At 43.3% G+C, this 71,274-nt stretch overlaps 5 protein-coding genes across 7 annotated transcripts in view; all 5 read right to left on the bottom strand.

Moving 5' to 3' along the window:
* LOC115170129 (rhodopsin kinase 1-like) overlaps positions 1-3,276 on the bottom strand; it is a 6,834-nt gene extending 3,558 nt beyond the window's left edge. Inside the window, exons 1-2 of the mRNA XM_029726447.1 lie at positions 2,570-3,276; positions 1,589-2,032 (exon numbers count right to left, since the gene is read on the bottom strand). Of these exons, the coding sequence (XP_029582307.1) occupies positions 1,589-2,032; positions 2,570-3,166 (1,041 nt within the window). The 5' untranslated portion in view covers positions 3,167-3,276. The remainder of the gene's footprint in view (positions 1-1,588; positions 2,033-2,569) is intronic.
* Positions 3,277-32,071: 28,795 nt separating this feature from the next.
* LOC115169214 (olfactory receptor 1A1) lies at positions 32,072-33,275 on the bottom strand. Its single transcript, XM_029724689.1, has 2 exons — positions 33,230-33,275; positions 32,072-33,021 (listed from the first exon to the last, which is right to left on the bottom strand). Exons 1-2 carry the CDS (start codon positions 33,273-33,275, stop codon positions 32,072-32,074), a joined length of 996 nt encoding a protein of 331 aa, XP_029580549.1.
* A 667-nt stretch (positions 33,276-33,942) lies between these two features.
* Positions 33,943-38,169, bottom strand: LOC115169266 (F-box only protein 36-like). 2 transcript variants are annotated; one of them, XM_029724727.1, is made up of 4 exons: positions 38,026-38,169; positions 37,546-37,654; positions 35,981-36,210; positions 33,943-34,733 (listed from the first exon to the last, which is right to left on the bottom strand). In XM_029724727.1, exons 1-4 carry the CDS (start codon positions 38,119-38,121, stop codon positions 34,347-34,349), a joined length of 822 nt encoding a protein of 273 aa, XP_029580587.1. In that variant the 5' UTR covers positions 38,122-38,169; the 3' UTR covers positions 33,943-34,346. The 2 variants fall into 2 exon arrangements, with proteins under 2 accessions (XP_029580587.1, XP_029580588.1); XM_029724728.1 differs by having other exon boundaries at positions 35,981-36,153.
* A 1,357-nt stretch (positions 38,170-39,526) lies between these two features.
* Positions 39,527-46,980, bottom strand: agfg1b (ArfGAP with FG repeats 1b). 2 transcript variants are annotated; one of them, XM_029726444.1, is made up of 11 exons: positions 46,655-46,980; positions 45,816-45,909; positions 45,361-45,476; positions 44,966-45,107; positions 43,985-44,141; positions 42,534-42,678; positions 42,312-42,400; positions 42,137-42,223; positions 41,779-41,940; positions 41,457-41,554; positions 39,527-41,178 (listed from the first exon to the last, which is right to left on the bottom strand). In XM_029726444.1, the coding sequence occupies exons 1-11, from the start codon at positions 46,819-46,821 to the stop codon at positions 41,119-41,121; spliced, it is 1,317 nt and encodes a 438-aa protein (XP_029582304.1). In that variant the 5' UTR covers positions 46,822-46,980; the 3' UTR covers positions 39,527-41,118. The 2 variants fall into 2 exon arrangements, with proteins under 2 accessions (XP_029582304.1, XP_029582305.1); XM_029726445.1 differs by having other exon boundaries at positions 41,089-41,178; positions 41,439-41,554.
* A 6,665-nt stretch (positions 46,981-53,645) lies between these two features.
* On the bottom strand, positions 53,646-68,028 carry LOC115170128 (mitochondrial fission factor homolog A). Its single transcript, XM_029726446.1, has 8 exons — positions 67,610-68,028; positions 66,214-66,295; positions 64,039-64,248; positions 58,158-58,336; positions 57,368-57,453; positions 56,267-56,440; positions 55,349-55,427; positions 53,646-54,861 (listed from the first exon to the last, which is right to left on the bottom strand). The coding sequence occupies exons 3-8, from the start codon at positions 64,241-64,243 to the stop codon at positions 54,730-54,732; spliced, it is 855 nt and encodes a 284-aa protein (XP_029582306.1). The 5' UTR covers positions 64,244-64,248; positions 66,214-66,295; positions 67,610-68,028; the 3' UTR covers positions 53,646-54,729.
* Positions 68,029-71,274: the final 3,246 nt, after the last annotated feature.

Raw genomic sequence — 71,274 nt, 5'->3', positions numbered from 1 at the left:
ATAGACACCCCACATAGAGACCTTATAATAGACCATTCTATAGTCTCAAGAGGCTCCATAAATATTGCCTATCTTTATATTGCACAAAGGTGCTGTACCCATGAGTTTATGCAGTATCCAAGGAGTTTAGGGGCTGGACATAATAATCCCCTTTTGACTGTAGAGATCAGGAGGACACCCCTGACACACCAAACCCAACACCCAACTCTACTTACAATGCCCCCAAAATGGTCCTCCTATAGTTGTCTGGGATATAATAACTACCCACTAAGGATAAAATCAGTTATATCAAGGATGGGCAACTGACAATTTCCAAAGAAATATTTTTTTTTAAATTTGGGGGAGATTCAGTCAGTAGTTAGAATAGTAGAATACACTCAATTAAATTTTGACGTGGTTTGTGCATCAGCAGGTTTTCTATTGTTATGTCAGTCACTGATAGTCACTCAATTAGCGTGGGTCAGCAAAACATTTTTAGATTGGTAAATTAGTCTAACCAGCTATCTTGCAGTAATCATGGTCGAATTACCATCTGGGGGGCACCCATTGATTTTGTTTGTCAATCTCTCTCAGAGTTATTAGTAGAATTGCAGGAAATTAGCTGTAAAACTGCAAATGTTTCTCTCTGGCCCATGGCAAAATGAGTAGAATTGCATGAAATGTGTTATAAAATTGGTAAAACTTCTCTATGCCCCATGGCAAAATGTGTAGAATTACAGGATTTGTTTTATTCTCTCCTCTGTCAAGAGGGGGGGGCTAAAATGTTTTGCTCGCAAGGTGAGGAGGGCACCCAACAAAATGTAACTTAAGGCCCCCAAAAGGCTAGGGCCGGCTCTGACTGCATGTGAAGGTACTGATGTGGGTACGCAAGCCCCTCATGATGAGTTCAGATTTTTCGTGGTCCCCACACCAATCAAAGTTGCCCATCCCTGGTGTAGATCAAAGATGTATATATACACTAGATGACTGGAGGGGCACTGTTTTGAAGCCACCGTGCCTCCATCTTGCGCATCCCTGGGTTATATAATGGAGGCAGAGACTCCTCTTGGACAGATCCTGAACGATCCAGTAATCCCTCCATATTTACAGCAAAAGCTTCAGAGACAGAGGGTCCAGAGAATATATGTATGAGACTCTGAGGTCAAATGTCATCAACCCTAACCCTAGCCCCATCATCTAATAGGCAGGGATAGGACAATACCATGTCATAAACTCACCCACTCCCTCCCATATTAAGTTACTCCTCATTTTTTTTGTGTGACATAGCACATCGCTTCTGATCCCATATAAAACCCTTCAGCCTGGCTTTTGACCTAATGCTGTTGCTGACACATCATTGCCAATTCACCAGAAAATGCATTAGAAGCCACAGGCACTTTTAACCATCCAAATTGTCACACTATGATGAAAAGGTCAATTCTGGAAGCTTGCTATACGATCACAACCATAAAGGAACCTTATTGTCTTCATTGTCATGACATCATAATTATCTCTTTATACTCATTCTCCACCATCCCTACTGCTCCCGACTTTCGATAGTTTCCCAAAGCCACAGTCAACTACAAGTTTTTGAAAATCCAAGGCTTACCTTCTGGGAGATGGTCTTTCCAGCAGGTAGCTCCACGGCCAGACCCAGATCAGAGAGTCGGCACTGGCCAAAGCTGTCCAGCAGCACGTTCTCAGGCTTCATGTCACGATATATGATATCCATTTCATGCAGATGAAGAATGCCTGTGCAGATCTGCGCTGTGTAGTAGATGATGCGTGCCATCTCAATACCCTTGGTCTTCTCACTGACGTAATAAATGTGATACCTGAGATCACCGCCGTTCATCAGGGTCATGACAAGGCACAGGTGGGTCTTGGTGTCATAGGCGTAGGCCAGGTTGACAAGAAACAGGCTGTTGACCTTTTCCAGGATCTGCTTCTCCAGCAGGGCCATCTTCTCACCATGTTTCTTCTTCAGGCGCTTCTTGCACAGCTTCTTGCAGGCGTACATCTGGCCTGTGTTCTTCACCTGTACGGCACATACCTGAACAGAGGGAGACCGTGGGTTAGAAGGACTCTTGAATACCTCAGCAGAGTTCCCTAAGGCTTGGATAAATGGCACCATGTGACACTCAGATTTGATACTGACACATGACGCTTGAACAGGGAGACATTTGGGGTTTCCATTGAGAATTCTCTCATCTTGTAGAACAACTTGATAATGATACAAGCTTGAAAGTATGCATAGAGTAGTAACGTGTGATGAAACAGATTCTGTACTTTAGGAATTAAGAACCGTGGGTCATCTCTTGTGGGGGATTATCGAGAGATTAGCTCTTTGCAAGTTAATTGAGGTGTACTTTGTACTGATAGACGCTGCATCAGTGAAACTATGGGAACGACTACATGGGATTAATCATTGATTCTGTGCATAATTCTTTATTTTGTGAATTGTCCTGTTGCCACACATTTGTTTTACATTCATTAAAGAGATAATATCGCAGATACATATTACTGACATGTTTCATTTTGCCAGTGTTGCAAAGACATGATGGTGCTGTATTGGTTTCTACATGCTTACCTCTCCAAAACCTCCCTTACCCAGAGTTCTGAACTCGTAAAAGGTTTTATCACTGATGGGCTGCTTCTCGTACTCCTTCCACTGCAGGAATTTGTCAAAGAAGGGGCTAGTTTGGTAGTCCGTGAAGGGCTTGTCTTTCAGAAACTCCCGTGTGGCTTCCTTCACCTTGACATTCATCACTTCGTCAAAGTCATTGTCCGTCACTGCCTTACACTTGTCGGCTACCTCCCCAGTGAGATAGGTCAGAAAGTTTTTGGAGTCGGCCTTGCAAAACTTTTTCATCATGTTCGCCCTCTGCTTGTCCTTGTCAGCGCCTTCCGCCAGATCCCAGTCATTCAGCTCGTCCAGGTACTCAGCGGCATTGATGTACTCTGGGGTAGCAGTCAGGAACTGCCGGAAGAACTTCTTGCCGATTGGCTGCCTCTCACAGAGCGACTCAAAGTTCTTATCAATGGTAGTCCGGACGGTGGCACACTGCTCGGCCGGGGGCAGTGACAAACTCCGACGGCGCTTTTTCATCTCCTTGTCGTCGCCACCCTGGGCTTTCAGGTAGGCCGTGTTGGCCACCAGGTTATCCAATCCCCCCATGTCACACATCTTGGTGGCTTTGTCTGGTCTGTCCCCCCTACGTGACTGGGTTCTTCAGCAGTTCCTTAGGATCCCTTGCTCTGTGCAGTGTGTTTCTGAGTGTGAGTGTGCAACTCGCTCCAAAGACTGGACGCGAATGAGCGGCAACAACACACGTACCTGCAGACCTAAGATACACCCAGTAATTACTCCTTTAGAATTAAATACCTGGGAGGGATTTTGGCTTAAGGATCTTTGTGTTGTCTATTCGCAGATGCTGTTCACGGAAAGGGAACTGTAAGAAGGTTCTCTCCTAAGAGGCTTTATGGCTCACTATATTTGGCCCGGTGTCGACCTGTGACTATTGGAGGCGCATTGGGTTCTGTTGACTAAACACTTAGGTTGAGATGATGAGAAGAGAGAAGAGGATCTGTCTGCACATACTCATACAACACATATACTCATACAACACATATACTCACTCAAACATACCCTCATACCTTTTGTTTTCATTATTACAAACCCCAAATTATTGAAAACAATTACATCTAGATTTCCCATCTACTATGAAGTCCTAGAGATCTCTGAAGCACTCAGATTAGCCAGTATAGATTTTATTGGATTATGCGGCAGAGCCGTAAATTGGCAGATAACTTGTTGATATATATCAAATCAAATGTATTTATAAAGCCCTTCTTACATCAACTGATATCTCAAAGTGCTGTACAGAAACCCAGCCTAAAACCCCAAACAGCAAGCAATGCAGGTGTAGAAGCACGGTGGCTAGGAAAAACTCCCTAGGAAGGCCAAAACCTAGGAAGAAACCTAGAGAGGAACCAGGCTATGAGGGGTGGCCAGTCCTCTTCTGGCTGTGCCAGGTCAAGCTTTATCCCATGTCTGAATGGTTTCTGAATATTTGATGAACAAGTTTTTTTGTTGTTGCATAATTCAGATATAACTGATTCATGCATTATGCTGCATGCGCCTGAATGTTTGTAAACATAAGACAGCGCTTAGAGGTTGGAGGTTATTGGAGCAAAGGCTAGACAAGTGGTAAATTTGCCTTACATTGGCTCCTGAGTGGCGCAGCGGTGTAAGGCACTGCATCTCAGTGCAAGTGGTGTCACTGCAGTCCCTGGTTTCAATTCAGGCTGCATCACACTATGGCACTTATATACCAAGTCCTAGACTGTTTTCTAATGATAATCATGAACGTTGAGTTGATGAACGAGATCCTTCCCAGTGGTTTCCCATAGAGCGGCGCAAAATTGGCCCAGCGTTGTCCGGGTTTGGCCGGGGTAGACTGTCATTGTAAATAAGAATTTGTTGTTAACTGACTTGCCTAGTTTAAATAAAAGTTAAATTAAAAAATGAAAGAGTTGTAAGCAGTCGAGTAGAGCAAACAATGATCTTACAGTGAGCCAGGGCCCAGTTTCCCAAAAGCCTATTAAGGCTAAGTTCATCGTTAGAACCATAAGAATTCTCTCTCCCTCTCTCAATTCAATTTCAATTTAATGGGGGGCTTTATTGGCGTGGGAATCATATGTTTACATTGCCAAAGGAAGTTAAATAGATTTTAAAAAGTTTTTTTTATAAATAACAATTAACATTACACTTACAAATGTTCAGGAAGAATAAAGACATTTCAAATGTCATATTATGTCTATATACAGTGTTATAATTATGTGCCAATAGTTAAAGTACAAAAGGGAAAATAGATAAACATAAATATAGGTCGTATTTACAATGGTGTTTGTTCTTCACTGGTTGCCCTTTTCTTGTGGCAACAGGTCACAAATCTTGCTGCTGTGATGGCACACTGTGGTATTTCACCCAATAGGTATGGGAGTTAATTTGGATTTGTTTTCAAATTCTTTGTGGTTCTGTGTAATCTGAGGGAAATATGTCTCTCTAATATGGTCATACATTTGGCAGGAGGTTATGAAGTGCAACTCAGTTTCCACCTCATTTTGTGGGCAGTGTGCACATAGCCTGTCTTCTCTTGATAGCCAGGTCTGCCTTAGGCGGCCTTTCTCAATAGCAAGGCTAAACTCACTGCGTCTGTACATAGTCAAAGATGTCCTTAATTTTGGGTCAGTCACAGTGGTCAGGTATTCTGCCACTCTCTGTTTAGGGCCAAATAGCATTCTAGTTTGCTATGTTTTTTTGTAAATTATTTCCAATGTGTCAAGTAATTATCTTTTTGTTTTCTCATGATTTGGTTGGGTCTAATTGTGTTTCTGTCCTGGGGCACTGTGGGGTCTGTTTGTGTTTGTGAACAGAGACCCAGGAACAGCTTGCTTAGGGGACTCTTCTCCAGCTTCATCTCTCTGTAGGTGATGGCTTTGTTATGGAAGGTTTGGGAATCACTTCCTTTAAGGTGGTTGTAGAATTTAACGTCTCTTATCTGGATTTTGATAATTAGCGGGTATCTGCCTAATTCTGCTCTGCATGCATTATTTGGTGTTTTACATTGTACACGGAGGATATTTTTGCAGAATTCTGCATGCAGTCTCAATAACTTAATTTTGGCCAAAATTACCGGGAGGGATTACTGCTACAAAAGGATATATTTTTCCAAGCTATACGGAGGGTGCTCTAGCAAACAAACAGCAGAGACCTGAGGACACCATCCAACCTGGAACTGAGTGAGTAGTGTTTGGTCTGATGCTATTTTGAAAGCCAAGAAGAAAAAGAAAAATGAAAAAAATATATTTTACTTTATGGGGACTGAATGCTGAGTTAAGGCTGCCAGGCTTGATAGGACAGACCAGATACAACACACCTACTCCTGTTGCATGCTGCTGGGATTCTACTTGGTGATCTGTTCACTGTCTGCCCTATCTGGTACAGGTACCCCCACCTCTCCCAAGCTTTCACTTGCCTCCAGCACACACACACACACAGTTTTTTATTTGACCTTTATTTAACTTGGAAAGTCAGTTAAGAACAAATTCTTATTTACAATGACAGCCTAGGAACAGTGGGTTTAACTGCCTTGTTCAGGGGCAGAATGACAGATTTTTACCTTGTCAGTTCAGGGATTCGATCTAGCAATCTTTCGGTTACTGGCCCAACGCTCTAACCACTAGTCTACCTGCCGCCCCCCACTAGGCTACCTGCCGCCCCAGTTGGGGCGAGTGACTCTGAACTTACAATGGCTAGCCCCAAGTAGTTATATATTAAAAAACATTCTTGTGCATTTTGCTATTTGCCTCATGACTCCTGCTTGCTTTGTTGACTATGAACTTTCTTGTTTACCCAACCGTGGGACAGACTATGTTTGTTCCCAGACTCGGGACACTGACTCTCTATTGGTTACAGACTTTTGGCCTCCCATCCTATTCTTACTACCTCACGCCGGCTTTGTAGGTCATGTGGTTTGGTAAGAAGAATGCCCCTCTCCCCACAGGTGGGATTACTACCTCTGAGGTAGTCTGAGGTAGTCACCTCATACAAGTGCTTGGGAGTATGGCTAGACGGCACACTGTCCTTCTCTCAGCACATATCAAAGCTGCAGGCTAAAGTTAAATCTAGACTTCTTCTATCGTAATCGCTCCTCTTTCACCCCAGCTGCCAAACTAACCCTGATTCAGCTGACCATCCGACCCATGCTAAATTACGGAGACATAATTTATAGATCGGAAAGGTAAGGGTGCTCTCGAGTAACTAGATGTTCTTTACCATTCGGCCATCAGATTTGTCAACAATGCTCCTTATAGGACACATCACTTCACCCTATACTCCTCTGTAAATTGGTCAACTCTGTACACCCCGTCGCAAGACCCACTGGTTGATGCTTATTTATAAAACCCTCTTAGGCCTCACTCCCCCCTATCTGAGATATCTACTGCAGCCCAAATCCTCCACATTAAACACCCGTTCTACCAGTCACATTCTGTTAAAGGTCCCCAAAGTACACACATCCCTGGGTCGCTCGTCTTTTCAGTTTGCTGCAGCTAGCGACTAGAACGAGCTGCAACAAACACTCAAACTGGACAGTTTTATCTCAATCTCTTCATTCAAAGACTCAATCATGGACACTCTTACCGACAGTTGTGGCTGCTTTGTGTGATGTATTGTTGTCTCTACCTTCTTGCCCTTTGTGCTGTTGTCTGTGCCCAATAGTGTTTGTAACACGTTTTGTGCTACTACCATGTTGTGTTGCTAATATGTTGTTGTTATGTTGTCTTGCTACCATGCTGTGTTGTCATGTTTTGCTGCCATGCTATGTTGTTGTCTTAGGTCTCTCTTTATGTAGTGTTGTGTTGTCTCTCTTGTCGTAATGTGTGTTTTGTCCTATATTTATATTATTATATTTATTTATTATCCCAGGCCCCTGTCCCCCCAGGAGGCCTTTTGCCTTTTGGTAGGCCGTCATTGTAAATAAGAATTTGTTCTTAACTGACTTGCCTAGTTAAATAAAGGTTAATTGAAAATAAAATAAATAAAAAGTTGGTGTTTGTCCCATTTTGTGAATTATTGGTTGGTGAGCGGACCCCAGACCTCACAACCATGAAAGGCAATGGGTTCTATAACTGATTCAAATATTTTTTGCCAGATCCTAATTGGTATGTGAAATTTTATGTTATTTTTGATGGCATGGAAGGCACTTCTTTCCTTGTCTCTCAGATCGTTCACAGCTTTGTGGAAGTTACCTGTGGTGCTGATACATACCTATTTTTTTTGTGTGCTCTAGGGCAACACTGTCTAGATGGAATTTGTATTTGTGGTCCTGGCAACTGGACCTTTTTTGGAACACCATTATTTTTGTCTTACTGAGATTTACTGTCAGGGCCCAGGTCTGACAGAATCTGTGCAGAAGATCTAGGTGCTGCTGTAGGCCCTCCATGTTTGGGGACAGAAGCACCAGATCATCAGCAAACAGTAGACATTAAAGTTCAGATTCTAGTAGGGTGAAGCAGACTGTTCTAGTTCCCTCGCTATTTCGTTGATATATATATGTTGAAGAGGGTGGGGCTTAAGCTGTTTTTTGCCAATTTTAACCGCACTTGTTGTTTGTGTACATGGATTTTATAATGTCGGATGTTTTTCCGCCAACAACACTTTCCATCAATTTGTACAGCAGACCCTCATGCCAAATGGAGTCAAGCTTTTTTGAAATCAACAAAGCATGAGAAGACTTTGCCTTTGTTTTGGTTTGTTTGTGTGTCAATTTGGGTGTGCAGGGTGAGTACGTGGTCTGTCGTACGGTAATTTGGTAAAAAGCCAATTTGACATTTGCTCAGTACATTGTTTTCGCTGAGGAAATGTACGAGTTTGCTGTTAATGATAATGCAGAGGATTTTCCCAAGGTTGCTGTTGACGCATATCCCCTGGTAGTTATTGGTGTCAAATTTGTCTCCACTTTTGCGGATTGGGGTGATCAGTTCTTGGTTCCAAAAATTGGGGAATATGCAAAATCAAATTTTATTGGTCACATACACATGGTTAGCAGATGTTAATGCGAGTGTAGCGAAATGCTTGTGCTTCTAGTTCTGACCATGCAGTAATATCTAACAAGTAATCTAACAATTTCACAACAACTACCTTATACACACAAGTGTAAAGGAATGAATAAGAATATGCACATATAAATATATGGGTGAGCAATGGCCGAACGGCATAGGCAAGATGCAGTAGATGGTATAGAGTACAGTATATACATATGAGATGAGTAATGTAGGGTATGTTAACATTATATAAAGTGGCATTGTTTAACCTCTTGACGGTCGCCTAGGATAGGGGGCGCTACAGCGATTTTTGAAAAAGATTCGTGCCCATTTTAAACGGCCTCCTACTCAAACTCAGAAGCTAGAATATGCATATAATTAATACTTGTGGATAGAAAACACCCTAAAGTTTCTAAAACTGTTTGAATGGTGTCTGTGAGTATAACAGAACTCATATGGCAGTCAAAACCCCGAGACCGATCGTAACAGGATGTGGAATTCTGAATTGCGGACTCAACTTAATCACTTTGCCTATAAATCACACCGTGAGCAATGGTTCATTGAGCACTTCCTATTGCTTCCACTAGATGTCCCCAGTCTTTACAAAGTGGTTTGAGTCTCCTACTGTGAAAACTGACAGAATGAGAGGCTGTGGAAAGTGGTCACATGAGGAGGGCCATCACCATTATGACTCCGGCGCCCCTGGCTACCCTCCCCTTTCGAAACGTTTAGAAAGACAATGCAATCGTCCCCCTTGAATCTTATTGGAGCTCTGGTTGATTTATGTTATACAACGTTTGACATGTTTGAACGAACCTAAAAAAAAAAAAAATGCATTTTATTGAAAGAGGAGTCCCACGGCCGACGGAGCTTTTGGAGCAGCCTTCAGAACACGCTAACAAGAACAAGCTATTGGGACGTAAAGGATTAACTTTTTCGAACGAAAATACATTTGTTGTGGACCTGGGATTCCTGGAAGTGCTTTCTGATGAAGATAATCAAAGGTAAGGGATTATTGACAATAGTATACAAGAGTAGATTTGATATGCGATTGTTCCAAGATGGCGCTGACCTGTAACGGTAGCCTATTTTTCTGAGTATCGTATCCCCTTTTATCGCAAAGTGTGATTACCCAGTAAAGTTATTTTTAAATCTGGCATTGCAGGTGCTTTCAAGAGATGCTAATCTATAAATCTTAGAATGACAATATTACATTTAAAAATGTTTTCGAATAGTAATTTAGTAAATTGTAGCGCTGTTTCACCGGACGCATTTGAGGGAAAATAGTTAGTCAAAGTTACGCGCCGATGTAAAATGCTGTTTTTATATATAAATATGAACTTTATCAAATAAAAGAATGCATGTATTGTGTAACATGATGTCTTAGGAGTGTCATCTGATGAAGATTGTCAAAGGTTAGTGCTGCATTTAGCTGTTTTTTGGTTATTTGTGATGCATGTGGTTGGTCGGAAAATGGCTATGTGGCTACTTTTATGATATACTCCTCTAACATAATCTAATGTTTTGCTTTTGCTGTAAAGCCTTTTTGAAATCGGACAACGTGGTTCGATTCAGGAGAGGTGTATCTATAAAACGATATAACATAGTCCTATATTTGAAAAAAATTAAATATTACATTTTGTTATGCTAATGGCGATAGGATTTTTCGCTGGATGTCGAACCCGACCAGGGGTTAAAGTGACTAGTGATACATTTATTACATCCAATTTTTTATTGTTAAAGTGGCTAGAGATTTGAGTCAGTATGTTGGCAGCAGCCACTCAATGTTAGTGATGGCTGTTTAACAGTCTGATGGCCTTGAGATAGAAGCTGTTTTTCAGTCTCACGGTCCCAGCTTTGATGCACCTGAACTGACCTCGCCTTCTGGATGATAGCGGCGTGAACAGGCAGTGGCTCGGGTGGTTGTTGTCCTTGATGATCTTTTAGACCTCCCTGTGACATCGGGTGGTGTAGGTGTCCTGGAGGGCAGGTAGTTTGCCCCCGGTGAGGCGTTGTGCAGACCTCACTACCCTCTAGAGAGCCTTACGGTTGTGGGGGGAGCAGTTGCCGTACCAGGCGGTGATATAGCCCGACAGGATGCTCTCGATTGTGCATCTGTAAAAGTTTGTGAGTGTTTTCGGTGACAAGCCAAATTTCTTCAGCCTCCTGAGGTTGAAGAGGCGCTGTTGCGCCTTCTTCACAATGCTGTTTGTGTGGGTGGACCATTTCAGTTTGTCTGTGATGTGTACGCCGAGGAACTTTAAACATTCCACCTTCTCCACTACTGTCCCGTCAATGTGGATGGGGGGGTGCTCCCTTTGCTGTTTCCTGAAGTCCTTTGTTTTGTTGATGTTGAGTGTGAGGTAATTTTCCTGACACCACACTCCAAGGGCCTTCACCTCCTCCCTGTAGGCCGTCTCGTTGTTGTTGGTAATCAAGCCTACCATTGTAGTGTCGTCTGCTAACTTGATGATTGAGTTGGAGGCGTGCATGGCCACGCAGTCATGGGTGAACAGGGAGTACAGGAGAGGGCTGAGAACGCACCCTTGTGGGGCCCCAGTGTTGAGGATCAGCGGCGTGGAGATGTTGTTTCCTACCCTCACCACCTGGGGGCGGCCCGTCAAAAAGTCCAGGACCCAGTTGCACAGGGCAGGGTCGAGACCCAGGGTCTCGAGCTTAATGACGAGTTTGGAGGGTACTATGGTATTAAATGCTGAGCTATAGTCGATGAACAGCATTCTTACATAGGTATTCCTCTTGTCCAGATGGGTTAGGGCAGTGTGCAGTGTGATTGCATCGTCTGTGGACCTATTGGGGCGGTAAGCAAATTGGAGTGGGTCTAGGGTGGCAGGTAGGGTGGAGGTGATATGATCCTTGACTAGTCTCTCAAAGCACTTCATGATGATGGAAGTGAGTGCTACGGGGTGATAGTCATTTACCTCAGTTACCTTAGCTTTGTTGGGAACAGGAACAATGGTAGCCCTCTTGAAGCATGTGGGAACAGCAGACTGGGATAGGGATTGATTGAATATGTCCGTAAACACACCAACCAGCTGGTCTGCGCATGCTCTGAGGACACGGCTAGGGATGCCATCTGGGCTGGCAGCCTTACGAGGGTTAACACATTTAAATGTTTTAGTCACGTTGGTTGCGGTGAAGGAGAGCCCACAGGTTTTGGTAGCGGGCCGTGTCAGTGGCACTGTATTGTCCTCAAAGCAAGCAAAGAAGTTGTTTAGTTTGTCTGGGAGCAAGACATCGGGGTCCGTGACGGGGCTGGTTTTCGTTTTGTAGTCCGTGATTGATAATAGACCCTGCCACATACCTCTCGTGTCTGAGCCTTTGAATTGCGACTCTACTTTGTCTCTATACTGACGCTTAGATTGTTTGATTGCCTTGCGGAGGGAATAGCTACACTGTTTGTATTCGGTCATGTTTCCGGTCGCCTTGCCCTGATTAAAAGTAGTGGTTCACGCTTTCAGTTTTGCGCGAATGCTGCCATCAATCCAAGGTTGTTGGAGAAGGTTTTAATAGTCGCCTTGGGTACAACATCACCGATGCACTTGCTAATAAACTTGCTCACAGAGTCAGCGTATACATGAATGTTGTTGTCCGACGCTATCCGGAACATATCCCAGTCCACGTGATCGAAGCAATCTTGAAGCGTGGAATCAGACTGGTCGGACCAGCGTTGAACAGACCTGAGCACGGGCGTTTCCTGTTTTACTTTCTATCTATAGGCTGAGAGCAACAAAATTGAGTCGTGATCAGATTTGCCAAAAGGTCGAGGGAGCGCTTTGTATGCGTTGCGGAAGTTAGAGTAACAATGATCCAGAATTTTGCCAGCCCGGTTCGCGCATTCGATATGCTGATAAAATTTAGGGAGCCTTCTTTTCAGATTAGCCTTGTTAAAATCCCCAGCTACAATAAATGCAGCCTCAGGATATGTGGTTTCCATTTTACATAGAGTCAAATGAAGTTATTTCAGCGCCGTAATCGAAGAGAATTCTCTTGGTAGATTATACGGTCGGCATTTGATTGTAAGGAATTCTAGGTCAGGTGAACAAAAGGACTTGAGTTCCTGTATGTTGTTATGATCACACCACGACTCGTTAATCATAAGGCATACACCCCCGCCCTTCTTCTTACCAGAGAGATGTTTGTTTCTCTCGGCGCGATGCATGAAGAAACCAGGTGGCTGTGATAACGTATCCCAAGTGAGCCATGTTTCTGTGAAACAGAGAATGTTACAATCTCTGATGTCTCTCTGGAAGGCAACCCTTGCTCAGATTTCGTCTACCTTGTTGTCAAGAGACTGGACATTGGCGAGTAGTATACTCGGGAGCGGTGGGCTTTTTGGTTGTCTGCTGGGATCCAATCCATTGTCCTGGGTGGTGGACCAAACAGAGGATCCGCTTCGGGAAAGTAACCATCTCTGCCTCTAACCCTATTACAGGGGCTGAGTCACTGGCTTATTGGTGTTCTTCCATGCCATCCCTAGGAGGGGTGCGTCACTTGAGAAGAACACCAACCCAGACAGGAAGACCACGTCAGTGACTCAACCCACTCAAGTGACACACCCCTCCTAGGGATGGCATGGAAGAACACCAATAAGCCAGTGACTCAGCCCCTGTAATAGGGTTAGAGGCAGAGAATCCCAGTGGAGAGAGGGGAACCGGCCAGGCAGAGACAGCAAGGGCGGTTCGTTGCTCCAGAGCCTTTCCGTTCACCTTCACACTCCTGGGCCAGACTACACTCAATCATAGGACCCACTGAAGAGATGAGTCTTCAGTAAAGACTTAAAGGTTGAGACCGAGTCTGCATCTCTCACATGGGTAGGCAGACCATTCCATAAAAATTGAGCTCTATAGGAGAAAGCCCTGCCTCCAGCTGTTTGCTTAGAAATTCTAGGGACAATTAGGAGGCCTGCGTATTATAACCGAAGCATACGTGTAGGTATGTACGGCAGGACCAAATCGGAAAGATAGGTAGGAGCAAGCCCATGTAATGCTTTGTAGGTTAGCAGTAAAACCTTGAAATCAGCCCTTGCCTTAACAGGAAGCCAGTGTAGGGAGGCTAGCACTGGAGTAATATGATCAAATTGTTTGGTTCTAGTCAGGATTCTAGCAGCCGTATTTAGCACTAACTGAAGTTTATTTAGTGCTTTATCCGGGTAGCCGGAATGTACAGCATTGCAGTAGTCCAGCCTAGAAGTAACAAAAGCATGGATTCATTTTTCTGCATCATTTTTGGACAGAAAGTTTCTGAATTTTGCAATGTTACGTAGATGGAAAAAAGCTGTCCTTGAAACAGTCTTGATATGTTCTTCAAAAGAGAGATCAGGGTCCAGAGTAACGCTGAGGTCCTTCACAGTTTTATTTGAGACGGCTGTACAACCATCAAGATTAATTGTCAGATTTAACAGAAGATCTCTTTGTTTCTTGGGACCTAGAACAAGCATCTCTGTTTTGTCCGAGTTTAAAAGTAGAAAGTTTGCAGCCATCCACTTCCTTATGTCTGAAACACAGGCTTCTAGCGAGGGCAATTTTGGGGCTTCACCATGTTTCATTGAAATGTACAGCTGTGTGTCATCCGCATAGCAGTGAAATTTAACATTATGTTTTCGAATTACATCCCCAAGAGGTAAAATATATAGTGAAAACAATAGTGGTCCTAAAACGGAACCTTGAGGAACACCGAAATTTACAGTTGATTTGTCAGAGGACAAACCATTCACAGAGACAAACTGATATCTTTACGACAGATAAGATCTAAACCAGGCCAGAACTTGTCCGTGTAGACCAATTTGGGTTTCCAATCTCTCCAAAAGAATGTGGTGATCGATGGTATCAAAAGCAGCACTAAGATCTAGGAGCACGAGGTCAGATGCAGAGCCTCGGTCTGACACCATTAAAAGGTAATTTACCACCTTCACAAGTGCAGTCTCAATGCTATGATGGGGTCTAAAACCAGACTGAAGCGTTTCGTATACATTGTTTGTCTTCAGGAAGGCAGTGAGTTGCTGCGCAACAGCTTTTTCAAAAAAATTTGAGTGGAATGGAAGGTTCGATATAGGCCGATAGTTTTTTATATTTTCTGGGTCAAGGTTTGGCTTTTTCAAGAGATGCTTTATTACTGCCACTTTTAGTGAGTTTGGTACATATCCGGTGGATAGAGAGCCATTTATTATGTTCAACATAGGAGGGCCAAGCACAGGAAGCAGCTCTTTTAGTAGTTTAGTTGGAATAGGGTCCAGTATGCAGCTTGAAGGTTTAGAGGCCATGATTATTTTCATCATTGTGTCAAGAGATATAGTACTAAAACACTTTAGTGTCTCCCTTGATCCTAGGTCCTGGCAGAGTTGTGCAGACTCAGGACAACGGAGCTTTGGAGGAATACGTAGATTTAAAGAGGAGCCCGTAATTTGCTTTCTAATGATCATGATCTTTTCCTCAAAGAAGTTCATGAATTTATTACTGCTGAAGTGAAAGCCATCCTCTATTGGGGAATGCTGCTTTTTAGTTAGCTTTGCGACAGTATCAAAAATACATTTTGGATTGTTATTATTTTCCTCAATTAAGTTGGAAAAATAGGATGATCGAGCAGCAGTGAGGGCTCTTCGATACTGCACGGTACTGTCTTTCCAAGCTAGTCGGAAGACTTCCAGTTTGGTGTGGCGCCATTTCCGTTCCAATTTTCTGGAAGCTTGCTTCAGAGCTCGTGTATTTTCTGTATACCAGGGAGCTAGTTTCTTATGACAAATGTTTTTACTTTTTAGGGGTGCAACTGCATCTAGGGTATTGCACAAAGTTAAATTGAGTTCCTTAGTTAGGTGGTTAACTGATTTTTGTCCTCTGATGTCCTTGGGTAGGCAGATGGAGTCTGGAAGGGCATCAAGGAATCTTTGGCGAGACATGTTGGACAAAACCCACTGAGTCGATGATGGCTCCGAAAGCCTTTTGGAGTGGGTCTGTGGACTTTTCCATGTGAATATTAAAGTCACCAAAAATTAGAATATTATCTGCTGTGACTATAATGTCCGATAGGAATTCAGGGAACTCAGTGAGGAACGCTGTATATGGCCCAGGAGGCCTGTAAACAGTAGCTATAAAAAGTGATTGAGTAGGCTGCATAGATTTCATGACTAGAAGCTCAAAAGACGAAAACGTCGGTTTTTTTTGTAAATTGAAATTTGCTATCGTAAATGTTAGCACGGGGGATATCCTTTGCGGGATGCACGGGGGATATGGTCACTAATGTAACCAGGAGGTGAGGCCTCATTTAACACAGTAAATTCATCAGGCTTAAGCCATGTTTCAGTCAGGCCAATCACATCAATATTATGATCAGTGATTAGTTCATTGACTATAACTGCCTTTGAAGTGAGGGATATAACATTAAGTAGCCCTATTTTGAGATGTGAGGTATCACAATCTCTTTCAATAATGGCAGGAATGGAGGAGGTCTTTATTCTAGTGAGATTGCTAAGGCGAACACCGCCATGTTTAGTTTTGCCCAATCTAGATCGAGGCACAGACACGGTCTCAATGGGGATAGCTGAGCTGACTACACTGACTGTGCTAGTGGCAGACTCCACTGAGCTGGCAGGCTGGCTAACAGCCTGCTGCCTGGCCTGCACCATATTTCATTGTGGAGCTAGGGGAGTTAGAGCCCTGTCTATGTTCGTAGATAAGATGAGAGCACCCCTCCAGCTAGGATGGAGTCCGTCACTCCTCAACAGGCCAGGCTTGGTCCTGTTTGTGGGTGAGTCCCAGAAAGAGGGCCAATTATCTACATCTTTTGGGAGGGGCAGAAAACAGTTTTCAACCAGCGATTGAGTTGTGAGACTCTGCTGTAGAGCTCATCACTCCCCCTAACTGGGAGGGGGCCAGAGACAATTACTTGATGCTGACACATCTTTCTAGCTGATTTACACGCTGAAGCTATGTTGCGCTTGGTGACCTCTGACCGTTTCATCCTAACATCGTTGGTGCCGACGTGGATAAAAATATCTCTATACTCTCTACACTCGCCAGTTTTAGCTTTAGCCAGCACCATCTTCACATTAGCCTTAACGTTGGTAGCCCTGCCCCCTGGTAAACAGTGTATGATCGCTGGATGATTCGTTTTAAGTCTAATACTGCGGGTAATGGAGTCGCCAATAACTAGGGTTTTCAGAGCTAATTTGTCAGAGCTAATGGTGGGAAGCTTCGGCATCTCAGACCCCGTAACGGGAGGAGTAGAGACCAGAGAAGGCTCGGCCTCTGACTCGCTGCTTAATGGGGAGAACCGGTTGAAAGTTTCTGTCGGCTGAATGAGCGACACCGGTTGAGCATTCCTACAGCGTTTCCCTCCAGAAGCCATGAGAAAGTTGTCTGGCTGCGGGGACCGTGCGAGGGGATTTATACTAACGTTACTATCTGTACTTACTGGTGGCACAGACGCTGTTTCATCCTTTCCTACACTGAAATTACCCTTGCCTAACGATTGCGTCTGAAGCTGGGCTTGCAGCACAGCTATCCTTGCCACAAGGTGATCGTTCTCCTGTATATTATGAGTACAACAACTGCAATTACAAGGCATCATGTTAATGTTACTACTTAGCTTCGGCTGTTGGAAGTCCTGACGAACCATGTCCAGATAAAACGTCCGGAGTGAAAAAGTTGAATGAAAAAAATTGAGTGAGGGGAAAAACGAAAAATATAAACGGTAATTAAAAAGTAAAAACCGTAAAGTTGTCAGGTAGCAAAGTAAGGGTGGCAACAAAAACGCACAGTAGCACGTAAACACGTCTGCAAGTTGTGACCGGAGGGATGTTGTTTTATTGGAATTTGCAGCTGTTGTTGGTAAGTAATGAATTAGCTCAGATGTGTGAAGACCTACACAATCAATACATCTTCATTCCAAAAATGTACAAAATCAAAAAATGTTCAGTCGTTTTTTTTTCTCGCTTTGAAAGTGTGTAGTAGGTTGTGTAGATCAGTGGGGTAAAATCCCAATTTAATCCATTGTTAGATTTTAAATAAGGGTGAAAAATGTGATAACTGTGCAAAGGAGACTTTCACTAGGCACTGTATTTTCAAACCACTGTCACAAATGCAACATTTAAACACATTTTATGGATGGTCTGCTTGGCTGCAAGGCCAGGATAAAAAATACACCCGATGACGCATTGCTGTGTAACTAGACTTAGTATAGTAAGGTAAGGTAGTTTACTGAGGGCTTGGTTTTTAATGAAGTGAAACGTAAAACAAGAAACTATTACAGTAAAATAACTTAAAGAGATTCTCCGATACTTTTGTATACTTTTTAGCTAGTAGTTTTGAAAGTAGCGCTCATGAGCCAAAAGTAAAATTACATACTACGTCACATATGTGCAGATATGTGCACCACGTCATTGCTCTCTCTTTTTGCTGTTTGTGCATCTTGCTAGCTGTCACTCAAATGGCGAGGGGCTGAAGCTCATTAGCTAGAACTCAAATTGCTAGGGGGCTGCACACAGCTCCAGTAAACAGTCGCTTTCAAACTAGGGATTTTGTGGCTAATTGTGGTAAGACAGTAATTCTGCTCATAGATTAATGCATGAATAAAGTACAAATTAACACATCCAGCCCAAAGCGGGAAGTTTAAAAAATACTTACTAGTCGCCAAAGTTCCGAAGCATGTCTTTAAATGTTTCTAAATAAGAGGGTCACTGGCATCATGGAATCATCTCATCTCTTGTTTCACGATGGGCATATAGATAAAAGTATGGATGGGGTTTTACGCACGTCCAAAATAACGGGATCTGGCTAAAAATAATGTAAAATACATAAATAAAAATGAGATGTCCGCTCATTGTTTTGCTTCTCTTTCAACTTGATCTTTTAGTAAAGCTTTTGTTATTAAGATTTATTTCAAAGCAGTCTCACAAGCCAAAGCCTCTTATTGATAGGCTTGGATACTAGTACTTGGCGAATGCATTGGGCAGGAAGAAAAAATATTCCTTCATTGAGGGGAGCCTATGCTAGGTTTTTTTAATCAAATTAAATGAAATTAAGAAAATAAAACATACATTTTTTATGTGTCTAAATACAAGGGGCACAAAAGCCCATCTCCTCTCCTGTTCCATGAGCATGAGGGCACTGTGCATCATGGCTGTGTTGTCATGTGTTGCTGCCATGCTATGTTGTTGTCTTAGGTCTCTCTTTATGTAGTGTTGTGTCTCTCTTGTCGTGATGTGTGTTTTGTCCTATATTTTTATTTTTAATCCCAGCCCCCGTCCCTGCAGGAGGCCTTTTGCCTTTTGGTAGGCAGTCATTGTAAATAAGAATTTGTTCTTAACTGACTTACCTAGTTAAATAAAGGTTCAATATTACATTTTTTTTAAATGGCTGAATATGATGCGCTTCCGCTCTCAAAATCCATACCATTAACAACTCCTTAATTTCATTGGTCTTAAATGTTATCATTAACGCTGAATGAAATTGTCACTTCTGAGCTTGTTTTTAATTAAACTAAATGAAAAATGTGGCCACCCCTCCCACGTCAGCGAGCTGATGTTAGACAGGTAAATTTGCAGAATCTGGCGCATGGGGTTGAAAAATGCCAACTAACGTGCGTTTGACACTTGCGCCGCCTTAGTGCCTGCCTAAAATAGGGTCAGATAGAAATGGCCGCCACTGGCCTTTGCTGGTCTGTTTATAAAAAGCCTTCTCTAACTCTCAGGGCATCCCTGACCTCAGACATGTGATGGGATTGAGGCTAAATGGGGACATCAGATCACCAACAGATCAGAAAGATTTACATCGTTTGGGAATGATTGGATATTTTTACTGTGGAGCCAGAATAGATTGATCTCAGAATGATCCCAATTAAAACACCAGGGCCCAGGGCCGGTTCCAGGCATAAGTGACATAAGCGTTCACTAGGGCCCCCGGCCGTCTGATGGGGGGGGGGGTGACTCAGTCTGGGTCTCAAAATTTGGTTGTGCATCGGCAGTTTCTCTCATGTTATGTCAGTCACTCAATTAGCCATGTCAGCTAACAATGTTTTGATTGGTAGTTAGTCTGGACAGCTATCTAAACTTAATCATGGCCGAATACCGACCGGGCATGCAGGGCACGTGCCCAGGGGCCCTGACCTCCAGGGGGCTCCCATTGATGATGTTAGTCATTCTCACTCAGATATCATATTAATGGGGAGTAATTCATGACAAAATGTGTAGAATTGCAGGAAATTAGCTGTAAAACTGCACATTTTTTCTCTCTGCCCAATGGCAAATTGAGTAGAAATGAATGAAATGTGTAATAACATTTTAGTTTTTATCTCCGCCCCATGACAAAATGTGTAGAATTGCAGAAAACAAACTTCAACACTCTCCACCGTGAAGTGGGTGTTTGTGTGAAAATTCACTAGCTTTCTTTGTAATTCTCAGCATCTCAGTTCTCTCACTCTATCTGTATTCTTACAGGTGCAGCTCCATCTGTAAGTGGCGACGCTAAAGCTGACATAACAGCCTCGTAGTTACCACGGGCCCATGTTGCAATGCTTGGATTCAATGCTCTGGTTCAAACTCAATCCGTTAATTAGTCATTAAGACGTCGCAGCATATTATCCACCTACAGGGGGGATATCATTTTCTTACCCCTGTGACCAGACGCAGGTGACAGGGCAAATTACATCATCCCGGGTCATTACTGGTCTCGTTGGTTGGCAGAAACCTAAAGCTATGAAGCTATATAGGCTAATTCAGTCCGATTAACCTAAGTTAATATGAGCTTATCCAAGCCTAAAGAATCCCCGGCTCCCAGAGCAATGCATAAGAGCAGGGGGGTAAACGACTTTTCCATGGCTCGTATGCTCTAGCTAAGAGCCACGGCCCCAGTTCTCTCCAGTGTCACATTGTACTCAAGCCAATCACTCGCCCACACTGCACTTAAGTTGGGGTAGTTGGGGGGGGTGTAAGGTTACACTGTTGTATCTGACATTAAAGCTACAGTGGATGCATTCAAATTTAACATTTGCGTAGACTTGAGCAGAAGTCCTTCTATGCTGATTTAGCATTCAACTTTTCATACGCGGACGCAAATCCATGCAGAAAATCGGGTATTCTCTTAGTGGTTTATCATGTAATATTCTATAAGTGGTATACTATTTATGATATTAAACTATTGCTGTCATGAATATAACTACACGTGCTAAAACAAATCAGGTAATGTATTTTCAATGCAAATTGTTATAAGAAACCAGCCTTCTTTAGGGAGGGGTGTCAGCCTTCTGTAGGGAGGGCCGTCAACCTTCTTTAGGGAGGGGTGTCAGCCTTCTGTAGGGAGGGGTGTCAGCCTTCTGTAGGGAGGGCCGTCAGCCTTCTGTAGGGAGGGGTGTCAGCCTTCTGTTGGGAGGGCCGTCAGCCTTCTGTAGGGAGGGGTGTCAGCCTTCTGTTGGGAGGGGTGTCAGCCTTCTGTAGGGAGGGGTGTCAGCCTTCTGTAGGGAGGGGTGTCAGCCTTCTGTAGGGAGGGGTGTCAGCCTTCTGTAGGGAGGGGTGTCAGCCTTCTGTAGGGAGGGCCGTCAGCCTTCTGTAGGGAGGGCCGTCAGCCTTCTGTAGGGAGGGCCGTCAGCCTTCTGTAGGGAGGGGTGTCAGCCTTCTGTTGGGAGGGGTGTCAGCCTTCTGTAGGGAGGGGTGTCAGCCTTCTGTAGGGAGGGCCGTCAGCCTTCTGTAGGGAGGGGTGTCAGCCTTCTGTAGGGAGGGGTGTCAGCCTTCTGTAGGGAGGGCCGTCAGCCTTCTGTAGGGAGGGGTGTCAGCCTTCTGTAGGGAGGGGTGTCAGCCTTCTGTAGGGAGGGGTGTCAGCCTTCTGTAGGGAGGGGTATCAGCCTTCTGTAGGGAGGGCCGTCAGCCTTCTGTAGGGAGGGCCGTCAGCCTTCTGTAGGGAGGGGTGTCAGCCTTCTGTAGGGAGGGCCGTCAGCCTTCTGTAGGGAGGGCCGTCAGCCTTCTGTAGGGAGGGGTGTCAGCCTTCTGTAGGGAGGGGTGTGGTAAGGTGGCGTTTAGGTAAGCAGCCACTGAAACTCTGCAGCAGGTCACCACACGAGAATCTCATTCAGACTCCTGTGGGGATCCTGACACCCCTCCCAACAGAAGGCTGACTGTGGCGTACCACTACACTCTCTAACATGGACACCTGGATCAACCTGTGTCCTCTGTGGCTTATTTAGTAGAGCATGGTGCTTGCAACACCGAGATCGTGAGTTTGATACTCATTTGGGCCACACGTGTGATAAATGTATGCATGTATGATTGTAAGCCTTTTAGGATAAAAGCGTCAGCTAAATTGGCATATATTATTATATACCCACAGACACCTACACAACAAACAAATTCACATACAGGGACTCCTCGACAACAGTGAAATGTACTCACAGTAACACACACGTACACAAACACACATAACTTTTCATACATTTGTGAAGTGCATGGAGACTTTTTAAATACTGTATAATAAATAAGTAATATATACTTAATAGATAACAATGTAAATATAATTTAAATCCACCATGACAAATAAACTATAAACAGCTTATATTTCAGATCTCCCGCATACCAACCACTAACACATTGTGAGGATCATGCTCAGGTAAATGCTTAGGTTGCTCTCTCTCACACTCTTCTTAGTGCTGAGCTGTCACCTTAGCTGACCTGCCATAACCTTACTTGCTGATTGGGGCGGGATTAGTTTGCGGGGGGGTTAAGAATCAGACCACCAATCCCCCATCTGCTTCATGGCCTGGAGTGACCTCCAGCAACTCCTCCCAACCGTATAGTTTTGAAGAAGCACACCACTGTTTTTTCTCTTTCACTCTGCACACATCACGGGAACAGACCTCCCTATTAACATCAACGGGGCTGTAGTGGAGCCGGTCGAGAGCTTCAAGTTCCTTGGTGTCCACATCACCCACGATCTATCATGGTTCAAACGCACCAAGACAGTCGTGAAGAGGGCACGACAAAACCTTTTCCCCCCTCAGGAGACTGAAAAGATTTGGCATGGGTCCCCAGATCCTCAAAAAGTTCTACAGCTGCACCATCGAGAGAATCCTGACCGGTTGCATCACTGCCTGGTATGGCAACTGCTCGGCATCTGACCGTAAGGCGCTACAGAGGGTAGTGCGTACGGCCCAGTACATCACTGGGGCTAAGCTTACTGCAATCCAGGACCTATATAATAGGCGGTGTCAGAGGAAAGCCCATAAAATTGTCAGAGACTCCAGTCACCCAAGTCATAGACTGTTTTCTCTGCTACCACACGGCAATCGGTACCCGAGCGCCAAGTCTAGGACCAAAAGGCTCCTTAACAGCTTCTAACACCAAGCCATAAGAGTGCTGAACAATTAATCAAATTGCCACCGGACAATTTACATTGACACCCTCTCCATTTGTTTTGTACACTGCTGCTACTCACTGTTTATTATCTATGCATAGTCACTTCACCCCTACCTACATGAACAAATGACCTCTAACCTGTACCCCTGCACACTGACTCGGTACCGGTGCCCCCTGTATATAGCCTCGTTATTGTTAAGTTATTGTGTTACTTTTTATTATTTTTTACTTTAGTTTATTTGTTAAATATTTTCTTAACTCTTCTTGAACTGCATTGTTGGTTACGGGCTTGTAAGTAAGCATTTCACGGTAAAGTCTACACTTGTTGTATGTGACAAAAACAGTTTGATTTGATTTTTTTATTTGATTTGAAACACACACACACCTGCACAGTCACTTTATAAGCCATGAATGGCACCTCATCATCACAACGCTACTTTATCTGATATGTGCGTGGTGACATCACACAGCTCTCATAATGCTCTAACAACTAATCCGACTGCTGTACGACATTGCCTGTCTGAGCCGGTTACTACAGTATAATGTATTGTGCCTTCCTATTCGTGGCTCTAATACATTCTGACTGTTGTACAAACACCACGGCTATGGATCCTATAGACGCTAATAGTCTCTGGCTGAAAGGGTTTGCCCTCTACTGGCCGGTTTGCAGTCCAGGGACTCTGATTATCTGAAGGAGCAGTAATAATCCTATGTCTCAAGTGAGATAGATTAGCTGACACTAAGACGAAAGGGAATACAGGGTATTTATCACTAGGCTTGTAAACAGATCCAGGACATCCAAATAGAAAGGAGACGATCTGATGGACACGTTTTATGGCTGCTGGCCTAGCTGACAGAGGTTAGTGCTTCTATTAGATCACTTCAAGAGAATGATACAAGCCAGAAATGAAGATCATTCATTCCCTCACAGACACAGTGTACATTTATTAGTGCCACTGTATCAGGTTTACTTAACACTTTTAAAAGTGTTGACAAATGAACACTGAAGGCAGTGCTATTTTATTCTAGTTAACTGGATTAGTGGGACTCATATGTAACACTTTCTGAGTTAAATGTACACTGGTGAATTTGTTCTGCACTTTAGTGATCTATTTAGTGATCTGCCTCCTATGGCCTTCTTTACACCTTTCCCAAGTTGAAATGTAACGTCCCAGCTAACACTTCTAGGGAGACAGACCGTTTTTGTTATGTTACCTGTAATGTTCCCCTGATGTTTGAGTGTTCCGTTTTCTGTTAGTTAGGGGGACATTCTATGTTAGCAAAAACCTCCTGAGGACCTACAGTATTTAGCATATTTTAGTGTTAGTTAGGAGAACATTCCCTTAACGTCAAACAGAACTTACCCAGACACATTTCATGGGACGTTGCAAGAAGATTCATGTGTCTGGTTTTTCGGAAGGTTAGGAGATTATTCCATCAACGTCACACTAAACAGAACATGGTTGGTGAACCACTAATCCATTCAACACACTTTGTCTGATGGTAAGGTTAGGGACACCCACACAGTGCTTTCAACTTCCATATTTGACATACATGATTTTATTGCACATGTTTATTCAACATGTCTTCACCTGGGATTTGACTTCACAACCTCTTGGTTCATGGCATTCTGATCTTCTTCAAACGCCACCATGTCTGTATCAGTGATTGAACTCACCTGTATCAGTGATTGAACTCACCTGTATCAGTGATTGAACTCACCTGTATCAGTGATTGAACTCACCTGTATCAGTGATTGAACTCACCTGTATCAGTGATTGAACTCACCTGTATCAGTGATTGAACTCACCTGTATCAGTGATTGAACTCACCTGTATCAGTGATTGAACTCACCTGTATCAGTAATTGAACTCACCTGTATCAGTAATTGAACTCACCTGTATCAGTGATTGAACTCACCTGTATCAGTGATTGAACTTACCTGTATTAGTGATTGAACTCTGTATTGCTACACTTTGCACTTCGAAGTAAATCCCAGCTCTGTTAAAAGTACACTCAAGAAAAACATTTTTTTTTATCATAAACCAGGTTTCCATCGAACCTTTTTCTGCAAGTAAAGTACATGTCAGATAAAACATGTAATGACAGGCATCATGAAAACAGAAAATGTGTCGGTAAACTTTCCAAATGTCCACAAAACAAAATACGCTAGATGAGGTGTGATATTTTTGTGTCTGTAAAATGTATTATGTGAGAAATGGCAGTGAAAGCTTTTATGCGCAAACATTGATATAATAACCATCAAATCGAAGTAAACTTGGAGTCACGCGATGACATGTGTCGTCCTCCCTCTACGACTCGATGGGAAAGCATGCAGTTAATTAGGCTACAGATTAAATAAATAATTAAGAACTTCACAGGGTGGTGAAAGTGCACGATGATGAGCTTGATGCTCCTTTCCAATAAATATCAAGGGTCTTATTCTGGTGACGGGATCATCGATGCTTGGCTGCCATTTAACAAATACAAATAATCTTGCTCTTTTTTCCAGAATCGTCTCATCATGAAGGCTATACCCACACCGTACCTTCAAGCTGTTGGCTATAGGACACATACCAATACCAGAGTGGACACACTCACTATAACACAAACATTTGTTGTGGGAAACCCATCAGTCGAGTTGAAAATGCGATAAACAGTCATTTAACATGTTATTTTTTATTCAGCCATTTATTCAGCCATACAAGTCAATTTGATGGAATTATCTCTCAGTTGGGAAAATGCGCATATTGTTTTTATGCAAATGTTTGAAAATTGACATGAAAATCTGTCACCATTTGGATGGAAACCCAGCTATAGTGATTAAGGAGTAACATTACAACAGAGTAATATACCCCACCAACGTTAGACAACTCTACAGAAAACCATCAAATTACTGAAATAAGTAAATCAAATAAACGATGAGACGATAGTGAGATTACTGACACAGACCTGGTGGCATAGCAGGACGATCAGAATGCCATGAACTAAGAGGTGGTGAGTTCAAATCCTAGGTGAGGACATGCTAAATATTAATTCCTGTATAAAGGAACCTGAATCATGTATATCAAAAGAGTCAAATATTTACATTGAAAACACTGCAAGTTAAAATGCACTGTTTTGTCTGGGTGTTCCTGAATTTACCAACCGACAAAGACCTTTGAGTGGAGCAGTAGTTCACCAATCAGAGCCTTGATGGGCTTGGTAACAGTAACAAGATGTAGGGTGTAAAGAAACACGTTTATTTTTATTGGAGAACGTTTCTTTGGAACCCTCATGCGACGTCCTAAAAATGTCAAGCTGGGAACTAAACAAAAACCTCCAGGGGACCATGACAGAACGTCCTGTGTTTTAAACGTCATTGGACTCAATACTTTTCTTGCAACAATCCCATGGAATGTGTCTAGAAGATTCATATCTAATATTTAGAGAACATGGCAACCATTTATTGCTTTACCTCCCTTATCTTACCTCATTTGCACACACTGTATATAGATTTATTTTGTACTGTATTATTGACTGTATGTTTGTTTATTCCATGTGTAACTCTGTGTTGTTGTATGTGTCGAACTGCTTTGCTTTATTCTTGGCCAGGTCGCAGTTGTAAATGAGAACTTGTTCTCAATTAGCCTATCTGGTTAAATAAAGATGAACTAAAATGTTCTGTGTATGTTTGGTGTGACGTTAATGGAATTTTCTACTTACCCTGAGAACTGGACACATGAATGTTCTTGCGACATTCTCATGATACGTGTCTAGAAGATTTATATCTTATTCGGAGAACATGGTAACCATGTTCTGTGTATGTTTGGTGTGAAGTTGATGGAATATTTTCCTAAACCTCCGAAAACTGGACACGGGAATATTCTTGCTATGTTCCAAGGAAAAGTGACTAGAAGATTAATATTAAATATTCTGAAACCATGGTAACAGTAACAATATGCGCTGAGAGTCGGGAGGCAAGTTCAGGGAGTGAGTGTTTAAAAAAAATAAACATAATCCAAAACAAGAAACACTAACAGCACACAGACATGAAACAAACAGAAACAATGACGACTGAGGAGGGGGGGGGGGGGGGGGGGGGGGGGAAGAAAAACAAAGGGATTGACATATATAGGGAAGGTAATCAGGGAAGTGATGGAGTTCAGGTGAGTCTGATGACGCGCGGGTGCGCGTAACGATGGTGACAGGTGTGCACCATAACGAGCAGCCTGGTGACCTAGAGGCCGGAGAGGAGCACACATGACAGTAACCATGTGCAGGGTAAGTTCTGTTTTGAGATGAAGGGAATGGTCTTTTTGGAAACAGTCCTTGCACATCACAGGAACATTCCTATGAAAACGTTTGGTAATGACCTAATGAGACTCTCCAAAGTTGTGGGAACGTTGTTTTTAAATGAATATGTGACACACCCACTCACAACCTTTCTTAGATACTGTGTATGAGATGTAACACTTTCTATTTATACATCAAATATTTTGTTACTCCCTTATGGAGATTGGAAGAGTGAGCCACCTGGTCAGTCCAGCCAGGACACCTGGCCACACACAGAGATGCATCTAATGATGTCCAGGGAGGAGAGGGTTACTAGAGTGAATAAGGATAACAGTTGCTTTGGAAACTCAGGCCCAAGAATCTGGGACAAGATGGAAACTGGATCCATAGCTTTTGGCATATTTACAAACCTCAAAAAGTTAATATTAAGTAATCTTTTAAACTCAAGGCTTGAGATTTATGGTTAGATAGGCTGTTCAATCGAAAGTCAAGCGTATCGAGTGTTATCTGCAGCTGTCGAGAGTTTGGGACTATAAAGTTAAAATGTAGTTATTGACATAGCTTTGTTCTGTTAAATATTCTCTATCTATATAGTACTCTAAATACCCCAATTCATGTTGTTAAATAAAATACAATATAAACATTTCTGTCACCTTTCAAACCAATAAGGGTTCTGAACTTTAAAGCCAATTATCTCGGAATCCTTGTTTTGCAGATAGAACCTTCTAGTTCCAATCTGTCATGTTGGTGACTCAACTCATGATGAATGATGTTGTGATGTTGTGTCAGCACTATTTCACGATAGTTGCTGGTTGAAAATACAATCAATACAGGACTTTAAAAAAATATTATTTTTTTTGCATGGGTGTTGTTTTTGCTTCACACATGATATTACATGAGGGAATAATTTTATAGACCAATACCAAAAGCCTAGATTCATCCTAGACTGCGTAATATCTGCGTGATTGAAATTTACAGGCAATATTCTCACGTTTGCGGAGACGACATTCACGGTAAACGCTGCACACAGTATTCTGTCTCAATCGTAAATTACTTTTACATTTCAAACGCGCAATAATGCGGATCTTCCACAGTCCGGATTGAATCTAGCCTAAAGAGATTTTAAAACCTCCGATAACCTTTCAGTTGCCTAATCCCACCCATTACACCACCCCCCAACCCATCCATAATCCTAACTGAAATCCTTCCGATTACACCCACCCCTCCCTTAATCCTAACTGTGGTCCCCTCTCCGCTCCACTCAGACCACTCCCAGACAAAAAAACAACTGTTTTTATATATTTTTTTACCATTTTAAATTAAAACTATTGTAGTTAGTAACTTTATTGTTACCCCAGAAATGATTTAATATGAAGCTCAAGATGGTTCTACTGGACCTTTAAATCACTGCAAAAAGTGCTTCTACAAAGTATTGACTCAGGGGTGTGAATACTTATGTAAATTAGATATGTGTGTTTTGAATTCAGGCTGTAACGCAACAAAAAGTGGACTAAGTCGAGGGGTAGGAATACATTCTGAAGAAGCTGTACATAATTATATCGGCATTTATATGTACATTCATGAAAACAGCAATAATGTAATTCAGCAAGTGATATTTCATGATCAACCTTTTCAAACGCTTTGGATAAATCTAGAAAATTGCCAAGAGCATTGTTGTTGAGGGCTGTAAAGATTTTATCCTCAGGTTGTAAAAGAGCCATATCTGTGGAGTAGTTTTTACAAAAACCAATGTTGGTGATTATCATATAAAATACAGTGTTGGTTTAAATGTTTCAACATTTTTTTTTTACACCAGTTTCTCTGGGATTTATGAAAAACATGGTATTATAGATATAGCCCGAGTGGTGCAGCGGTCTAAGGCACTGCATCTTAGTGCAAGAGGCGTCACTACAGTCCCTGGTTTGAATCCAGGCTGTATCACATCCGGCCGTGATTATTAGTCCCATAGGGCGGCGCACAATTGGCCCAGTGTCGCCGGGGTAGGCCACCATTGTAAATAAGAATTTGTTCTTAACTGACTTGCCTAGTTAAATAAAAAAAGTATAATAAATCAGTTAAGGATCTTGGATCCCCAGGTTTAAAGAGGGGGAAAACTTTTAAATCTTTAGGAACAATACCAGTTAATATAGATTTGGTGAACATTTACCTTAGAAGGTATATAATCGAGGAAGACAATGATTTCACCAAAGAGGCACCAATCTCATCATGACCTGTTGCTGATATCTTTAAGTTACCAATTACCTCCATCACCTCCATTACATCAGGAGGATCAAACTGATGCAGAGAAGGGAAATGTCCCTTAATGTAATCCAAAGGATTTCTGTCAGTTTTTGCCAGACCCTGGTCTTTTTGTCTTTAAATCATGGATACTGTTTTTAAGTCTCTGCATCCAGTATGAAATAAGTTAGCATTGGCTCGCAAAATGAACTCTAACTAGCGTTAGCGGAATGACTGGAAGTCTACGGTATCTACTAGCATGATAGCAGTTACCAGTCATTGCGCTAACGCTAGTTAGCAACTTCCTTCAAACTGCATGCAGAGACATAAAAAATGGTATTCACTGCACAGGAGGTTGGTGGCACTTTAATTGGGGAGGACGGGCTTGTGGTAATGGCTGGAGCGGAATTAGTGGAATGGTATCCAATACATCAAACACATGTGTTTGATGCCATTCCATTGGCTCCGTTCCAGTCATTATTATGAACCGTCCTCCCCTCAGCAGCCTCCACTGATCCACGGGTTCATCTGTCTCAGGGGAAGTACATAATGGGCTTCATTGCTAAAATTCTGAAGTATCCCTTTAACAGCGAGGAACACACAATCACAAATAAAAGTATTAAATACAACTAAAATAGCATGAGGATCATTATAGGATCACTGTAGGATCACTGTAGGATCACTGTAGGATCACTGTAGGATTATAGGATCACTATAGGATCACTGTAGGATCACTATAGGATCACTGTAGGATCACTATAGGATTATAGGATTACTGTAGGATCACTATAGGATTATAGGGGTGGCAAGTAGCCTAGTGGTTAGAGCATTGGGCCAGTAACCAAAACGGTTGCTAGATCAAATATGTCATTCTGCCCCTGAACAAGGCAGTTAACCTACTTTTCCTAGGCTGTCATTGTAAATAAGAATTTGTTCTTAACTGACTTGCTAAGTTAAATAAAGGTTAAATAAAAAAATATATAGGATCACTATAGGTCTTCCAACATTAAATTGAGAAGTGAGAGCCATAGAAGCCTTTTTCCTATTCAACAGTTGATTGATGATTTTCCAAGTTGACTTTAATATTGTTTGAAGATTCTTGGAATTTTCTAGTATAAATCTTTTGTGATATCCGAAGTAGATAAATCTGTTCTCATACTTTTTGTAATTGGCACAATTCCGGGGTGGGATTAGTGAGAAATTTGTATATCATTTGTTTTGTTTTTAGTGAGGATTGTTTTGGAGAGGTCTGACTAAGGGAAAGTAGGGGTGAAATATTATGAAGTATCATCAATTAAAATCTTAATGTGCTCAGTATTGTTACATATTCTACATTTAATGCTACTATCCATTTCCACCGGTTCTTAAAGTGCTCAGTATTTGTCACGTCCTGACCAGTAAAGGGGTCTATTTGTTATTGTAGTTTGGTCAGGACGTGGCAGAGGGTATTTGTTTTCATGGTTTGGTGTATGCGTTTAGATAGAGGGATATTTTGTGTAGAGTGTTTCTGGGGTTTATTGGTGTAAGTGTCGATGTAGAGGGGGTAGTTGATTTAGGTGGTTCGGGGTATGTTAGGTGAATGCACCAATTTGTAAGTCGCTCTGGATAAGAGCGTCTGCTAAATGACTTAAATGTAATGTAAATGTAATGTGTGTGTATTGTAGAGGGGTATTTGATTTATGTGTTCTGGGGTGTTGGGTATGTTCTTGTGTTTGTATTTCTAAGGGGCTGTTCTAGTTTTGTATTTCTGTGTTGGCCTGGTATGACTCTCAATCAGGAACAGCTGTACATCATTGTTGCTGATTGAGAGTCGTACTTAGGGAGCCTGTTTTCACCTGTCACTTTGTGGGAGGTTATTTCCGTGTTTAGCTTTATGCCTCACAGGACTGTTTATTGTCGTTGTGTTTTTGTATACGTGTTTTGGTTTCCCTTCTTTGTCCTAATAAAAGAAGATGAGTGTACATATACCCGCTGCGTTTTGGTCCTCCACACACGACACTCGTGACAGTATTGTTACATATTCTACATTTAACGCTTCTATCCATTTCCACCGGTTCTTTTGACAAAGAGAAGTGCAATATTGGAAAGTGGTCAGAAACGAGTATTTAAATAAGAAATACTTGAATACGGATATAGTTGAACCCGGATATAGTTGAATCAGACAACACGCAATACCAATACAATGTGAAAACCAAACAATAACCAAGTGTTTTACATTTTATCTGTTCTTTTCCCGACGATTCTACATGTTCAATCACCACCATTGTCTACAGCAGGTTCAGTAATCATCATACAATGTCCTCATACGATTGCACTTCACTTGTCTCTATACTAGTTTGTCAGTCCACTGGCTTCAGTCTCTATACTAGTTTCAGTCAGTTTCAGTTACGTCACTGGCTTCTATACTATTTTCAGTCAGTCCACTGGTTTCAGTTACGTCACTGGCTTCATTCTCTATATTGGTCCATGTGCACACTGTGGTTTTCTGTATTTGCTGGGCTCTCTAGGTTTATTCCAGGTCCTTCACATGATGCAGACTCCATACTGGCTTTAGTCTCTATTGTAGCACAGGTTCCAATGCTGAGTGTGGTCTTTGCGCTGGTTACAGTCCCTGTACTAGTCGCGGTTCTGGAGATCATTGCAGTTCCAGTGCTGAGTGGGGGTCTCTGTACTAGAGCAGTCTGTGGTGCTGCTGTAGGTCTGGAATTTTGTCCAGCGGGGGAGGAAGCGGGGAAGCTGCTCCCGGAGTTCCCGGCAACGCAGGCCGTACACCACGGGGCTGAGTGCCTGCCCCACTAGGAACACCACGAAGTTGGTCACTGTGGCGGCCATATTGTGCTTCCACCTGGTGATGATGGGCACCAGAGGGAGCAGGTACAGGATCATCTGTAGCATGTGGATCAGGGTGGTGTGGCGCCCGCTGCTGTTGGCGCGTGAGAAATGCCCCGCCCGGTAGCCCTCCATGTAGATGAGCACGTAGCTGGTCATGATGAGCAGTACCAAGAACACCACCAGCGCCAGGCTGCTGAACCGAGACGCGGGACTCTCCAGCGTGGTGGAGCATACGAGGTCCAGCTCCACCATATAGGCCCAAGAGGACTGGGCGCAGGCCAGGACAGTGAACAGAACCGGGTTGAACAGGGCCACGAACCAAGCCAGCGCCATGACAGAAGACCGAATGCGACGCACCAGCGTTGGGTAGTGGAGCGGCCGCAGGATGGACAGACAGGTGTTGAGGGCCGTGAGGGTGAGGGTGATGCCCATGCCACGGCCTAGAGCCACCTGGAAGTCAAAAAGGACCCAGCAGGTCAGGCGGTTGATGGGCAAGCGGAGGGTGCGGAGGCCGTGCAGGACAGTGCCCAAGGCATTGAAGCTGGTCACACAGGCACAGTGCTGGCACAGCATAACGAAGCGGACGTTGTGGAGCAGCTCGGCTGTGTGGAACACTGTCACCACAATGAGGTAGGTCAAGAAGAAGGTGGTCAGGAAAATGCCCCCGTGGACACACACTTTCACTGTGTCCAGCAGCCCTATGTCATCCCCAGATATTGTAGCATTTAAAAGGCCTGAGTAGAGGAGACACAAAAACCCTGAGAAATAACATGTGAAGTTAAACCACATAAATGTATGAGTGAGATTATTTTGATACTTTGATAAACCACTTGTCAATGACAATACAATGACTGTAAACCCAACATAGCGCAAACTCATAGGTTGAGACGAAAGAAACATTACAGGGAGGAAAAACAACTGAAAAAAATGGCCATGTCTTACCTGTATTCTGTTCCACTGTCAAATCATAGTTGGAGTTATTGGACATCGCTTCTGCTGATTCTGGCCGGTCACAGGGGTGAAAACTAAATGTGGAATTTGCCAAACCAAGAATTCACAAAACCAAGTTAATGGTGCCAACATCTACAGTATGGGTGTCTCTACTGTGGCTGCTAGCCCTTTGCTTCAGGTAACTGTGACCTTCTATATCTTTGCCTTGTATTTTCTGTCACGTGTCACCACCGCCATGCATTTAGTTACAGATTCTTTATCGACTGCCTCGTAATCTGTGGGTTTATTGGAATAGACTGTTCTGAGAGTCAACACCTGCCTCTCAGCATAGCAAAATTCTATATTTAACAGTAGGTGGAGCAATTTATTGTGCTCCTAGGTGTGTGTGCTGTGCTGAGTGTGTGTGTGTGTGTATGGACATCTGACCTGCACCAGGAGGTTTTGTCGCTAGTGAATGTGAAGGTCCATGAGTGGAGATCAGACTGAACACTTTCCCTATTATTAACTAGAAGGATGTTAAAATGATTAGACCCTTGGTCCTCAAGTTATTTAGCTGAGATAAAGATTTAATATAGAATATACTGTAGGTTTAAGTCATGAGCATGTTTAAAATATTGTTATATTTTAAACATTGTAAAAATACATAATATATTATTTACAAAACAATATCAAATAGGAAGAAAATTGTTATGAGACACAGCTGGCAGGTTTTTATCCTTTTATTTTTACCAAACGTGCCCTCCCTGAATCATTCCACTGAATGGTATTGTCCTGCTCGTGCTAAAATGTATAAGGAAAAAGATTATGGCACATGTACAACACCAAGCAACAGCAGGTAAAAATGCATATTAACATCTCCAGCCATTGCCACAACATCCTTTGCTGCCAGGCAACTGTCTATGAGACAAACTGTCTTCCAACACAACACAGCCACTGTATTGATTGAAAGACAAGAAGCATAACTAACATGAATTCATCAAACATTCAACAGTCATCATATTTGTATCAAAAACGACTTGTACTGTCTCCACCCGAGATCAAGCCGTCCTCTATTCCTCTGCATTGAAACCTCAAAGATCCTATTTAGAGTGTAAAGATAAAACACTAGTCATTTCAGTGAGCTCCCTGAATCAGCGCTCCAGTCCCCCTGTGCCACACCACGACCCTGGCCCGCAATCACCCCACAGCGCTGCATGTCTGTACAGAGCTGCTCCGGCCCAGGGTCCGACTCAGAACCTGGCTCTATATCTGCAGCGTGGCTCTCTGGGTCCTCACTGCGCTCCACCATTGTGTCTACATCATAGCGCTCCAGGTCTGTACAGAGTAGCTTCTGGCTCCTCTTCCTCCTGCGGCTGATCTGTTTCTGCAGCTGCAGCTTGCTGGTGAAGAAGACGCTCTTCCAGCCCAACTCCAGGGCCAGGGCCTCCACCTCAGCCGACACGGAGCCGCAGTGGCCGCGCACCGCTTGCTCCCAGAACTCCTCCGAACGACACAGCTGACAGACACACAGGGAACAGTGGTTAGGGACCTAGACCAGAGTTTGCGGTCAATCATTCCATCAGTTAACTCACCAGGGGTTTAAACCACAAACAAAAACAACAGATTCACTACAGAAAATAAACCAACAGAATATGGAAATATGAATATGGAAAACACGTAATTACAGATTTACCCATGTAGTTACAAAAGGATTCACATACAGTCTACATCATAGGCAGTATACAGTCTACATCATAGGCAGTATACAGTCTACATCATAGGCAGTATACAGTCTACATCATAGGCAGTATACAGTCTACATCATAGGCAGTATACCGTCTACATCATAGGCAGTATACAGTCTACATCATAGGCAGTATACAGTCTACATCATAGGCAGTATACAGTCTACATCATAGGCAGTATACCGTCTACATCATAGGCAGTATACAGTCTACATCATAGGCAGTATACAGTCTACATCATAGGCAGTATACAGTCTACATCATAGGCAGTATACATGATAGGCAGTATACAGTCTACATCATAGGCAGTATACCGTCTACATCATAGGCAGTATACCGTCTACATCATAGGCAGTATACAGTCTACATCATAGGCAGTATACAGTCTACATCATAGGCAGTATACAGTCTACATCATAGGCAGTATACAGTCTACATCATAGGCAGTATACAGTCTACATCATAGGCAGTACACAGTCTACATCACAGGCAGTACACAGTCTACATCACAGGCAGTACACAGTCTACATCACAGGCAGTATACAGTCTACATCATAGGCAGTATACATGATAGGCAGTATACAGTCTACATGATAGGCAGTATACAGTCTACATCATAGGCAGTATACATGATAGGCAGTATACAGTCTACATCATAGGCAGTATACAGTCTACATCATAGGCAGTATACAGTCTACATCATAGGCAGTATACAGTCTACATCATAGGCAGTACACCGTCTACATCATAGGCAGTATACAGTCTACATCACAGGGTTTGATCCCAGGTTGTATCATAACCGACCGTGATCAGGGGTCGCATAGGGGGGCGCACAATTGGCTCAGAGTTGTCAAGATTAGGGGAGAGTTTGCCCAGGGTAGGCCGTCATTGTAAATAAGAATTTGTTCTTAACTGACTTGCCTAGATAAAGGTAAAAAAAAAACTAAAAAAAACATTGGCAGTAATACTGTCTACATGCATGCACCGAGTCTCACACAGATAGAGTGGGTCCATTCACCTTCCTGAACCTGTGTGAGGTGTGTCCAAGCCGTGCCACGTCCTCCAGTTCCAGATGAGTCAGAATGTGGAGAAGCAGGGGGTCGGGCAGACGCTCCAGGTAGTCATAGTGGCCCTGACATAGTGCCTGGCTGTACTGAAGGATCCGTGGGCCAAACACCACATTCACCTGACCTAGGAAATCATCACACCAGTGGAGGCTGCTGAGGGGAGGACCGCTCATAATGATGGCTGGAATGGAGTCAGTTGAATGGTATCAAACACATGGAAACCACGTCGTTGATGTGTTTGATATCATTCCACTGACTCCATTCCAGCCATTATTATGAGCCGTCCTCCCCTCAGCAGCCTCTACTTGATCACACAGACAGCACCTGTCAACAGAGTCCCTTAGCCTCATGCCCACCAATGGGGACGTTGCTTAACTTTTGTTTGTGCTGTTCCCAACCTAGCCAAAGTCTGTTACAAGGACATTAGACCATGGGAGAATCTCAATTTGCATTTCCTTGACTCCTCGCATCCCCTCTCCTTCTCAAACCCCATTGGATGAGAAAGTCACAGGTCCCTCCCCTCTGACCATCTCCAATGGGTTTTGAGATTCTCCCCATCTCTCTGGCCTAGCAACTAGGTGATTTCAAAAGTCTTTCTAGTAAAAGATGCTTAAAAACAACACCCGTGAATGGATACAATCTCTACACCAAGGGTCTCCAATCCTGTTCCTGGAGAGCTACCATCCTGTAGGTTTTAACTCCAACCCTGTTCCTGTAGAGCTACCATCCTGTAGGTTTTAACTCCAACCCTGTTCCTGGAGAGCTACCCTCCTGTATATTTTTGCTCCAACCCTAGTTGTATCTAACCTGGTTCAGTTTACCAACCAGATAATTATTACTCAGGTGTGCTAGATTAGGGTAGGAGTGTAAACCTACATGACAGTAGCTCTCCAGGAACAGGGTTGGAGTTAACCTACAGGACAGTAGCTCTCCAGGAACAGGGTTGGAGTTAAAACCTACAGGATGGTAGCTCTCCAGGAACAGGGTTGGAGTTAAAACCTACAGGACGGTAGCTCTCCAGGAACAGGGTTGGAGTTAAAACCTACAGGAGCGTAGCTCTCCAGGAACAGGGTTGGAGTTAAAACCTACAGGACAGTAGCTCTCCAGGAACAGGGTTGGAGTTAAAACCTACAGGAGGGTAACTCTCCAGGAACAGGGTTGGAGAGCCCTGGTCTAGGCCATTGCCTCAATGACCTCTGCCCTCCTGGAAACGACCCTTCTGACACACCTGTGAACCTAAATCATGTGGGAACTGCCGACTTAGCCAATAGTATCATTTAATAAAGTGTTGATTGGGTTACAATCAAAGCAGTCATTTTTAGCATGGTAATTCACTTTTATCGAGGGCATAGGGTTATTTGGGGCATTTACGCTATTATCTATCTTGCTATTAGTGAGTAGGTGGGCTGTAAATTGAGCAGGTGGGCTGTAAATTGAGCAGGTGGGCTGTAAATTGAGCAGGTGGGCTGTAAGTTGAGCAGGTGGGCTGAGGGCTAGGCTACACTGGGCACCTTACTCTGAATCCGGCTGTCATCCAAGTAGTCATTGTGAGACTCCCTCAGTTCTCCTGGCTTAGTGTTCCTACCATCACTTCTCAAAGAAATCTTCCACCATCTCCAAATTACCTGAAAAATATAGGCCTATTACAGTATTTACTTAGCAAAGCAATTTAGCTAGCTAAATTTTTCTGACTATTTGTTACAAGTGCTATTTACTTTAACTATTTGTTGCCAGCTTTCTGGTAAAGCCTTATTTGTTAGTTAGCCGAGCAAGCTACTACTAGATTATATTGTTATGTGTCTAACGTTAAAACGTTACTGACATGTACGTTATTATTGCTAGCTAACGCGTTGGCTAAACTAAGATTGAAAGATTACTGTAGCGTTAGAGAATGAAAGGGCAAAGCAGTAAATGGCTAACGTTAGCTTAGAAATGTCTAAGAAAAATGGACTAAATACTTTACATTTTAGAGAGGACATAACACGAAAAGATTTACCTCTGTCTTGGTAACAGAAAATTGGAAGAAGTCTTTATTGGGTGGAGGACCTTGACCACTGACTTCAAATAAACTTTTCCCCAACAAACTCGACATTTTGGACGCTTGGTTTGGGTTGCCATGGCAACGAAAGGGTTCGTTAAGTTTTTTTTTTCCCAGCGTGCTAGAATGTAACAAAACCCGTCCTGCTGCAACATTCCTTCCTGCTGCAACATTCCTTCCTGCCGCAACATTCCTTCCTGCCGCAACATTCCTTCCTGCCGCAACATGCAGCAATGTAACAAATGCAAAATTGCAACCTCCTCTTGTCTTGGGTTTGAAGTCACTTTTGCAGCTGTGTATAAATGAAAAGCTAAGTTTTCCTGGTACTTGAGTCAATGAAAACATTTCCTCATAAAGAGCTTTAGTGAACAAAATTTTACTGAGTTACAGATCATATAAGGAAATCAGTCAATTGAAATAAATTCATTAGGCCCCAATCTTTGGATTTCATATGACTGGAAATACAGAGAAAAAAAGCGAGGGGCGTGGATCAGAAAACCAGTCAGTATCTGGTGTGACCACCATAGAGTTGATCAGGCTGTTGATTGTGGCCTGTGTAATGTTGTCCCACTCCTCGTCAATGGCTGTGCAAAGTTGTTGAATATTGGCAGGAACATGAACACACTGTCGTACACGTCAATCTAGACTCCAGAGCATCCCAAACATGCTCAATGGGTGACATGTCTGGTGAGTATGCAGGCCATGGAAGAACAGGGACATTTCCAGCTTCCAGGAATTGTGTACAGATCCTTGCGACATGGTACCGTGCATTATCATGCTGAAACATGAGGTGATGGCGGCGGATGAAAGGCACGACAATGGGCCTCAGGATCTCATCATGGTATCCCTGTGCATTTATATTGCCATAGATAAAATGCAATTGTGTTCGTTGTCCATAGTTTATGCCTGCCCATACCACAACCCCACCATGGGGCACTCTGTTCACAGCAAACCGCTCACCCACACGACACCATACACGTGGTCTGTGGTTATGAGGCCGGTTCTACATACTGCCAATTCTCTAAAATGACATTTGAGGCAACTTATGGTAGAGAAAGGAACATTCAATTCTCTGGCATCAGCTCTGGTGGACATTCCTGCAGTCCGCATGCCAATTGCACTCCCTTAAAACTTGAGATATCTGTGGCATTGTGTTGTGTGACAAAACATATTTTAGTGGCCTTTTGACCCCAGCACAAGGTGCACTTGTGTAATGATCCTGCTGTTTAATCAGCTTCTTGATATGCAACACTTGTCAGGTGGATGGATTATCTTGGCAAAGGAGAAATGCTCACTAACAAGGATGTGAACAAATGTGTACAACATTTTAGAGAAATAAGCTTTTTGTGCATACTGGGATCTTTTATTTTATCTCATGAAACATGGGACCAACAATTTACATGTTGTTCACTAGATTTTAACCTCATTCTAAATGAAAAAATGAGAATCAAGTGCAAACTGCAGTTAAAAATCTTTAATATATTTATATATGTACACATTGACTTATGTATTACTGTAACGGCAAGTAACACAATTGCATTAATTAAAAATGATTGGGGGGCACAAGTTAGCCATCTCTCCAAATAAATACAAACTTGTCATGTGTTTTTACACACCTGCGCAGGGCCGTAGCTACATATGAAGACACCAAGGTCCAGACACTGAGGTATAATGGTCCGGACCTTGGTCATTCTTTACAATTAAAAAAATAAAACATTTATTAAAAAAAAAAAAGTACGAACCGAGGCGGGGTCTCCACTTCCTGTTGAGAGTTAGAATAGTAAAATACACAAGGTGCAATTTAAAAACTTGGTTGTGCATCAGCAGTTTTTCTCTTGTTACATGTCACACACTGACAATCACTCCATTTTTGGGGGGGATTGGTAAATGGGTCTCGTTAGTCTAGCCAGCTATCTAAACTTGTAGTAATCATGGTTGAATTACCAACCGGGCACGTGTCCTATTAACATGGCATAAGTCATTACAAAATATGTAGAATTGCAGGAAATTAGCTTTAAAACTGCAACAACAAGAAGAAAATGTATATAAAGCAAATGTAGTTGTTTACCTTTGGTTACTAACATAGTTTTTCTGTTACCAGATCCCTCTGTACCTATTCATTTCTAGTCTGTTATCCCGGTGCTGAGCTAATGTGTAGCGGCTGATCGTATATGTTTGTAGGTCGACTGAGATGAATGAAGCTACAGCAACTAATGTGATAATGGCTGGGGTCATTTAAGCTTGTTTTCGCTGTTCTTCAAATAGCATTTTAGAGTTTATAAATTGTATAAATGCAGTAAATGAGCTTTAATTTTCTTAAAATTTCTTTGATGGGGTAAAATCTAGGATTTTTTTTTGGGGGGGGGGGGGGGGTCCTTCTACACAATTTTGTATCCTGCTGAACACACCCCAGGTTGCACCCCGAGTAACAGTGGTATTAAGCATGCACCAAATAAAAGTCCCTTTCCCGGACAACATAACTGCAAACAGATGCAAGCAGAGGCCCATTGAAACCACGACACAATACATTGTTTCTTTAACACAGAATTCATTAAATGATAGTGAATATCACTATCAATATTCACCAGCCTGATTCTTCACCAACATCTAATCGTCATCGTTCCCGATGAGAAAACCTTCGTCACCTCAGTTCCCTTCTAAGCGTGTTGTATACAACCATGTTAGTTATCATATAAACCCACTGGTAGAAACATTGTAGTGGCGCCTGCACAATGTCGCCCATCGCCCACGTCAAGTCCCAATTATACATAACATGTATTTTAAACGTGATTACAAATGCCGACATGCACAATAATACTGTCAAACATAATAAACTACAAAATATATGTATAGAGAACGTATAAGTCCCAGGGCATCGTTCCAGGGCAGTCCCTGATCCCATAGTCCTTCATAGTGTCGTAAACATAGTTAAGAAAATATTGAATTCAGAGTTTCAGAAATGTACTGACACATCACAAGGTGTGACTTAGCCGGTACATTGAATAGGTGCTGCATGCTGCCCTCTGGTGGTGACGACGGGAGGGAGGCGCGCTACAGGAAGGGGTTGGTGTTGGCGCTTCCAGAGGGATAGGATTCAGCCGGGGCTCCCGCCTGGTTGGAGACAAAGGATTAATCAATATTGTAAAATACATGATCATCAGCATGACTTCCAAACATTCATCCATGAAGTTAGCAGAGAGAGAGGATGCACATATGCGTTTTTACATTGGACCCATGCAGAAGCTGAATGTGTGTAAGTATATTGAACGTGTTCGGACTTGCATTTTGTTGGTCAAAGTGTTTCACACTTGTATTACAAGTATTACAATCAAAGACCACAAAACATTCTTCGACATGATCTGGAAACATACACACTATTAAATACTCCCCATAAATGGGTTATTGGTCATCCCAGGACCAGCCATGGGCTGCCCAAAGGGGGTCATGGAGGACTTGGTCTGTCCATAGACCGTATATCCACCAGGGCCTGTCAATGCAGAGAAAAAAACTGATTAAGGCTTAATGGTCTCTTTGCCAATTAGGTTCCCAAATAGTAGAATGATGGCTATTTAGTTGCAGAGTGGATACTAGCCAGAAACATGATATTTGTTTATAGTGTAGGGTCACAAGAAAATGCACTAAGATTGTTTTGGAAATCACAGCTTTAATGTTATGGCCAAACTATATTGTGATTGAAACTACACTATTTACCATTGGGTTGTTGGGGTTGGTAGGCCCCCGGCTGGGGGTAAGGGCAGGGGGCCTGGCCAGGGAAGGGCTGCTGGAAGGTCCCACTAAAACTGGTCGGGAGGCAGTAAGAGGAGGCATTCCCAAAGCCAGCAGGCATACTCATAGAGCCTGTGCCAAATGAGGCTAGGATACACAGAGAGATGGGAGGGGGCGGAGTGAATAACATGAACACAGTGGCAAACACAAACTAACCTTTCAATGTACAGGATCTACTGATATCAAACAACGCTATTTCAGACAAAGAGAGACAACTGGCTGAGTCCCAAACACACACACTTGATATGTATGTATGCACTTTCATGTGCTCACACAAACACACCTGCGGCCGGTGCTATACCATTGGTCTGAAAGGGGTTGGTGGCCATATCCGGAGCAGCAGCAACAAATGGGTTATTGGACGAGACGGCTGAAACAACAGGAAATTACATTATGCTTTCATTATGTTTGAGAGTCAAACATTTCAGAAAATACTGTAGGTATAACAATCCACTCACCTCCAAAGCCTTGCTGCACATGCATGTTGGGTAAGACTGTCTGGGCAGGCGAGGTTCCCAACACAGCTCCAAACATATTCCTAGATTCACTTAAATACAGAACATGAATACATTTCTTAGCTTATTGAACCACAAAAAAATATATTTTTTTAAGGAGATCTAAAAGCAAAGGCTAAAAATGTGTTTTTAGTGCCAAGTTTTGGAGTGGCGTCTGTCTCTCACCCCTGGACACTACTCCCTGTAGGGGCAGAGGAGCTCAGCTCGTTGTCCAGTTCAGCCAGAGCAGCGTAGCGGTCCTCTGCCGAGGTGCCCAGCTGGGACTGGGCCGGTACAGCACCAGCCACTGACGGCACTGGGACACCTCGCCCTACAGAGAGCGAGAGAGACATACACAGGGGTCAATATACACACATTCACACACAGGAGGAAGGACATGGACACAAACACACACATTAAAGAAAGAGGCACACATGGTATGATAAAAACAAGCTAACCTGTTTCCCTGTTGGGCTTGGAACAGAGATAATAAATGAAATGACATTTCATTTTCGTGTGAAACCGCCAATAGGCAACCCATCCCTTATGGGATTAACTGACAAACAAACATCACAATAATTTACTGTGGCAATTAAATAATGTAAATGAGAGGGTATGTATGAGAATGGGACCCGGCGGTACCTGACGCAAACAACAGAGGGGGGTGAGGTCCTGAAATGCGGAGGTACTCCAGAGTTGCCATACGCCTCAAAGTTGGCAAAGTCAGCTTTTGAGTTAACAATGGGAGGAATGAGGAATGGCTTGACGGTAAAGCCCTGACAATGGGAGGAATGAGGAATGGCGTGACGGTAAAGCCCTGACAATGGGAGGAATGAGGAATAGCGTGACGGTAAAGCCCTGACAATGTGAGGAATAGCGTGACGGTAAAGCCCTGACAATGGGAGGAATGAGGAAGAGCAGCAAATGACAATGATTTAACATACAAATAACATAATGACTTGTGTACCTGCTTAGGCACATTCAGTTTTACTACATTACTCTTCTTAACTCCTCATTTGCATGAACTCGAGATTTATTTCATTTTGACTCCTTGAAGACAAATCACTCAAATCTACTCAATATTGGACGACGTCTAAATCCAACTTAAAAAGGGTCAATCTGCAGTTGCTACATACATTTTTGGACTAATGAATTTATTAAATGTACCCATTGATTCTTGAAGAATATAACTTAAATGCCTCGTGAGCTTAATTCAACAGTTGTACCTGGTCAGAACCCAAAATATAAGCTTGTTTTACTCCAATGTTTGTAAACAAAGTAAATGTAAACAAACACTAAAAAGCCTCTAAACATGGTTAAAACTACATTTTTGATATCATGGATGGTCAGTCCTTGCATCCATAGTAGTCTATGAATTTGAGAGTGGTTACATTTCTCCAGCCCTATCCATCAGCTTTATAGCAAACCAATAGTCTGTTATTGTTTCCACTGCTGATTGCTGCTTTAAATACAATTTTCACTTAGTCTCCCATTAACATCCACGCATGACTAAGTGAAAATTCAACCTAAATGGAAGTTAGGATTTGCCCCTGGGAGTTTGAGTGAAGGCCACTCTCACTCACTACTAGATTGTCTTGGGAACCTGGTTGGCTGGGGAAACCTGATTGGCTCATTACCTGATTGACTGGGGAAATTCGCAAAGTTGGCAAAATTGGCGTTGCTGGCAGCCTGAGAGGGCAGAGCGGCAAAGATGTCTCCACCCAGATCCGTAAGGAGGTCAAACTTCTTCTCCTGAAGTATGGGATGGGCCAGGGAGCGAACCACCATCGGGGACTGGCGTAGGGAGAGAGAGAGAACATGAGGAATAATTAAGAACAAATTTATCAACGTATATAGCGCTTTTCAAAGAAACTTAAAGTGCCTGCACTTCAAAGCACAAAAAAAGACAGGTAATTTAGAAAAACAACATCACAACGTTATGAGATGGACAGTCATTATAAAGTTCATGGCTTGAGTGGTCATCTGAGGGAGGTGGTCAAGCAGGGAGAGACAGTCCAGAGGCAGGCAGGAAGTGTGATGTCTTCAAGGTGTCACACTGTCTCTGGCTTTTCCGTAGCAGAACTCAAGTCAGATGAAGTCTGAGCTAAGCCACTGTAGTCCATGGACTCCGTAGAAGGTAGGTAGCTAGCTACCAAAATTAAGCGCCCACTTAGATGATGCTATGGCAGTCACGTGGCACCAGAAAGCACACCACATTTCAATAATAATTAAATAGCAGCCTTGTAACTTTGTCTTCCCTACGAGCCTCATCACTGCACACTGATTATAGTAATTGTTCATTCTTAAAACAAAAAGATTGTAGGTAAAAATACCATACAAATTACAAAAATATTTACAAAATGTACAGGAGCTCTCTGCTTAGGCTGCTGCTAGGGCGCCATGGCAAACGTCTACTCAATGATGACATGTTTCAAATTAAAATAACTGGGGACATTTTGGGTTGCACCCATTGACTTATATGACTAGACCAAGTTATGAAAATGGCAAAAAGGGCATCAGTCTAAAATGTATTTCATCATTTGTTTGGAAATGACTCAAAAGCACATCAGCCTGAAATGTATTATGCCATATGTTAAGGAAGCAGATAGAAGCAATACTTGACGTGTTGGAGGGGTCTTGTTGAGCTGCAGGGTTTTCAGGGGCTGGACCTCCGGGGTGCTGGCTGTGCTGCTGGCTGAGGAGCCCGACTTGGAGGCCTGGGCCATGGCTACCGTCCTCGCCTGGTCTGGAGGGACGTACCTGTGTGCACACAAGCATAAAGAAAAATACAACCAGGCAATTGCTGGAACTGTGTTCCAAAGGTGTACAAAATGTTACATGTGAAACTGGGTTGTTGTTCATGAATTCATAGGATTTTACATTAGCAGTTCTCTAGAGGGTGATTTCTCCTCCAATTTCACCCCCCGAATATATCACAATAGAAACTGGAGGATCTCTACCTTTTGAGATATTCCGTTAACTCGATAGAAAGCAAAAGAGTGAAGCTCCTCACCATCTTTTCTTCTCATATTTTTCCTGGAGGAATTCTTTTACTTTCTGTGGTTGGCGGAAGTCTGGAACAACCAATGTCTTGTCATCGTACAGACCCAACCAGATGTATTTACAAACCTAGATAGAAAGTGTGTGAGGAAGAGGGAGAGAAAGGAAAAAGAGAAATGCCAATAAACTCCCTTGAGACAGAAAAATTCAAGATGGCAAACATGAGGGGGCAGACATGCACAAAGACAATAATCCATTGTTCTTCAGTACTGGTCCTGGGGACCTACAGGGTCAGCAAGACTTTATTCTCAATACTAAACACATCTGACTAAGCTAATCATCAATGCCTTTGAATGAATCCGATGTGTTAGTGCTAGGCTGGAATAAAAGCCTGCATTCCCCTCGGATCCCCAGGAATAGGGTTGAAGAACACATTTCATAGTACATTACATGAATTCATGTCAGTACCTCGTTGGTGTGTTTCTGTAAGAATTCAATTTCCTGTAGTGTGAAGGTGGTCATAGAGATGGACTTCACTCTGTGGGGGGGATTCAGGCCTCGTCTAGCGTGTGTGTGGGGGGGTAACGATAGCAGAGGGGGACAATTGGTGAGTATGCATTCTGTGTCAATAATTTTACAAATGACTAGGCACAACATAACTATACACTCACAGATAAAATGTTTTAATGTGCTTAGCCTTCACATATGGAGTGAGATTATCCGTTTTAGCATCAGTTGTGCTTTTGTCACTAGTCCCTTCCTATTGTTGTCTCTAAACCATATGCATTTGAATTACTTGACCCACTTCAGGTATTCTATAAGTGTTTGGCAAGCAACAAATGTAACCATTTCTTCCTAGGCCAATACACCTATAGGAGTGAGCAACAGATGTCCCAAACTACGCTTATGGTATAGATAAACTTGGATTGGGAAAGAGCCGAGGTTGGGCAAGAGTTTCGCCGGTGGTACAGTGACGTGCTGTTTTGACACACTGGGCAAATAAGCCTTTTATCAACAAGCATCACACACACTAACCTTGAGACCACTATTTTCGGCACAAACAATACTTTAGTTGAACTTTTAAAGATTGGGAATTGAAACCTCTCCTTACATCAAAGTACGGGCTTTGCGACCCTGCCGAACCAATAATAGTATTTAGCTAACGTTGGATAGCATTACATGCGGTGTTGGGGAGCATGATAAATAATATTAGCTAAACCACTAAAATACACCATAAAGAACGACTTTAGCTTGCTTTAAAAATCAACCCCACATAAAAACATAACAATGGTCAACACAGTACTTACAGGATGCCAGAACAGGTGGTACAGACGAAGGAACCCACAGTCATGTTGGCATAAGTCGGGCCGCGCTGGTCGCAATCAAAGCACTTCCTATTCGGGGGCTGGCTAGTCATTTCCCGAAGCATCTTAAGATGCGTCTCCTCTTGTTTTCGCTTCGCACTCGTCGCCATGGTTGAGAAAAGGGGCTGCTAAAAGGTGGGAGAAGTTTATCCAGGGGCTAGGCAGGGGATGTCTTGCCTCGACAGCGGTGGTTTTAGACACCTTGCAGTGAGGTCTATTGGGACATTTCTTCTTCGTTGGTTTACAGGTGTACTAGACAGCTAACCGGAGCGTGACTGACACCTACTGGTGGGCAGCAGTGACCATTCGACAACATTACATTAATGAATAACAGTTTAATAGTAAATACAATGTTTACCATCATACTGATTATGTTTTGTAAAAACAACTTAAGATAACCTCCTCTTCCAAAAGGCATCATATGGAGTTTTGGTCTCAACTTTGACATGATCCTGTCAGTTTATCACGATAATAAAGTAATTTGCCTAGAATGTGGCACTGTTGAGGGTAGCAGGTGTCCACCCATTTGCCTTCCCTCAATATAAATCAATAGTCTCCTGTTTTGGCTGAAGGAACAAGCAAGGCCCCACAGACAGTGGTTGTACTGTTCTCGCCAATGAGTCCCCGCCTCTGCTCATCCTGTTTACTCGCTCACTGGGAGTTGGCCAGGGCCGTGTTCATTAGGGCACACAAGGTTTTAAAACGGAAAACAAATATGAGAATTACCTATTGGACATGCCCAGTTAGTCTGTCCCCGTTTCAGTGCATTTTCTTCCGCTTGGTGCCTAATGAACATGAGGTAGTCGCTGTCCCGAATCGGTTTCTGCTCAATTGTTCAGAAATTAAATAAGTGTATAGATCAGTTGATCTGCACAGCTCCATGTCCAGGTCGACCTTCATGGTCATTTTTCAGGTAGGAATGTGAGACAAAATATCCAGTGCAGTGTTATCAACCCGACCTTCAGTATGCTGGTCTGTAACGTTATATCGTTTGCATTTTCAATACTGATGCAATTCGCATGTGACAAAATACTTACACAATATGGCCGAGGCTAACCGAATGGCAAACACTTCCAGCTGATTGCGAGGAAACGTTATTTCGGTCGACTACACTCGGTTACCGTTTACGTATTTTGCATCACGTTGAAAATACAAAAAAAAAAAGTCAGGTAAAGAACACTTTCCTGTGGATTTATCTCCTCCTCCTACCGTCAAAATGACCAACAGCATGTACAACCGGTAAAGTGTAAATATCATTTTATTCAACATTTGCGTCTTTTATTTTAATGACTGGAGTAACCATGGTAACAGTCTAGGACATCCTCTTCACTGTCAGACGGCTGGGGTGGAATCATTAGTCCAAACAGTTGCAAAACCAGAATTTCTATTGGACAAATTAAGTTATGTCCTTCCCCATTTAATTCCGTTTGCTTTTGTTTATGAAATATTTTGTAACAGAATCGGCAAACAAGCCCCTGGTTAGTCAGGATGCATTTGCAGTACCGCCAGGCACCATCTGAGGACAGTGTCACTTGGACTCACTCTCTTTCCTTTGGCTGCAATGGAAGATTCAGCCGGCTACAAGAGGAGAGATAAGACTGGTAATTTCAGACAACACAACGACTAAATACATACTAGAAATACACTAGCCGATTTAGGTGCCACATCACTTTCAGTTTAGCCTGGAATCCAGTCTGTTTCTGCTTTAGCCGAACCCGGTTATCTTGGAATATTATCTTGCCAAACAAAGCAATGTGATGTTGTTGAATGCAGGAAGAGTTAGGCAACCAGGCTACCCCCAGTTCAGCAGTACAGGGTCGTGTTCAGTAGGGCACACGGTAGTGAATCATTATGCATGCAACAGAAGTAAAACCTGTGCTCTTACTGGACAAGTTCAGGTAGTACCTTCACTCTATTTCAAAGCGTTTTCTCCTGTTTCGAGCCTACTGAACACGACCCAGAAGAAAACGTGGTTTTCAACACTTTTTAACTGTATCAATATAACCAAATACATGAAAGGTGATCAATCAATAAAAAAGCATACCTACACTGATGAGGTTATAAACTGTGAAAATCGCTGTACAATTCATACTGTTCATATTAGCTATACTGGATATAATGGACAAGGGTTGATACAGTCTGGGGATCTCCAAAGACATAAGTATATGAAGCGTTTGGCATCGATTAAATGCTTAATAAAAGTTCTATATATAGCCATCTTTATACAGGGCTCTGGGCCTTATGATGAGATATAGAGTTCAGCAGGTACTCCCACCGTAAAAAGGTGAGGTGTCGTTAAAATAGTGGTGTTATATCACCTGCTGGCTTTTCCGCGTAACGAGGAAGAATTCTTCCATGCGAGTTTTATGAGCTCCATCCTGCTGCCTTGTCGCCCTCCCTCTCCGCTCAAGGAATTTCGCCATTCGACCGCGTACCCTGTACTCCCTACGTATCACATACATATGGAATAATACCGTTTTAGATTACTACCATGGAGATAAAACATGCACTGCAAGATCCAGATTATTAGAGTTGTGTGCACCAAGAGGTCGCATGTAACAAACGTCTCAGTTTTAGCTTTTAGAACACAATGAAGAAGATTACATGGACAGGGAGGACCTGATCCTAGATCAGCACTCGTACTCTCAGACACTTGATACATTATGACCCCTGGTCTAATTCCAAAGGGTGTCATACAGGACCAGAACAGTACTTGACGTGTTTATTATGGTACAGAAACCGGACCAGGGCCTCATCCGGCTCAGTCCAGGTCAGGGGGCTCGGTCAGGGTGGCGTCCTGGTACTTCCAGAACAGTGGGACAGGGTGGTTCTGGAGGAGGAAGGGTTGGAGAGTGTTATTCTAGGTACAGTCCATGGACAGGAACATAGCATAGGAGTTGAGGTCTGAGGTGAACATTTTTATAACTATTAGTTAATATATGTTCATCATATGTGAAGTGAGAACAAATTACATTGATTATTTCCTTGGTTAAATAGAGGTTTAATAGATTGTTTAATCCAGATTTATAAAAAAAAAAGACTTCTGCAAACGTATTGGCACCAAAATCTCCAAGTCAATTGTATTGTAGTAATATGAGCAGTGGTCAGGGAGGAAACGTACCTTTCTGTTGATGTACTACGTTCTCTATAGTCCGGTGCTGCTGGATCAGAGTCAGCGCTCTCTTGGGGCCAAGGCCTGCAATCTTATCGCAGTAGTCACAGCCTAACAAGACACACAAGTCCACAAACTGACATTAGGAGGATAAAGAGAAGGGGTGTTAATGAGTATGGGAGCATTTTCAGAGTACAATAGTTGCGAGATCATACATGAGAGACAAGTACATAATGATGTATGTCTTACAATACAAGGACATAGTGTGCTTATATATACACATGAAGGCCTATGACCATGTGATGAAGGCCACTGACCATGTGATAAAGGCCACTGACCATGTGATGAAGGCCACTGACCATGTAATGATGGTCTAGGACCATGTAATGAAGGCCACTGACCATGTGATAAAGGCCACCGACCATGTGATGAAGGCCACCGACCATGTGATGAAGGCCACCGACCATGTGATGAAGGCCACCGACCATGTGATGAAGGCCACCGACCATGTGATGAAGGCCACTGACCATGTGATGAAGGCCACTGACCATGTAATGATGGTCTAGGACCATGTAATGAAGGCCACTGACCATGTGATAAAGGCCACTGACCATGTGATAAAGGCCACTGACCATGTAATGATGGTCTAGGACCATGTAATGAAGGCCTATGACTCATTCATTACAAAAGCTTTGGGTGGTCTTACCTCCATGTGTAATCTTCAGAATGTCTAGCAGCTTGGGTGGAGAGTATTCAATTACTTCACTGTGAGGAGAGGAAGAATTCGACAGAGAAAAGTGGCCATCAGTCATTTCAATAACTCAACCAATAAATCAATTAAATGTAATTTGTATAGCCTTCATTTTACAAATACTTTGCCACAAAGTGCTTGGAAAGCCACTTGGGCCTAAAGCTTTTTTCTATTGGAGAAGCCCACAGCAGTATAGACATGGTTATTGACTCAAAGGATGAGCTGGCAGATCAGGACGGTGCCACCAAAGGGCAGTGTCCATGTCTTCTGATGCCACCACGTCTACTGTGCCCCGTTTCACCAGGTGGGCACACAACTCCTCGCCATCCCCAAGAGCCTTGAGTGAGTGAGTGAGAGAGTGAGTGAGAGAGTGAGAGAGGCATGTCATTGTGTGGTGGTTAGTGTGTGTTCAAGTCAACTGGGTGTGTTCAGGGTTAGCATGCTACATAGAGGATTGGCACACTGACCTGGATGATGGACACACCCATAAGCTTCAGGAGCTCACATGTCTGAGGACACACTGCAGAGGCACAGAGAGACGGGTCAAAAGTCCAATACAGGAAGACGGAAAACTTGGGTGTATTCATTTAAACCAAGAATGAAGCACATAGTTGCAAACAGTTGCAAAACATTCTTGGCTGTGATATATATTTTATTGTTGTCTGTATGTTTTAAAAAAAAATGTATATTAGGTGTTGTGCGAGGTTGGGGATTGGGTGGGGCCACCAGGGGTATGTTAGGGATGGGGATGTATATTAGGTGTTGTGTGAGGTTGGGGATTGGGTGGGGCCACCAGGGGTATGTTAGGGATGGGGATGTATATTAGGTGTTGTGTGAGGTTGGGGATTGGGTGGGGCCACCAGGGGTATGTTAGGGATGGGGATGTATATTAGGTGTTGTGTGAGGTTGGGGATTGGGTGGGGCCACCAGGGGTATGTTAGGGATGGGGATGTATATTAGGTGTTGTGTGAGGTTGGGGATTGGGTGGGGCCACCAGGGGTATGTTAGGGATGGGGATGTATAGTAGGTGTTGTGTGAGGGTGGGGATTGGGTGGGGCCACCAGGGGTATGTTAGGGATGGGGATGTATATTAGGTGTTGTGTGAGGTTGGGGATTGGGTGGGGCCACCAGGGGTATGTTAGGGATGGGGATGTATATTAGGTGTTGTGTGAGGTTGGGGATTGGGTGGGGCCACCAGGGGTATGTTAGGGATGGGGATGTATATTAGGTGTTGTGTGAGGTTGGGGATTGGGTGGGGCCACCAGGGGTATGTTAGGGATGGGGATGTATATTAGGTGTTGTGTGAGGTTGGGGATTGGGTGGGGCCACCAGGGGTATGTTAGGGATGGGGATGTATAGTAGGTGTTGTGTGAGGTTGGGGATTGGGTGGGGCCACCAGGGGTATGTTAGGGATGGGGATGTATATTAGGTGTTGTGTGAGGTTGGGGATTGGGTGGGGCCACCAGGGGTATGTTAGGGATGGGGATGTATATTAGGTGTTGTGTGAGGTTGGGGATTGGGTGGGGCCCCCAGGGGTGTGTTAGGGATGGGGATGGGAGAGGTTGTTATTTAGCGATTGTATTGCCTTGATGTGATCTAATAAAAACAGTTGTTCACAAAAAAACCTTTCAACTGCAACCGTTCACTCTAAACGAAAAACATTTTGTAATGAAAACGAGTTTCTATTGGACAAATTCAGATTGGAATGGGGCTCGACCTTTCTGTTTGCTCCTGTTGGCTTCAGCTTGGTTCTTAGTGAATAGACCCCTGATATGCGCAGTGATTGAATTCCACATTTTCTTTTACCTGTTCCTGAACGACTGGGAGAGCTCTAGCCTGCAGCCTGTGTGCTCTTCTCCAGCTGGAACGAAACAGGGATTTTACGGGATGTGTCGAAATTATACCATAAATACTGTATTGCACTACTCGTGAGGGTGCCATTTTGTGAGGTAGGTAGCTATGGTTTTGGCTGTAATTCTAAGAGGGCCACTCAACACAGCCCTTTTCTCCCCTGGAGGCTTCCGATCGAACACAAACACTGGCTTGATGTCATACTCTAAGAAGGTTAGCGTGCGAAAGGACATGCCTGTCACGTGACTAGCGCGAGAGGATGGGAACATGGATTGGAAACAGGGCCCCTAATTCAGAGTTAGTTGACACAGAATAGAAACACATCCCAATAGTCTAAAGTGACTCCCTCTTCATCTGGGCTACGGTCTTCCTCTGCACTCACTTGAATTAACTGGACAGGTGAAAGTAAATAGCTGGTAGACAGCTGCCTTTCACAAATCCTGTGATCTCAGATCAGTGCAGAGGAGAGAAGAGGAAGCCACAGTGTTTTAATGTTATCATCTATGCCAATGGTTCGGTAAGCTGCTCAAGAAGTTAGAAATTACAGCTCACCTAGGGTACTGAAGATGAAGACTGGGTACTGCAGTGAGGAACTGGTTCAAGTGTCCAACGCAATGACCTTTCCTAAAATTGAAACAAATGACTGTATTAGTCAAATCTGTCAACTCAATGAGCAGCAAACCTGCAGATCATACATCCAACTAGGCCTGTGTGTGCCCCATGCCAAAAGATATGGGACATCTATTGGCTAACACTTGGCCAGCAAACTAGTTTGCTACTTTTGAATAATGCCTTGTCTGGTAGCGTCAATGTTGGTGAGAAGACTACTCATCTCTTGGGCGGGGCACAAGGATGTTCCATAACATTACCCACGTTAGATTGAGATGAATCACATATGGAGGAGGTCAAAGTTGATACTAGTAGTACAGATGAAAGGGGAAAATTCTAGTAGTAGCGAACTGCATGCTAGTTAACTAAACTCTCGGCTAACCCACAGCTAAACGTTATAAAACATGCACACTTACCCGTGTAAATCACAGATCTCTGTGTACGAAATGGCACCAGGTGCGTTGCTGCGCAACAAATCAGTCAGTTTTGTAATAACATTGTGCTCGTCTGACTCTTAGTTAGAAAGCCAACAACTTGATACACACTGAAACCTTTTTTTGATTGTTCTAACACTAATCTACCAATAGGGGAGAGTAGAGAACAACAGATCATCCTTTTCAAACCACACATCATTTATTACAGTCAAATATTTACAAACAATCCATTGATATTACAAGAAAATAGATAAATAAATGCACAAATACATGTTCAACTAAAGAAACTAAATAGATACATAAAAATACATGTTCAACTAAAGAAAACAAAAACTGTTTTTCAACTAAAGATGCCAGTTTCGTGCAGCAAAAACAGCACCTGATAAATACAGAACAGAATCACATTTGTCTCAATGTTTCTTAGCTCATATATTCCACAAGATACATACATATTTATTCCTGAAAAATATGAGTTCAAACTAATTTTTCCACAATTATGTCATACAGTGCTAAAGACTTCATTGGATGATAATGAATAGACATTTAAACTCATGCTCCACTTCTTGCCAACATCAAGGTAGGAGAGAAATAAATAGTCAATCCACACCATAAAATGGAGTAATGGTATGAATCCCTTCACACAGGACGTGCAACTAAATGCTTCCATTTGGGGAAATCTCAACACTGATTTCCTTTGCCTGTATCCTTGTCATTTCATCAGCTTCACTGGTTCAAGCAATCTGGATTGATGGGGACATCCAAGGCATATTTTTAACCAACAGATTAGGCAGTCGGAGTTGTCTTAGATACACCCCCCAATTTAGTTTTGCTCCAGACAGGTGGGTCCACCCCAAAGTGAGGACAGACACCTGTCTCGATCTATGTGAGAAGACTTGAAATATACAAGATGGCGGTGTACACATTGTTGGATTACTTCACGGATCATAAAAAGTATTTATTTTAATAACAGAGCTTTTTAAAAAAAATTAAAATGTAATGGACCCCCTTGCACCCTGGACAAGGACATTTTATGAGACTCCTGTTTCTACAAATAGAGGGCGAGGGCAGTATCGCCAAACTAAGGTTGGTCTGAAATGTTCTGTGCTACACCAAACAGTACCTAACCGGTAACTCCCAGTATATTAGATAAAAACATAGTTTTGATTAAATCACATTATCTGGTGTTAAAATCTGTAAATAGAATTGAGATATTTCTGTTAAAATGACAGTGTAGGACTTGGTCATTGGGTTCCGTGCGGTTCTAACGTCGGAACCAGATCCAGGTATTGATGAGCCAGAACGCCACGGTGGCGGAGTAGAGAATCACCTCTCGCTTGGAGCGCTCCTTGTTCTCCTCCTCCAGTAGCTGGAGACGTCGGTTCAGCTTCACAATCTGAATAAGCAAGTGAATGTAGTGAATCAGTTTGTTAAAAGGATGATTCATCAGAACAGTTGATTCAGTGAATTAAATTAAATTCAGTTTGGTGGATTGAAAACTCCTTATAGAGACCATTTTATTCTTTCTTCATTGGGATAGTGTCAATTCCACATCATTTCAAGACATCCCCAAAATGTCATTTCCTGAACTGAAATTGAATTGACTCAATTTCTGTGAGTCTGACAATTTATCAATTTATACATTACATACCTATCAGTGGTGGCTGGTGGCACTTTAAAAGGGGATGACGGGCTCATAATAATGTCTGGAACGAAATGAATGGAATGTGTTTGATACCTTTCCATTCACTATTATGAGCCATCCTCCCCTCACCAGCCTCCTCTGATACCCATTATGTGTTAGCTACAGTCATTCATTTGATCAATCATTTAATAAATATAATTGGATAGGAGGGCAACACGGGGTACAATGCTTTGACTACCTGTCGCCGTAATGACGAGGCGTCCACTAAGCCTGAATCGTCAGGGGTCATGTCCATGTCGAGGGTCAAGTGACCAGCCCTACAGGAAACAAAAAGCAGAACATATTTATAATACGACAGAACATAAATGGATTTACCATATATGAAAAAGTTACATTTGAATAGTTACTGGCTGCAACACTGCAAAAGCAAACATCTATATAACAAAGTAAAATGCGTTTCCCCAACTGATGGACTGCATTTTCCTTTCGGCTTGGTTAGTAACATTGTAAATACTTGACTCAGAGCATTTGAATGGTCTTTCAACTTTGAAAAACACAGTTTTAGTGGCGCTAAACACGCCATCACCACTCCGAGCTCAGCTTCATTATTGAGAGGGTAAGTACAGGCTTTGTGCCAATACAGCAGTATTTGAGCTAACAGAGGCGATCATGAGCCAACTCTATGCAGTCTAATACTATTCCATTCACACACACACGTCAAGAGTCACCTTGATTCAGCGGGGAAAAAGGACAAAGTCATCATGAGCAAATATAAAAAAAGGAGCTATTGTAAAAACAGACTGACTGTCTGATGTTCTCCTAGAGAATGACTGATGTCACAAGATAAAATAGACCCAAGGAAATCTGTTGACAGTAGCTACGCACTACAGCTTACTTAGACATAATAGATCTTATCCTAGCTTAGAGAAAGCATGAGGCACACACTGACTACTCCTGAAGTATGCACTAGCATACTTTCTCACATAGATGTTATTAACAAGGGTGGAAACTCCTTCCAGTCGATGTTTACACCAGTCTTATGCTTTTAAATCCATGACCGGGAGCGTGCAAGTGCACACACGTAGGAAAAAGGGTGATTTTATTTATTCTTCTCAGAACGCAACGTGTGTGTGGCTGAGGAGATCAAGGGGGTCACCTGCGGTGGATGTCGACCTCCAGGACCTCCAGGACCTGCTGGTAGGCCCGGCGCGTGGTGCATTGGATATAGGACAACAACCCTCCAGCACTGTACTGTAGGTTCACCACGTCCTCAGGGGTACACAGTGGAGGACAGGCACGGAGAGGGGGGGCGACAGGGGACAGGGTTACACTGAGAGAGAGAAGGGGGGAAAAAATAAGAGTGAGATGGAGAGAAGGGAGGGATGGAAAATTGAAAGAAGGTAGAGATGGACAAACAGAGGAAGAGAAGCAAAGACATGTCAAGAGAGAAAGGCATTTCATAGTCTCTCGTGACTAATCACGGCAAATCTAGGCTCCGGCCAACTGCTTGATTTGATTCTTGGGGTGCATCCCCGCAAAATTAGGATTAGTCCAAAACCAGCGCACTGGAAGAATTATCCATCAAATCCCAGTCTCCGAGGAAAGACGCAACATTTGAATGTTTGGTCCTCATGAGATTCTTCCTGTGACAGATTACATTTAAAATGTTAAAGGGGATACTTTTGGCGATAAAGACCCAGATGAACTCATGGACACCATTTTTATTTACATTTTAGTCATTTAGCAGACGCTCTTATCCAGAGCGACTTACAAGAGCAATTAGGGTTAAGTGCCTTGCTCAAGGGCACATCAGCAGATTTTTCACTTAGTCGACTAGGGGATTCGAACCAGCGATCCTTTCCAGCGGTTATTTTTGCGAATCGTGATCTCGCCGAAGTGGTGCTAAAAGTGGGAACAGGGATTCTAACCTGAAAATTCTCTAATAAACACTGGTTATCTGCAAAATAGTCGCATTGAAAACATTGCCATGTTATTAGCATTCAGCATATAAAAATATTGTAAAAAATAGGGGGACTTTCCAGAAAGGATGGGGCTAGGAAGGGTCTTTGACAGTGAGTTTGCGTGGACTTGTCTAGTTCAGATTTGAAAGCCTTTTTGCCCCAAGAACCAAATCAAGTAGCTGGCCAGTGGCACACGCAAGATCTGGTTCTGGGTGCTGAAATTAGGCATTTCATAACTACGAGAAAGAAAGTGATGACTCTTCCAATGCTTCCCTCACACCTGGGCTGGTGCTTACCTTACGTGGGTTCTGTTGGCCGGGCCGCTCTGGCGGATGCCGGTGGTATCGCTCACAGTGCGCTCCCTCAGCGACCGAGAGTGGACCTGTGTGTGGGGCACATCAGGGATGTATGATGGGATCGCTATATTTTCATTTTAGCCTTAGATTTTAAAGTGATAGGACTATTTCTGCCTAATTAGAAATGTAGTAACGGATAACTAGGAAGTAACTGGCGATCCTTAGAGTAAGATACCAAACATACAGTATGGGTTGGTCTACTTTTTATTACCATTTTTTCTTTGGTCCAATTGGTAGTTACAGTCTTGTCTCGTCGCTGCAACTCCTGTACAGACTCGGGAGAGGCGAAGGTCGAGGGCCGTGCGTCCTCTGAAACACAACCCAACCAAGCCGCACTGCTTCTTGACACAATGCCCACTTAACTCGGAAGCCAGCCGCACCAATGTGTCAGAGGAAACACCGTTCACCTGGCAACTGTGTCAGTGTGCACTGCGCCCGGCCTGCCACAAGAGTCGCTAGTGCACGATGGGACAAGGACATCTTTGCCGGCCAAACCCTCACGACGCTGGGCCAATTGTGCGCCACCCCATGGGTCTCCCGGGTCGCGGCCGGCTGCAACAGAGCCTGGACTCGAACTCAGAATCTCTAGTGGCACAGCTAGCAGTGAGATGCAGTGCCTTAGACCACTGCACCACTCGGGAGGCCTGGGTTGTAGAACATTTCTAATTTCTGAGAACCATTTATGGCTCTGTGTAGTTCTAATGACGTCACACCGTTGACACAAACTCACCCCCTGGTTGGCGTGGGCCTGTGGTGTGGGAGCCTGGTCCGTCTCCAGGGAGTCCAGGGAATGTTCATTGAGGGTGAGGACTCGTGGTGGCGCCTTCATGTCCAGTAAATCCACAGGAGGAGTGGACTGGATCAGGTCTAGGTCTCTGGGCCGGGAGTAACGGGAGTCCCCATCGTCCCCTGGAGATGGAGGAAGGAGGACAGTGTCATGTTCATTAGTCAACAAACGGGAGAAAACGGACTGAAACAGCGGAGGACTAGCTGGACTTGTCAGCACAATGACTCAACAGGCATTTGGACTGACCTACTGACAACCAGATGGCTCTGTCCAGGTTTCCCCACAGACAACCAGATGGCTCTGTCTAGGTTTCCCCACAGACAACCAGATGGCTCTGTCCAGGTTTCCCCACAGACACCCAGATGGCTCTGTCCAGGTTTCCCCACAGACAACCAAATGGCTCTGTCCAGGTTTCCCCACAGACAACCAAATGGCTCTGTCCAGGTTTCCCCACAGACAACCAAATGGCTCTGTCCAGGTTTCCCCACAAAACCACCCTGACAACCAGATGGCTCTGTCCAGAGAGTAGACACCACTCATCTGCTATCACAATCCTCTCTGGTACATGTATCATGTAGACCAGGGGCTCCAAAACTTTTTCCCTCCGGCCCCACTTCCAGCGTTGGGGAACATCCCACGTCACGTCTATTCCCATACGCACAAGCATTGTTCATGACACAAACTGCTCACACCACTCATTGGCGTAAAGAAATAGACAGATTTAAAGCTTATTTCCTGCAATTCTACACATGGGTGCAGAGAAAATTTGAACATTTTAAACCTAATTGTCTTGCAATTCTATACATTTTTCCATGTCTAATGTGCATTCATGTGATAGGAGTGACTCAAACATGACAACAAAATCTATGGGATAAAATAACTAGGAAAGAAAACATTAGCTGACATGAGCAAGTTGATCTGGACTTTTCTGACAAGTTATAAATAGCTCTCTAAGGTATGCAATGACTGGCATGACAAGAGGAACTGATGATGCACTACCCAATTTAGAAAATGCACCTTGTGCATTCTACTATTACAACTTTCAAGAGTAGGTTGAAAGCGGGACAGAGTTCCTTTTTTACGGGCGCCTAATCAATTGTGCTGTGTGTTTTTTTTGCGTTATTTGTAACTTATTTTGTACATAATGTTTCTGCCACCGTATCTTACGGCAAAAAAGAGACACAGGTACAGAGGACACAGAGTGGGGTGCCTCAGACGTCGACCGGGAAAGCTGCCATTACCGTCAATATTACTTGCCAACGTGCAATCATTGGACAATAAATTACACGAGGTACGATCACGAATATCCTACCAACGGGGCATCAGAAACTGTAACATCTTATGTTTCACGGAATCGTGGCTGAATGACGACATGGATATTCAGCTAGTGGGATATACGCTGCACTGGCAAGATAGAACAGCACACTCCGGTTAGATGAGAGGAGGCGGTCTGTGCTTATCTGTAAACAACAGCTGGTGCACAAAATCTTAGGAAGTCTCTAGATTTTCCTCACCTGAAGTAGAGTATCTTATAATAAAATGTAGACCAAATTCTTGGCAAATAGTGTTCATCCATACTTTTTGTGGCTGTTTATTTACCACCACAGACAGATGCTGGCACTAAGACTGCACTCAGTCAGCTGTATAAGGAAATAAGCAAACAGGAAACCGCTCACCCAGAGGCGGCACTCCTAGTGGATTTTAATGCAGGGAAACTTAAATCAGTTTTACATCATTTCTATCAGCATGTTAAATGAGCAACCAGAGGGAAAAAAATTCTGGATCACCTGTACTCCACACACACAGAGACGCATACAATGCTCTCCCTCGCCCTCCATTTGGTGAATCTGACCACAATTCTATACTCCTGATTCCTGCTTACAAGCAAAAAGTAAAGCAGGAAGCACCAGTGACTCGGTCTATAAAAAAGTGGTCAGATGAAGCAGATGCTAAATTACAGGACTGTTTTGCTAGCACAGACTGGAATATGTTCCCGGATTCTTCCGATGCCATTGAGGAGTACATCACATCAGTCACTGGATTTATCAATAAGTGCATCGAAGACGTCGTCCCCACAGTGACTGTACGTACATACCTCAACCAGAAGCCATGGATTACAGGCAACATTCACACTGAGCTAAATGGTAGAGCTGCCGCTTTCAAGGTACGAGACTCTAACCTGGAAGCTTATAAGAAATCCTGCTATGCCCTCCGACAAACCATCAAACAGGCAAAGCGCTGATACAGGGCTAAGATTGACTCGTACTACACCGGCTCCGACGCTCATCTTATGTGGCAGGGCTTGCAAACTATTAGACTACAAAGGGAAGCACAGCCGCGAGCTGCCCAGTGACACGAGCCTACCAGATGAGCTAAATCACTTCTATGCTCGCTTCGAGGCAAGCAACAGTGAGGCATGCCTGAGAGCATCAGCTGTAGTACCCTCAAAGCTCATCACTAAGCTAAGGATTCTGGGACTAAACACCTCCCTCTGCAACTGGATCCTGGACTTCCTGACGGGCCTCAGGGGTTGTGCTCAGTCCCCTCCTGTACTCCCTGTTCACTCATGACTGCACGGCCAGGCACGACTCCAACACCATCATTAAGTTTGCCAATGACATAACAGTGGTAGGTCTGATCACCAACAACGACGAGACAGCATATAGGGAGGAGGTCAGAGGCCTGGCCGTGTGGTGCAAGGACAACAATCTCTCCCTCAACGTGATCAAGACAAAGGAGATGATTGTGGACTACAGGAAAAAGAGGACTGAGCACGCCCCCATTCTCATCAACGGGTAGTGCGTATGGCCCAGTACACCACTGGGGCTAAGCTGCCAGCCATCCAGGACCTCTACACCAGGCGGTGTCAGAGGAAGGCCCTAAAAATTCTAAGACCCCAGCCACCCAAGTCATAGAATGTTCTCTCTACTACCGCATGGTACCAGAGCGCCAAGTCTAGGACCAAAAGGCTTTTCAACAGTTTTTACCCCCAAGCCATAAGACTCCTGAACAAGTAATCAAATGGCTATCCGGACTATTTGCATTGCCCCCCCCCCAACCCCTCTTTTACGCTGCTGCTACTCTCTGTTCATCATATATGCATAGTCACTTTAACCATACCTACATGTACATACTACATCAATTAGCCCTACTAACCGGTGTCTGTTTTTAGCCTCAATACTGTATATTTTATTTCACCTTTATTTAACCATATAGCCTCACAACTGTTATTTTTCACTGTCTTTTTACAGTTGTTTTTATTCCTTTACTTTTCACATAATACCCATTTTAAAAATGGAATTGTTTATTTATTTATTTTTTAAAATTTTTATTTTTTTATTTTATTTTTTTAAAATCACACTGTTGGTTAGGGCCTGTAAGTAAGCATTCACTGTAAAGTCTGCAGCTGTTGTATTCAGTGGGGCGGCAGGTAGCCTAGTGGTTAGAGCATTGGACTAGTAGCCTGAAGGTGGCAAGTTTGAATCCCTGAGCTGACAAGGTAAAAATCTGTCGTTCTGCCCCTGAACAAGGCAGTTAACCCACTGGCCCACTAGGCCTGGCCCACTAGGCCATCATTGAAAATAAGAATTTGTAGGCAAGTCTTAACTGACTTGCCAACTGTAGATAGGTAAAAAATAATAACATTTGGCGCACGTGACAAATAAACTTTGATTTGATTCTCAACCATCACAACTGGGTTGAGTTCGAGTGATTGCGGAGGCCAGGTCATCTGATGCAGCACTCCATCAATCTCCTTCTTGGTCAAATAGCCCTTACACAGCCTGGAGGTGTGTTGGGTCATTGTCCTGTTGAAAAACAAATGATAATCCCACTAAGCGCAAACCAGATGGGATGGCGTATCACTGCAGAATGCTGTGATAGGCACACTTAACCAGCATGGCTTTAATTCAAAATAAATCACAGACGGTGTCACCAGCAAAGCAGCCCCACACCGTCACACCTCCTCCATGCTTCACAGTGGGAAACACACATGCGGAGATCGTCTCACAAAGACAAATCTCCAGTTTGGACTCCAGACTAAAGGACAAATTTCCACCGGTCTAATATCCATTGCTCGTGTTTCTTGGCCCAAGCAAGTCTCTTCTTATTGGTGTCCTTTAGTAGTGGTTCTTTGCAGCAATTCCATCATGGGGGCCTGATTCACACAGTCTCCTCTGAACAGTTGATGTTGAGATGTCTGTTACTTCTACTCTGAAGCATTTATTTGGGCTGCAATTTCTGAGGCTGGTAACTCTAAGGAACTTATCCTCTGCTGCAGAGGTAACTCTGGGTCTTCCATTCCTGTGGCAGTCCTCATGAGAGACAGTTTTAAATCAAATCAAATTTTATTGGTCACATACACATGGTTAGCAGATGTTAATGCGAGTGTAGCAATATGCTTGTGCTTCTAGTTCCGACCATGCAGTAATATCCAACAAGTAATCTAACAATTTCACAACAACTACCTTTTGCACACAAGTGTAAAGGAATGAATAAGAATATGTACATATAAATATATGGATGAGCGATGGCTGTGCGGCATAGGCAAGATGCAGTAGACGGTATAGAGTACAGTATATCCATATGAGATGAGTAATGTATTGTATGTAAACATTATATAAAGTGGCATTGTTTAAAGTGACAAGTGATACAGTTATTACATCCAATTTTTTATTATTAAATTGGCTAGAGATGTTGTTGGCAGCAGCCACTCAAGTAGGAAACAACATCTCCACCCCGCTGATCCTCAATACTGGGCCCCACAAGGGTGCGTTCTCAGCCCTCTCCTGTACTCCCTGTTCACCCATGACTGCGTGGCCATGCACACCTCCAACTCAATCATCAAGTTTGCAGATGACACTACAGTGGCTTGATTACCAACAACGACGAGACGGCCTACAGGGAGGAGGTGAGGGCCCTCAGAGTGTGGTGTCAGGAAAATAACCTCACACTCAACAAAGCAAAGGAGATGATCGTGGACTTCAGGAAACAGCAGAGGGAGCACCCCCCTATACACATCGATGGGACAGTAGTGGAGAAGGTGGAAAGTTAAGTTCCTCGGCGTACACATCACGGACAAACTGAAATGGTCCACCCACACAGACAGCGTGGTGAAGAAGGCACAACAGCGCCTCTTCAACTGAAATTTGGCTTGTCACCAAAAACACTCACAAACTTTTACAGATACACAAACGAGAGCATCCTGTCGGGTTGCATCACCGCCTGGTACGGCAACTGCTCCCCCCACAACCGTAAGGCTCTCCAGAGGGTAGTGAGGTCTGCACAACGCATCACCAGGGGAAAACTACCTGCCCTCCAGGACACCTACACCACCCGATGTCACAGGAAGGCCAAAAAGATCATCAAGGACAACAACCACCCGAGCCCCTGCCAGTTCACCCCGCTATCATCCAGAAGGCGAGGTCAGTACAGGTGCATCAAAGCTGGAACCGAGAGACTGAAAAACAGCTTCTATCTCAAGGCCATCAGACTGTTAAACAGCCATCACTAACATTGAGTGGCTGCTGCCAACATACATCATAGCGCTTGATGGTTTTTGCGACTGCACTTCATGTCTTAAAGTAATGATGGACTGTCATTTCTCTTTGCTTATAACACTTTTTGGTTACTACATGATTCCGTATGTGTTATTTCATAGTTTTGACGTCTTCACTATTATTCTACAATGTAGAAAATAGTGAAAATACAGAAAACCCCTTGAAATCAGTAGGTGTTCTAAAACTTTTGACTGGTAGTGTATATAAATCAAAATATAACTTTTTTTTTTTTTGGGAACGACTGATGTAGACCACACACTGCTCACCTGCTATCACAATCCTCTCTGGTACATGCATCATGTGGGGGGCCAGGGGCTGAGACAGCAGCCCATGTTGGTTTTCGGGGGCCACTTTGAGTGTGTCGGGGATGCGCATGCGCTGGCTGATACCCTCGGTGTACTCCAGCTCATAGTGGATCCGATTCATCTCTGCCTCTTCCGAAGAGGAAGAGGGGAAGGTTGCCCCACTCATCCAGCCTTGTAATAACAACAACAAAAGCTTAAATAATCAAACATTTAAAAAAAAAAATTTTAAAAAATAAATCACTCATATGTTAACATTAAGGTCAATGGATTTTAAGGGCTTGCCCTAAAAAAGGAATGCAATTTGCCATTTAACCAACTGTGTTGATAACAGGGCATTTCATATAGCTTAATGATTTCATGATTTTATTGCATTCTACACATTATTGACATTCCTGCTATGTTTAATACCAACTCATAATCAAATAATGATGACTGCATTTCTAAGTTTAATGATCATGTAGGCTACCATTTATGTGGGCTAACTAACAATGATGTTTTATGTACTTCTGGTTATTAATAGCCTGATACATCTGCTTAATCCAAAACAAGCTGATCATGGTTTTATTTATACTGAACAATAATATACATGTTTCATGAGCTAAAACAAAAAATCCCAGACATTTTTCCATATGCACAAAATACTTATTTATCTCTGATTTCGTGCACACATGTTTACATCCCTGTTAGTGAGAATTTCTCCTTTACCAAGATAATCCATCCACCTGACAGGTGTGGCATATCAAGAAGATGATTAAACAGCATAATCATTACACAGGTACAACTTGTGCTGGGGACAATAAAAGGCCACTCTAAAATGTGCAGTTTTGTCACACAACACAATTCCACAGATGTCTGTTTTTTTAGTGAGCTGACAATTGGCATGCTGACTGCAGGAATGTCCACCAGAGCTGCTGCCAGAGAATTTATTGTTAATTTCTCTACCATAAGCCGCCTCCAATGTTGTTTTAGAGAATTTGGCAGTACGTCCACCGGCTTCACAACCGCGTGTAACCACGCCAGCCCAGGACCTCCACATCTGACTTCTTCACCTGCGGGATCGTCTGAGACCAGCCACCCGGACAGCTGATTAAACTGTCTGAATAATTTCTACACAAACTGTCTCAGGGAAGCTCATATTTTTTATAAATGTTTTATTTTATTTAACCTTTATTTATCTGTGTGCTCGTCATCCTCAGCAGGGTTTTGACCTGACTGCAGTTCGGCGTCATAACCGACTTCAGTGGGCAAATGCTCACCTTCGATGGCCACTTGCACACTGGCGAAGTGTGCTCTTCACGGATTAATCCCAGTTTCAACTGTACCAGGCAGCTGGCAGACAGCGTGTATGGTGTCGTGTGGGTGAGCGGTTTACTGACGTCAACGTTGTGAACAGAGAGCCTGATGGTGGTGGTGGGGTTATGGTATGGGCAGGCATAAGCTACGGACAACGAGAACAATTGCATTTTATCAATGGAAATTTGAATGCACAGACATAACGTGACGAAATCCTGAGGCCCGTTGTCATGCCATTTATCTGCCGCCATCACCATGTTTCAGCATGATAATGCACGGTACTAAGTCGCAAGGATCTGTACACAATTCCTGGAAGCTGAAAATGTCCCAGTTCTTCCATGACCTGCATACTCACCAGACATGTCACCCATTGAGCATGTTTGGGATGCTCTGGATCGATGTGTATGACACAGTGTTCCAGTTCCTGCCAATATCCAACAACTTCACACAGCCATTGAAGAGGAGTGGGACAACATTACACAGGTCACAATCAACAGCCTGATCAAGTCTATGCGAAGGAGATGTATTGCGTTGCATGAGGCAAATGGTGATCACACCAGATAATGACTGGTTTTCTGATCCACGCCCCAACTTTTTTTTTTAAAGGTATCTGTGACCAACAGATGCATATCGGTATTCCCAGTCATGTGAAATCCAGGGCCTAATGTATTTATTTCCATTGACTTATATGAACTGTAACTCAGTAAAATCGTTGAAATTGTTGGATGTTGCGTTTATATTTTTGTTTAGTGTAGCTACGGAATTGTAAAGCAATATGTGATGGCTCCGTATCTGGTGTTAAGGCTTAGTTAATGGAATACGCCGCCACATTTTTTAACTAACCTGGTCTTGGCGATACTTTCTTTGTTCTCGATTTGGAAGAAAAGTGTATCTCATAAATGTCCTTGTCCAGTTGCAAGTGGTTCTACAAAAAACAGAAAATTCAGAAAGATATTAAATCCATGTTTTGTACCGCATGACTGGGTTCCTTGTTATTTTAGCTGCCTACACATCTAGCATTTCCCAGCATCTTTGCAGGAACTAGTTGCTTCTGTGACACCCCCGCGGCCACATGTAGAAGTAGATGACAGCCATCACACAGTGCGACCAAAACAAAGATATGCACACATGCCAGATGCCATTTCTCACTCACTACAGGTTTTATTGCATTCTATAAATTATTGACATTCTTGTTACCAACTCCTAATCATGTCATAATGACTTCATGCAAATTGAACACGTAGGCTACTATTTACACACACATATATATATATATATATATATATATATATTTTTTTTTAAACCATTTTTAACTAGGCAAGTCAGTTAAGAACAAATTGGTATTTATAATGACGGACTACCCCGGCCTTTCCCTAACCCGGACGACGCTGGGCCAATTGTGCGCAGCCCTATGGGACTCCTGATCAGGGCTGGTTGTGATACAGCCCGGGATCGAACCAGTGTCTGCAGTGACTCCTCTAGCACTGAGATGCAGTGCCTTAGACCACTGCGCCACTCGGGCTAACTGCTGTTTGTTTTCCTACTTATGGTTAATAATAGCCAAATACCTCATGCTTAATCCTAAACAACCCAAACAAAACACGGACTAAAAATAGCTCAAACTAATTGTCTTAACGTGCTATCCAGAATCCTTGAGACGTGTCCCCCAAACGAAGTTGATATTAAATGGTTATGGTTAGGTAAGGGTTAATGTTAGGGTTAAGGACATGGACGTCCCAGGGATCCCGAGTAGCAATGGCTGAACTGCGTGGGTCACACAGTGGATTACTTGACCATTACAGGCAGTAAACAATAACGCTGGAAAGCAACGTGTGGATGTGATATTTCACACTCGTATCAATCAATGACAACTAGTGTGACGATATTACAAATACTAACTAGTTAACATTTTCCGCCCATCAGGCTAGCTAGCTATTTGAAAGTCTAACCAGGTAACGTTAGCTATATCGTTTCGACGCTTTGCAACAGAAAGCCAACAGGACATTTCAGTCGTCGGCTGACTGGAGAATGTAGATTGATTGTAGAATTGTAGTAAGACAAGTCAAGACGAAATGTTTTTGTTTTTAACGGTAAACGCTAACAAACGCGTGCATGCAAAATAATTATTGTTGTAAGTAACTATAGCTAGCTAACGTTATTAACTGGCTTGACGTGGAAGCTTGAAGTTAGCTACATACATTTTCTCACGACGGTGAAGGCTAAATATTCAGACACTTACCTGTTGTATTGCTTCGTCGAAGAAGTGCAGATTTCATAAGCTAAATGGTGACATTTAATTCGTGTGTTTTATGTTCTCCGTGTGCTGCTCATCATCATCAACCAACCGCATGAAGCTGTAGTAGTCGACAAGACCGGGTAGGGGAGTACCAGCTAGCTACGAAATGTTAGCACATAGCTGGAGCGTCATTCATTCATTGTAGTAGTAATGGCAAAATAATCATTGTGTCAGCGGTATCGTATCTTGCTATCTTCAAAATGGCATTTCGAACTAACACATTACTTGACATGTTTCACTAACTAGTGTTAGTTAACTTAGTAGCCTAGTTACTAACATAACACATCTTTCAACTCGAGGGCAAAATCACATATACACTGAGCGAACAACACGTTAAGGACACCTGCTCTTTCCATGACAGACTGGCCAGGTGAATCCAGGTGAAAGTTATGATCCATTATTGATGTCACTTGTTAAATCCACGTCAGTCAGTGTAGATGAAGTGGAGGATACAGTTTAAATAATTATTTTTAAGCCTTGAGACATGGATTGTGTATGTGTGCTATTCAGTGGGTGAATGGGAAAGAATATTTATCCGTCCGTTTTTGAACGGGTGTTCGTCCTGGGATCCTGCAAAATTAAGTCAGTTTTACAATTTTTAAAACATTACAGTACATTCACAGATTTCACAACACATTGTGTACCCTCAGAGCCCTACTCCACTGCTACCGCATCCTACAATACAAAATCTATAGGTATGTGTGTGTGTATGCATGTGCCTGTGCCTGGGCTCCCGAATGGTGCAGCGGTCTAAGGCACTGCATTACTACAGTCCCTGGTTCGATTCCAGACTGTATCACATCTGGCTGTGAAGAACTGCAAAACTGCTGGGTTTTTCATGATCAACAGTTTCCTGTGTGTATCAAGAACCCAAAGGACACCCAGCCAACGTGGCATAACTGTGGGAAGCATTGGGGCGGCAGGTAGCTTAGTGGTTAGACCGTTGGGCCAGTAACCGAAAGGTTGCTAGATCAAATCCCTGAGCTGACAAGGTAAAAATCTGTCGTTCTGCCCCTGAACAAGGCAGTTAACCCACAAAGCCGTCATTGTAAACAAGAATTTGTTCTTAACTGACTTGCCTAGTTAAATGAAAATATACATTAGAGTCAACATGGGCCAGCATCCCTGCAGAACACTTTCAATGTAAAACTAAAATGATTATGTGGGACATCCTAGCCACTTCCTTTGATTGTTAGTCCCTTCCCCCTTCATCATTAACAAGTTTTACCCCAGATCAGAGCTGTTCCCCAACCATTTCCTGAGAATCCTGTCTATCTATTATAGAGAGTGTCTCTATTATCAGTTTTTTTTATACCCCATACTGTGCCAGAACCTCATATGGGCTCCACATGCTCATCAAGCTCTCTTTTCCCTCCTGTACATCCTCCTCATACCTTTCAATCCATAGATATACTATTCAATTACTATTATAGTATTCTAATTCCTAATTCTCTTTTAATCTCTCTGTGCATCAGCTGAATTCTCACAAACTCTCTTGGTGTCACCGCCTTGGTGTGTTTTGTGCTCTGTCTAATTTCATCTTCCTTTCTCTCCATCTCTTGCTCTCTCTTTCCAGATGTTCTCTATTTCGTCCAGCAGAAAACTTCCACAGCTGTGTTATAAACTTCTGGAGTAGCGTTCCCTCACTCTTATCCTCCATCTGTTTCCCCCTCTTTTGATCATCTCCATTCAGGAGCTCCCAAGTGGCGCAATGGTCTAAGGCACTGCATCTCAGTGCTAGAGGCATCACTACAGACCCAGGTTCGATCCTGGTCTGTATCACAACCAGCTGTGATCGTGAGTCCCGTAGGGCGGCGCACAATTAGCCCAGTGTTGTCTAGGTTAGGGGAAGGTTTGGCTGGGGTAGGCCGTCATTGTAAAATAAGAATTTGCCTAGTTAAATAAAGGTTAAATAAAATGACCTAATAAATACATGTCCCCAATATGATCTCGGTCTCTCTTCCAGCTTTCCTTCTTTCTCAGCATTTCAAAAGAAAAATACTTTTAACGACAGGAGGTAACAAATCTGAAGAATGAGTATGGAACTACAGTGTGGACGTTTGAACATAATACCTTGTAGTCACCCCCTCCAAAATATTCTAAATAGTATTGACACAATACGCTATGAAAGTGACACGTTATTTTCCAGGATGTAGCTTTGTAGTTTTTTAACTTTTTATTAGGCAATGGTCTTCAGCTCAAAACGTAATAAAAGGCAATCTGGCAGAAATAAATTAATCAACAATCTAGTTTGACTTACCATATTTCTTTGTCTCTCCATTTCCCCCTCACCTTCCTCTTCTTTTTACATTTCTATCATGTTGTTGTCCAATAACCAATCACCCTCGAGCTGAAATTCTAATTCTGTTTGTAAATGTTTACAATTACTTAGAATATCAACAAAAACAACACAACAGAAAAGTCTACCTTACTTAGTCTCTAGTGCTCTCTAGCATCCGCTAGTGCTCTCTAGCGCCCTCTAGTGCTCTCTAGCGCCCTCTAGTGCCCTCTAGCGCTCTCTAGTGCTCTCTAGCGCCCTCTAGTGTCTTCTAGTGCCCTCTAGCGCCCTCTAGTTCTCTCTAGTGCCCTCTAGTGCTCTTTAGTACTCTCTAGCGCCCTCTAGCGCTCTCTAGTGCCCTCTAGCGCTCTCTAGCGCCCTGTAGTGCTCTCTAGTGCCCTGTAGTGCTCTCTAGCGCCCTGTAGTGCTCTGTAGTGCTCTCTAGCGCCCTCTAGCGTCCTCTAGTGCTCTCTAGCGCCCTGTAGTGCTCTCTAGTGCCCTCTAGTGCTCTCTAGCGTCCTCTAGTGCTCTCTAGCGCCCTCTAGTGCTCTCTAGTGCCCTCTAGTGCTCCCTAGCGCCCTCTAGTGCCCTCTAGCGCTCTCTAGTGCTCTCTAGCGCCCTCTAGTGCCTTCTAGTGCTCTCTAGCGCCCTCTAGTTCTCTCTAGTGCCCTCTAGTGCTCTCTAGCGCCCTCTAGTGCCCTCTAGCGCCCTCTAGTGCTCTGTAGTGCTCTGTAGTGCTCTCCAGCGCCCTCTAGTGCCCTCTAGTGCTCTCTAGCACCCTCTAGTGCTCTCTAGCGCCCTCTAGCGCCCTTTAGTGCCCTCTAGCGCCCTGTAGTGCTCTCTATTGCCCTCTAGCGCCCTCTAGTGCCCCCTAGCGCCCTCTAGCGCCTGCTAGTGCTCTGTAGTGCTCTCTAGTGCTCTGTAGTGCCCTCTAGTGCTCTGTTGTGCTCTCTAGCGCTCTGTAGTGCTCTCTAGCGCCCTGTAGTGCTCTCTAGTGCCCTCTAGTGCTCTGTAGTGCTCTCTAGTGCTCTATAGCGCTCTGTAGTGCTCTCTAGCGCCCTCTAGTGCTCTCTGTGTGGTGTTACAGCCTGATTTCAACCACTGTTTCTCACATTGCTCTCCATTATTCTGTGCTGCTCTTCTGTCAATCTCCAACTCCCTCCATTGTGGACTCAAATTCCATCTCTTTTTTTTCTGTTGTTCCCATGCTCTCATCCTCAGTTACTTGTTCCTCTGTTGTTCTTTCCATCTTTCCATCCTCCTCCCTTTCTCTTTTGTATCACGTTGGGGAATCTATCAATCTCTCTCCATAGCCTCCTGGATAGTTGGC

This window comes from Salmo trutta, chromosome 31, assembly GCF_901001165.1.
Source record: "Salmo trutta chromosome 31, fSalTru1.1, whole genome shotgun sequence".
In the NCBI taxonomy this organism is placed as follows: domain Eukaryota; kingdom Metazoa; phylum Chordata; class Actinopteri; order Salmoniformes; family Salmonidae; genus Salmo; species Salmo trutta.
This window is presented reverse-complemented; position numbering and strand designations above follow the sequence as displayed.

Bases quoted from the DNA above. Each gene is read 5' to 3' on its own strand.
- LOC115169214 (XM_029724689.1), bottom strand. From the start codon at position 33,275: ATGTCCAATAACTCCAACTATGATTTGACAGTGGAACAGAATACAG. The intron at 33,022-33,229 runs GTAAGACATGGC...TCCTCTACTCAG, and splicing joins GACAGTGGAACAGAATACAG to GCCTTTTAAATGCTACAATA.
- LOC115169266 (XM_029724727.1), bottom strand. From the start codon at position 38,121: ATGTCGAGTTTGTTGGGGAAAAGTTTATTTGAAGTCAGTGGTCAAGGT. The intron at 37,655-38,025 runs GTAAATCTTTTC...TATATTTTTCAG, and splicing joins TTTCTGTTACCAAGACAGAG to GTAATTTGGAGATGGTGGAA. The intron at 34,734-35,980 runs GTGAATGGACCC...TGTGTCTGTCAG, and splicing joins CCTCACACAGGTTCAGGAAG to CTGTGTCGTTCGGAGGAGTT.
- agfg1b (XM_029726444.1), bottom strand. From the start codon at position 46,821: ATGGCGACGAGTGCGAAGCGAAAACAAGAGGAGACGCATCTTAAGATG. The intron at 42,224-42,311 runs GTGAGTGGATTG...CTGTTGTTTCAG, and splicing joins TGTGCAGCAAGGCTTTGGAG to CCGTCTCGTCCAATAACCCA. The intron at 41,555-41,778 runs GTAAATAGTGTA...CTGCATTGACAG, and splicing joins CCAACCCCAACAACCCAATG to GCCCTGGTGGATATACGGTC.
- LOC115170128 (XM_029726446.1), bottom strand. From the start codon at position 64,243: ATGAGTGGGGCAACCTTCCCCTCTTCCTCTTCGGAAGAGGCAGAGATG. The intron at 57,454-58,157 runs GTGAGTTTGTGT...CCCCACACACAG, and splicing joins AGGCCCACGCCAACCAGGGG to GTCCACTCTCGGTCGCTGAG. The intron at 54,862-55,348 runs GTAGTCAAAGCA...TTGCTTATTCAG, and splicing joins CCTCGTCATTACGGCGACAG to ATTGTGAAGCTGAACCGACG.